General features: G+C 34.5%; 3 protein-coding genes, 1 long non-coding RNA gene and 1 pseudogene across 5 annotated transcripts; all 5 read left to right on the plus strand.

The window, feature by feature from the left end:
• The first annotated feature begins 4626 nt into the window (after positions 1-4626).
• LOC114736096 (uncharacterized) lies at positions 4627-8673 on the plus strand. Of its 2 annotated transcripts, XR_003739330.1 has the most exons (3): positions 4627-4657; positions 7841-7910; positions 8306-8673. It is a non-coding gene; the product is annotated as an uncharacterized LOC114736096 (long non-coding RNA). The 2 variants fall into 2 exon arrangements; XR_003739329.1 differs by lacking the exon at positions 4627-4657 and having other exon boundaries at positions 7787-7910.
• A 1606-nt stretch (positions 8674-10279) lies between these two features.
• On the plus strand, positions 10280-16323 carry LOC114736097 (receptor-like protein 9a; annotated as a pseudogene).
• A 4933-nt stretch (positions 16324-21256) lies between these two features.
• LOC114736098 (receptor-like protein 1) lies at positions 21257-52303 on the plus strand. Its single transcript, XM_028923867.1, has 6 exons — positions 21257-21283; positions 46278-46358; positions 46786-46932; positions 47999-50073; positions 50652-50756; positions 52265-52303. Exons 2-6 carry the CDS (start codon positions 46334-46336, stop codon positions 52301-52303), a joined length of 2391 nt encoding a protein of 796 aa, XP_028779700.1. The 5' UTR covers positions 21257-21283; positions 46278-46333.
• A 6666-nt stretch (positions 52304-58969) lies between these two features.
• On the plus strand, positions 58970-60748 carry LOC114736099 (uncharacterized). Its single transcript, XM_028923868.1, has one exon. It carries the CDS (start codon positions 58970-58972, stop codon positions 60746-60748), a length of 1779 nt encoding a protein of 592 aa, XP_028779701.1.
• An 8408-nt stretch (positions 60749-69156) lies between these two features.
• LOC114736091 (cysteine-rich and transmembrane domain-containing protein B-like) lies at positions 69157-69728 on the plus strand. Its single transcript, XM_028923864.1, has 3 exons — positions 69157-69216; positions 69333-69489; positions 69609-69728. The coding sequence occupies exons 1-3, from the start codon at positions 69183-69185 to the stop codon at positions 69652-69654; spliced, it is 237 nt and encodes a 78-aa protein (XP_028779697.1). The 5' UTR covers positions 69157-69182; the 3' UTR covers positions 69655-69728.
• Positions 69729-72089: the final 2361 nt, after the last annotated feature.

A 72089-nucleotide genomic window follows, 5' to 3' on the forward strand; every position in this document is an offset into this window, starting at 1 on the left:
CATCCACACATGTAATAAAAAATAATAGATAAAATTACCTTTGTCTATCCATATGTATAACACTTCAAAATATATATTTTTATATATAATTTGGCTCGTATCCCCATATATATATTAGTTAAAGTATCATGCGGGTTTGATATTTAAAATTGTATCCATATATAATGTATATGCAAATATTTTTTTATGCACCCACATATTATAACAACAACTTATAATTTCTATATAAATCCAAAATTAAGTCAATAAGTCAATATATAAATTTAAACATAAGAACTAATAAGTTAAATCATATCCATAATTATCAGTTCAAATAAAAAGATGTTGAGATAATGTCTACAAATTCCAAAATACTAACAAAAGAAATATTTAAAGGTGCTACTACTATATATCAAATTATCTATTCAAGAAGGCTGTACACCCAAGCAGCCATCTCGCTTTCAGGGACTAGTGAGAATCCAATTGCCAATGATGAAGACTCGGTAATCTTAGAATGAGCCTTGTTAATCTCTCCCCATGTAAGACCTGGTATTCTCATAAGTTACCTGAATATTTCCTCTGCCCTACCCACATCAACAGGACCAAATCTTCTGGAATCCTTCCGCATCTCTGCAAATTCTTTACATAAATTGTCAGCAAACTTCATCATTGTGTTGTCTATGTTGGAAGAAGATTCCTTTAATGCATCAGCGAGCACCTCTATGGCATCACGACTACTCCTTCGTTTTTGTTTTGCAAATAAATGGACATCAATTGGCTACGAAGGTTGTTGCTCAAATGCAATAAAATTTGTATCTGTGTTGTGTACTTGTTCAGCATTGACTTCAGCTTCAATTCTAGAATCTTCTTCATCATCCTCACCAAGAGATATAGGGTAAATATATTTAAAACATTTGATAAAGCTAGAGTTCTTATTTAAATTCATTCCATACATCTGTATAAAACATCAATCTTTTTTCTTGAAAAGTGCTTTTGAAAGAATGAGCTCCAACTTCTTGATAAGTATGTAGAATTACAATTTTGGAAGGAAAAAAAACTGAGTTAATCTTTTTCTTTCAAATAGAAAATATTAATTGAAAAGGTTTGTTAAAAAATTGAAGTCGATTTGAAGGGTCACCTGATAGCGACAAAAATCATAAAATGCTAAATAGATGGTTTGATAAAGTTTCATGTTTAATGGGCATAGGTCCATTGCTATATTCAGTAAAGAAAAGCATACTCTTCACATGCACCCAATCTATTTAATATTAGTTTATTGTCTCCACAAATTGAAAAGGAATATAGCGCACACATGAAGAAACAGCAAAAGAAAACCCACATGAATGAGTCAAGGAATGATTACCTTTCCTGCGCAGTGATGAGCAACAACCTTAGCATTAGCGGCAATGAGAAAGATGACGGTAGCAGTGCGAATACAATGGGTAGCAATTGATAGGGTTTATGAGTCTTTCATTAAGGGCAATCTGGTCAATTTTAAAAATTATAAGGGTAATAAAATATTTTCCACTTGATTACAAGAGGTCTGCATCCCCATTTATGAGTCTTAGCTATGTAATCCTTATGTATCCACTTAAGGTAATTAGGATTACAATATGTAATTCCTTTCACATTACAAAAGCCCAACCAAACAATTGAATCAACCCATTACATTAGGATTACATGTAATGAACTTTCATGGAATTGAACCAAACGGGCTCTATCAGTTGATCAATGTAGGAAGATGGGATGAGTTAGATGTTGAAGTGGCTAAAATAAGATGTGATGTGATTTTATAAGGTGTCCTAAGCGGATAAAGTTACATCCTAGGTGGTGCGTCCAAGTTGGCGTCCTACATGTTGATCAAGCCTTTCATGGCAACATGCATGTGACATTCAACATTACATTTAACAAGTCAACCCAAAGCCAAATCATCCAAGGTTAGGAATACCTAAATGAAGAGATTTATCTTCAAGAGGCTACAATATGCATTGAGAGCCCAAATCACCATATATTAAAGGCCTAGTACATAAATATACACTTGGAGGAGACAAATTAAGTCATAATCTTCTAAATTTATGCCCAAATGCATATCCTAATTAATGTATCATAGAAATTCATGACTGTAAATAGTCGCATGGTGCATAATAAAGCTTTCGATGTATATATGCATAATTTACTTCGTGCTTCGTGGCACCATCAACCTTGTCTACCCAACAATCTGGCGTTTAAGATTCCCTTTAATATGCTGTGCAGAAATGGCCACTGGCACTGATTTTGAATAAATAGTGATAAGAATAGAACAATTTGTGTAATGCACATTGCCAGCAATTAATTGTCAAGATCATGAATTGAGGTCAAGTCAATTATAATCATGTCTTTCGGGGAAGGAATCTTAGTCATTCCCCCCTCCCCCCAATTTTTCAGACTAAATGACTAAGTCTATGTCAGATATGAAGTGGAGCTTTCTATTTTGCCTCTGCCCAATCTGAGTCTTGCAGGCAAATAAAGGGCCTCTATATATAGATGAACACCACGCAGTTGAAGACATGCATTGAGAAAAATGGGGTATTCAATGAGAGAAGAGGCGTGGTGGGTGATGGCCATAATCATATTCATATTATTAGGGTTTAAGGGAGAAGCTGAGGGGTGCTTGAAAAAAGAGAGAGAAGCTCTTCTGAAATTGAAAGAAGCTTTCAATTATCCAAATGGCTCTTCTCTTCCTTCTTGGAATAACCAAACCTTCTCTGATTGCTGCACATGGGAGTCTGTACAGTGTGACAACTCTACTCACAGAGTGATTCTAATTGATTTGAGTTACACAAGAGCTGAAGAGTTGGGACACATCAAATGGTCACTCAATGCTTCTTCTTTTTTCCCCTTCATCCAGCTTCAAGCGTTGAATTTGGATGGGAATTACTTGTCAGGTCACCCGCTTTCTTTTAACTATTCTATCATTCATGCATACATATATATATACACACACAGTACATAGACATACATTGTTCTTTAAGACCGACATTTTTATAAGCATTTCGAGCTGTGATTTTTGAAGATGTAAAAGCACATCAGTAACGGTAAAAAATTAGTTAAAAATTATTATGATCATATCATTCATTGCCTCTTATCTAGTTCTTTTTCGTCGGTTTCCTCTTTTAGCTCACTGATTTGCCTGGGTAAGAGTCCATTCTAGTTCTAGCTAAATATTTGCGGAAAATTTTTTTTATTGGAATGATGAAACTTTCCGTCCCTCAAATTTGCTTTACTTATTGATTTGGTCCACGAAATTTAATTAATTGTTATAAATCAAGTCCCTAAAGTTTCGTAATCATACAAAATTAGTCATTATGGTTTGAAGATATATAATCCTAAACGCACATGTGCCATCTCTAACCATTAATTCAAGGATGATAACTCTCACTTCGCTTTATTTATGAAATTTGAACCAATTTTTTATATTTTCTCCCAATAATTATATGTTATATCACTTCATTTATTCTCTCTCATACTTGTCTTTTTCTTACTCAATTTCTCTCTCATTCACAATTTTTATTATTTTTGGGAAAAAAAACATTTTTACGTATTTATTGCCTTTGAGCAATTTCAACAAACTATATAATCTATATAATCTAATCATTTATATCTTATAGATAGCATCAGAGGGAGTAAAATTGCGTATGAAACTTTAGGAACTTGATTGATAAAAATTAAACTTCACAGACCAAATGATAACGGAGACAAATTAAATTTGAGTACCAAAAGTTTTATTACTCATTTTTTTAAAAATATAATCAAGTAAGATATTTTAGAAAATGTTTGAGATACTAAACGTTTTGATTCGTGTTGTAAATACTTTTTAAAAAAATAAATTACTAAGCAGGATATTTTCTTGGATATATAGAGGGGCCCAAAACCAGCTTAATAAACACTACATTATCAAACTTTCACCTCATGTTAAATTATGAAGAGGATGATGATATTAATTATACGAATCATTTTTTTATAATTCTTTATACCCACTAACATTCATAGTAACTGATCACATGTTGTTTGGGGGACAGGGCTGCTTGGAGATATCAGGCTGGTGAACTTGGAAATGTTGCAGTTACAAGACAACATGCTCACAGAATTCCCATATTTCGGTGCTAAATCTTTGTCTTCTATATTATAGTATATTTTGAGTGACATACGTAGTTACTGAACATGCATCAAAAGTATATCTATTTTCAGAAAAAAGATTACCGGGCCATCATTTTAAGAAAAATGCTAAAAGGAATATATAGACAAAGTTTTCTCCATTAAATATATGAAAGTGTCTTTTTTTTTTCTTGATTTTGTTGGGAAGTCAAATTATTTACCTTTGCCATATAATCATCTCAACGGAACAATTTATGTGCCTTTATTTAATTGAGAGAATTGAATGAAATGTCAAAAGTGAGACATAAGATGACGTTTTCTTACTTAGCAGATTCATTATCAATAAATTTTAACAACATATATACTTATCAATTGATTTCCATTTGGCATTTGACAGACCTTTCTCATTCACGCAATCTGGATTTGCTATTGCTTGATGCTAATTATTTGGAGGGCAGTATTCCAGAATCTATTACGTCTCTTACTTCCCTCACCACATTGACATTACGCTATAACAACCTCAATGGATCATTGCCACAACAAGGTACGCATCATATTTTATAGCATCTGCGATGAAAAGAAAATAATCCATTAATTGAGTATTCGCCAATAAACATCAAATTTGTGGATAAAATTTTTTTTATTTTAATTAAACAGTCAAATTTTCCTTGTTCTTGCAAATTGAGTTAACTATTCAATGAAACCGATTTCCAATGCATGTCCTAGCTGGCATGCGGCAGTAGTTTAAAATAATGTAGTCAAAACAATAATAACAACAACAATAATAATAAGATGGACTTGTATTTAGACACATGGACAGGCTAAGACTAATAAAAGGAAATGGCTTAATAATTTATTTTTACTCATATTTTTGGGCTCAATGTTGAGGCTTTTTTCCTGGGCCCATATTAATTTAAATACATTGTTCTGACGAAATAAATTTAATAAAAAAATGGTGTATGTTGCAGGAGGCCTGTGCAATTTGACGAATCTTTCATCATTGGATCTTAGCGACAATGAATTTGAGGGGCAACTCCCCCCATGCCTTGGCAATTTGACGTCCTTACATACGCTTTATCTTTTAGGAAATCGTTTTGAAGGAACTTTTCCTTCCTCACTCTTTCATACTTTGCGGTCCTTAATGGCAATTTTTCTTACCGATGACAATTTCAATGGCTCATTTTCACTCTCGTTGCTTGCCAACCACTCTGACCTCAAAATGCTTTCCATTGATTGCTCCAACACCAACCTCAGGCTTGAAACAGAGAATCCCCCATTTATCCCTTCCTTCCAATTGAGGGCTTTCACAATCAGCAACTGCATTCTAAATGAAGCAAACAATAAAATAATGCCTACCTTTCTTCATCATCAATATGACTTGCTATATCTAACACTTACCAACGTGAACATTTCAGGGGCCTTCCCGTCCTGGCTTTTGGCAAACAACACAAAATTGAATGATTTCAATTTGACCCGCAGCTTGTTCACTGGTCCCTTTGAGCTCAATTCCACCTCAAAATTGCTTCAAATGGAGTCTTTTGATATTTCATCAAACCCCATCAAAGATGAAATCCCTTCTCATATTGGCTTCATTTTCCCCAACTTGATCTCTCTTGACATGTCTTCAACTTCATTGCGAGGTTGCTTCCCAGCTTCAATAGGTGAAATGAGACAACTGAATGATCTCGACTTGTCAAATAATAATTTATCTGGTTACTTGCCCCAAGAATTCGGTCAAAGTAACAATGAATTGAGGTTTTTGAAGTTGTCAAACAACCACCTGAGTGGCCCATGTCTTCCCGTAGGATCAAATTTCACATATTTGTTGTTTTTGGATCTCAACAACAATAACTTCAAAGGAAAACTTGAAGGTGGCATCATGAATAGTACTAAATTAAGAATGTTGGATATTAGTGCCAACCAACTATCCGGTGAATTACCTAACTGGATCGGAAACCTTCAACATCTGAGTTATCTCATTTTGTCAAAGAATTCTTTAACAGGTTCACTACCAGAAAGCTTTTGTAACTTGACCGAACTCACATATCTAGACCTTTCTAAAAATAAATTCAATGGCTCTTTGCCAATCTGTCTAAATTTTTCAATGTTGAAGTACTTGCATTTGGAGAGCAACCATTTCATGGGACCTCTACCTTCCACTTTAGCTAATTCCCCTTTATTGTTGACTTTAAATCTGATGAATAACAATTTTTCAGGTCAACTTTCAAGATTGAATGGCTCATTTTTGAGTTTAAGGGTCCTCATGTTAAAAGGAAACAAACTTGAAGGCTCTATTCCTACCCATTTATGTGAGCTCAAGAATATCAGGTTATTAGATCTTTCTCAAAATAAGCTTTCTGGTGGCATCCCATATTGCTTGAATAACATCACATTTGGGAAGATAGATGCACCAAAGGAAAAGGAAATAGGACATTTTATTGTGTCATGGACTACAAGATTTTCAAATTACGAATTTGATCCAGTGACCTTTGAAGTTTCCATGCAAGAAGAAAAAGAAAATGTTACACTGTATAAAGACCAAGAAGTAGATTTTACAACAAAAAGCAGGTATGAATCTTACAAAGGAAACATTTTAAATTTCATGTCTGGGTTGGATCTCTCAAATAATCAATTGGTAGGCGAAATTCCTTCACAAATTGGATACTTAGATGCCATCCATGCATTAAATTTGTCAAACAATCAATTGAAAGGGCCTATTCCAGAAATGTTTTCCAACCTCAAGCAGATAGAGAGCCTTGATCTTTCATGCAACAAATTGACAGGTCACATTCCTAAACAACTAATTCAGTTGTACTCCTTGTCCGTCTTCTCGGTGGCTCATAACAATCTATCTGGAACAACACCTGACATGAAAAATCAATTTGCAACTTTTGATTCAGCCAGTTATGAAGGGAACCCTTTTCTATGTGGTCCGCCTTTACAGCAAAATTGCTTAAAAGCTGGGAGAAACAAGCAACCTCATGATTATTTGGAAGGGGATGACTTTGGAGATGCCTTCTTATGGAGTTTTGTTGGAGCATTTGGGGTCTTTTTTATAGGCATCATTATAGTTCTTTATTTGAACCCTTACATTTGCAATTACAGACTACTCATACTAGAGAGAGCTGTAACAAGTTATCTGTATGAGTGGTGGCAAAATAGGAAAACATTTTAATTTTAGTTGATAAGATTCTGATCATGTAAGAGATGGCCTGGTGATCATCTCTAGAATTACAATAACCAAGGGATTGCTAGTTTTAAGTCTTCTCATGATCAGGAAGGAAACTAAATTGAAATATTCGAATCATTACTTTGTCTTTCTCTACGTGGTCATTTAGTTCAATGATTGGACTTCTAACTTCACGTTGTGTGGCTGTTGACTATATGATAAATGGTCGAATAAAAAAAAATAAAAAAAAGAGCAAGAAGCTGCCTTATAGAGGCTATTCACATTAATATTTCTTCACGCGCTTTGACAATATTATTGGAACCTTCCATTGAGCTGCCTTAGCCGCAGCCGCCGGCAACCCATATAAGTGTGTCATGTGTGCGTATTACTCAACAATCTCCTTCTCAAAATCCTTTATTATCATATATCTATTTCGTCTTTGCCTCTATGTTCCTAGCTATCATCAATATTTATTTATGAACATTGCTTCGCGAATTTATATATTCACCAAGGTATGTTGAAGTTGATTCATACGTTTAAGCATGTCTCCACGTACAGTGCAATCAAACCCAATTTTAGCACAATCGACTGCAACTGATAATGCAAATCTTCGAAGATTTAGCAACAGGTACCATCCAGCTCGTATTTAATACACCCATCTTTGAATGTGGGTTTAATTTCTTTGAACAACTTTTAAGTGGACAATTTCCATCTTTATAGTTTTAGCAGTGCTGATAATATCAGCACTGAGATTATGGGTCGACCTTACCCGCAAAACTTAACTGCTTTAAACTTTCTTCGTTTCTTTTCTTTCTTTCGTTCTTTCTTTTTCTTTTTCTTCTTTTAAAGAATCCTTGCAAAATCACATCCACGAAGAGATGGTCAATCAAAACATTATCGCATTGATTTCATGGACCCCTACGAATAAAGCTGCAGCCAGCTGCATGATTCCTTTTCGTCATAACAGTAATATTTATTTATTGGTTTTAACATCTTCAGTTTTACTGATATTCATATTTGTAGAATTAGGTTGGATCAGCTTATGATTTTGATGACCTTTGTCTGTGAAATTTCGGCATCACAGAGAGTTGCATATATGGAAAGTACAGGTTTTGGGGAATTATGAGTAATTAAATATGGTCAGTATGGAAAATTTGGTAATAAATATATCTCAAGTGAAAAATGCGTTGACTCTTCATTTCTTGCCATTCTGGATGATCACTGACGACTGAAGTGAAGATATTGATTTTTTTTTTTTTGGGTTTTGATAGTTTCTTGAAGTAATCATGCATCCACAAAGTCATTCATTTGTTTAGATGAAGTGTTCCTCACTCTGCGTCTGTAATGAGATCATGAAAGTTCAAAATATTGAAGTTTTATGTATGTTATTTAATTGAGCTCTCTAGGTTTCAGAAGGTGCTCACCATGTATTGTGCTCTGCAGTCTCATATAATTTCATAAGAATATTGCAAACGCATGTTGTCTATCTACTCCTCTCTGCTTTGGCTTCATACTTCTAAATCAACACAGAGAAAGAGTAGGATGGAGCATGGAGTGGGCAAATAATTAAAAACTGTTTGACGAATTATTTTTTTTAATTATTTGAGAAATTCGTTTTGTAAAATATCAAGTTTACCCTATATAACTCTTGGGATCACTGATTATTTATTGACTAGCCATTATTGTCCCCTTTGTTTGGTTATGATACAGTTTTGCTGAAACGTAATTCCCCCGTTGGCCAGCTAGCCATCCTATTTTTCTGACTTTTAGCTGTTGTATTATCCTGGGCTAATCAAGTTCAACTGCAAATTTGGTTTAGATTAATACTTAAATTATCATAATTAGCCATAACATTTACAGACGATCGTGTAGAAAGCTCTAGACGTGTAGTTTACTTCTGGCTTCATGTACCGTTTTTTGACTAGTTGTGATGACTGATAAGAATATCAAGCGTCAGCAACAGTAGTCAGGATTATCAGAAAGTGAGGGGTTGGGCCCAGTCGTTTGCTTTGGGTGGGGCAAGGAATTTTCATCTTGTCCTTGTTTTCCACACTAAACGACTATAAGTCTGCATCAGGTTATGAAGTGGAGCCCTATGAGAGAATACTCTCGGGATTGGGACGAGTAACATGTAACAACCTCAAAGCTCATCTATAAAAGAAAAGTCATGTTTTCTTTCATTGCAGAAATGACATCAGCAACTTTATCATTCCTGTTTTGTTACACTCACGACTCATTCAACCAGAAACGAGTGTATAAGAATTAGATAACTAATTTATAAATATTAACAAAATTAGTTAAGTTAGTTATTTGTAGTAAATAGGTGTTTTCTTTAGTAAAATATCTTTGTTATTGAAATAATTCTTACTATCTTCATAGAAATTACTTAAGAGCAAAATAAATGAATATGAGAGATAAAGTAGATTGGAGTCTTATATTTAAGACTAAATTGAATATCCAATTAGCTCATGTATTAATTACATAATTTGTAATAACCATATTCCGGCCGACACAGTAGGACAAATGATTGTTGTCTGCATGAGGTTCTTGCTGTGTATTTTCTGCTGCTATCGTGCTTTGTCCCACCATTGTTTGAGCAGTCCATCAGATGTCAAATTTCTAGTTGATCAGATTTGTCTCTCTGTGTCATCGATTCTAATCACACCCAGAACAGAGGATTGATGAGTCTGTGCGTGATTTATTATTTTTTAATTGTTTCATGAAATTCGTTTCATAAATATATAACAATTTTATTATTTTATAAGTCTGTGGGATAAGTGGCTAATGACTAGATTACACCACCCCCCAACTGTTTGACTGTGACTCGGCTTTCAAGTCTTGGTTGTTAGCTTTATTGGTTGTGACTCACTTTTCAAGTCTTCAGTACTGTTTTGGAACACAGATCAACTTGAGTCTCCGTTCGTCCTATATATATAGATAGGGAGGACATAATAGAAGGCATAGGCAAACAAGGAAGCATATCATATACAGTGAAAAATGAAGTATTCATTGAGATCAGGAGATATGTGGTGGGTGATGGCCACAACCATATTCATGTTATTATTAGAGTTTTATGGAGGAACTGAGGGGTGCTTGAAAGAAGAGAGAGAAGCTCTTTTGAAATTGAAAGAAGTTTTCAATTACGCAAATGGATCATTTCTTCCTTCTTGGAATAACCAAACCTTCTCTGATTGCTGCACTTGGGAAGCTGTACACTGTGACAACTCTACTCACAGGGTCATAAGCCTTCGTCTTAACAATAAAAGGGCTGAAGAGTTGAGACATATCAAATGGTCACTGAATGCTTCTTCGTTTCTCCCTTTCCACCACCTTCAAACGTTGGGCTTGCATGGGAATTACTTGTCAGGTCACCCTCTCCTTTTAACTATCTTATTGTATTCATGCACACAACACACACGCGCACACATATATTACTAGCTCTAGCCCTTAATATAACAACTAGTTAACTCATTTGAGTAAATTAAGAAAATTAGTTAAATTAGTTATTTGTAATAAATAAGTATTGTCTTATCTAAAATACTCTTACTAATCAAGTATTATTTGATTAAGCATTTAACATGTGTAACTACTACAAAGACTATCTTAGAAATGAGAGACAAAATGGATTAGAGTCTTATATTTATGACCAAAATAAGAGTAAAATTAGCTCTTATATTGAGAACTGAAGGTAGTCTATTGTTAATTAAGATTAGTATCTTTATATATATGTGCGTTTCAAACTGTGATATTTTATTAATAACAAAAAATTAATTAAAAGATGTATAAAAGCATATTAGTCAATATATATGTAATTCATGTATTAACACAGAAATTGGATACTAAATTATGATTATATCATTGTCTGTTATATCATCCTTTTTCCTTAGTTGCCACCAATCTGTGGAGGTAAGACTATTTTTGGCTAAATACGTGTGGATAGTTTTAAATTGGGATAATGAAGTTTTTTCCCTCCACGTTAAATTTAATTTGCTTCAATTATCGGTTTATTAGTTCTTAAAATTTAATTTTTATCAATCAAGTTCCTAAAATTCTTTAATCATACATAACTAACCCTTTTCGTTTGAAGATATATAATCCTGAATATGCGTATATTCTAGAATGATGAACTCTTCATGTATGAAGTTTTAGAGACTTCACTGATAAAAATTAAATTTTAGAGACCAAAAATTGATAACTAAGACAAATTTGAGGGATCAAAAATTTTATTATCCCTTTTCAAAATGTAATCAAGTAAAATATTTGTAAATGCGAGATACTACTTAAATGTTGGTTTTGTGTTTTTTTTTCAATTTTTTTTTAAATAAATTAGTGAGCGCAATATTTTCTTGGGTAAATAGAAAGGCCCAAGGTCCAAAACAAACTTGGAAATCACTGCATCAAACTTTAACGCATGATGATACTCCTCTAATCCTTCATATAAGACCTATTTAACTAATTTGATTAAATTAAGAAAGTTAAGTAAGTTAGTTAATTATAAGAGATATGACATGTTTTTTCCAAAACATTATAATCATCTTTCTTGATATCATCTCTCCCTCTTCTACTTGATTATGGTTGAGGGAGTATCTATAGGAGTAATTTAGAAAAAATTGATAAATATAAGAAATAGGTCTTATATTTAGAACCAAAATCAATTTAACAATTAGATCCTATATTAAGGACCGGAGGAGTATTAATTATTTGAATTATTTTTATAATTATTTTTACCTACTAATAACATCCATAATAACTGATCATATGCTGTTTGCCGAGCAGGGCTGTCTGAAGATATGAGGCTAGCCAACTTGAAAGAGTTGCATTTAGCAGATAATAAGCTCACAGAATTCCCATCTTTCAGTGCTTAAATCTCCCATTCTTCTGGATTATATTCTTTTAAAAGCCGTATGTTAATTACTGTGTGCATCAAAATTTGACTTATTTTTACAGAGAGATTACCATGATTTTTTAGAAAAATGATGAAACAAATATTTGGACAACTTTTCTCTATTAAATCCGCGAAAGTTTTTATTTTTACTTCATACTGTTTGGAAGTCATCAATTGATATCACTAACTCATCATCTATTTGCCATGTCATATATATATAATCATTTCAACTGAAGAAATTTACACGTCTTTATTATTTAGAGATTCTTGAGAATACTGAGAGTTGAATTATAAGATGACGTTTTATTACTTGCCACGTGATGGAAACATGACTAATTAAGCAGATAGATTATCAATAAAATTTGAGAATATATATACATATATAAAATAAGTAATAGGACAATTCATTAAAACATTTTGTATAGATAAATTAACAATGCCATCCAAATAGCTCCTTCTGTGTGGCCCATGTGTCTGTTTGTACATATTATTGGCTAGGCACGCACTTGCTTAATTAACGTACACAATTCCATTTGGCATTTGACAGATCTTTCTCATTCACGTAATCTGAAGGTTCTGAGACTTGTTAGTAATTACTTGGAGGGAAGTATTCCAGAATCTATTCTGTCTCTTACTTCCCTCACCCAATTGGCATTAGGCGGAAACAACCTGACTGGATCATTGCCACAACAAGATACGAATCATATTTTATAACATTTGCAGAAAAAAAGAAAAAGAGTATTCCGCCAACAACATCAAATTCCTTGATATTCACAACCAGTAATATAAGTTTCATTTTCATGCACAGGATGAATAAAACTAATGAAAGAAAATTACTTTAGTTCTTCTTTTCCTGTATGGATTCTCTATATCATTTTCATCTTTACATTTTTGATTGAATTTTGGTTTTACTTCTTGAAATTTTAAATCATGGTTTTTTATCTCTTATAGTTTCACAAGAAATTGGTTTGAATTTAATAGCATTAATTTTTAGTTAACGTCGTTAAGTATAGATACCAAAACAAAAACTCATTAAAATTAAAGGGACTAGACGAGTTTTGGTTTTTGTCCTTTTATTTTTAATGAGTTTTGATTTTAGTTCATATACTTCATGACGTAATTCAGACTAAGTCTTTATAAAATTATAGGGACAAAAAACCATAATTTAAAATTACAAAGACTAAAACTAAAATTCGATCAAAATGTAAATATGAAGATGATATTAACCCTATTTTTAATGCTAATTAGTAATCCCGCATTCAAATATACCCCACTAATTTTCTTACATTTTTTTACTCAATTTTAATGCCCGACAATATTTTGAACAGAACTGCTTTTAATAGGAGGATAGCTATACTCAAAGTTTTAATCCTTAAGCTATTGCTTCAAGTTTTATAAACTTTTATTGATGGACTGATTAAACAAATTTGATAAAAAAAAAATGGTATGTTGCAGGAGCCCTATGCAATATGAAGAATCTTGTATTATTGGACCTTTCCTTGAATGAATTTAAGGGGCAACTTCCAGCATGCCTTGGCAATTTGACGTCTCTACGTACATTTTTTATCGGTAGAAATTGTTTTGAGGGAACCTTTCCTTCCTCACTCTTCCATTCTTTGAAGTCCCTAACTGAAATTTTTCTTTCTGACAATTTCAGTGGCTCATTTTCACTCTCATTGCTTGCCAACCACTCCAACCTCAAAATCATTATCATTTCATGCTCCAATGCCAATGTCAAGCTTGAAACTGAGAATCCCCCATTTATACCTTCTTTCAAATTGAGGTCTTTTAGAATCCACAACTGCACTTTGAATGAAGCCAACAATAACAAAATGCCTTCCTTTCTTCTTCATCAATATGACTTGCAAGATCTACGGCTAAGCAACCTGAACATTTTAGGAACTTTCCCATCCTGGCTTTTGACAAACAACACAAAATTAAATAATTTCAATCTAACTCACAACATGTTTATTGGTCCCTTTCAACTCAATTCCACCTCAAAATTACTTCAAATGGAGTCTTCTGATATTTCTTCTAACCCCATCGAAGATGAAATGCCTTCTTATATTGGCTTCATCCTAACTTGATTTCTCTTGATATGTCTTCGACTTCATTGCGAGGTTACTTTCCACTTTTTAATAGGTGAAATGAGACAACTGAATGATCTTGACTTGTCAAACAATAATTTATCTAGTTACTTGCCTCAAGAATTTGGTTAGGGTAACAATGAATTGAGATTTTTGAAGTTGTCAAGCAACAACCTGAGTGCCCATGTTTGCCCATAGGATCAAATTTCATATATTTGTTATTTTTGGACCTCAACAACAATAACTTTAAAGAAAAATTTCAAGCTGGGGTCATCAATAGTACTCAATTAAGAATGTTGGATATAAGTGCCAACCAATTATTTGGTGAAATGTCTGGCTGGATTGGAAATTTTCAACATTTGAGTTACCTCATTTTGTCCAAAAACTCTTTAACAAGTTCACTGCCAGGAAGCCTTTGCAACTGGACTAAACTTACATATCTAGACCTTTCTCAAAATAAATTTGATGGCTCTTTACCAAATTGTATGAATATGCCATTGTTGAAGTAGTTGCATTTGCAGGGCAATCGTTTTATGGGACCCCTATACCTCCTACTTTGGCTAATCCCCTTATTGTTGACTTTGGATTTGATGAATAACAACTTTTCCGGTAGAATTCCAAGGTTGGTTGGCTTGCTTTTGAAGTTGAGGGTCCTCATGTTAAAAGAAAACAGACTTGAAGGCTCAATTCCTATACATTTATGTGAGCTCAAGAATATCAGGTTTTAGATCTTTCTCAAAATAAGCTTTCTAGAGGCATACCATAGTGCTTGAATAACATCACATTTGGAAAGATGGATGCACCAAGGGAAATCGAGATAGGAAGTTTTATTGTGCCGTGGACCACCAGATTGTCACAGCATGCATTGATCCCCTTGACTGGTGAAATTTTTATATCTGAACAGAAACAAAATGTTACATTGTATAAAGAGCAAGAAGTAGCTTTCACAACCAAAAAAACAGGTATGAATCTTACAAAGGAAGCATTTTAAATTTTATGTTTGGGTTGGATCTCTCAAGTAATTAATTGATAGGTGAGGTAACATCACAAATTGGATACTTAGGCACCATCCATGCATTAAATTTGTCAAACAATTGATTGAAAGGGCCTCTTCCAGAAACTTTTTCCAACCTCAAGCAGATAGAAAGCCTTGATCTTTTACATAACAAATTGATAGGCCACATACCTGCACAACTAATTCAGTTGTACTCCTTTTTTATCTTCTCAGTGGCTCACAATAATCTATCAGAAATGACACCTGACATGAAAAATCAATTTGCAACTTTTGATTCAAGCAGTTATAAAGGGAACCTTTTTCTTTGCGGCTCACCTCTGCATCAAAATTGCTCATCCATTAATAAATCAGAAGGAGGGAGAAACAAGCAATCTCATCATTTGGAGGCAAATGAGTTTCGAGATGCCTTCTTATGGAGTTTTGCTGTAGCATTTGGGGTCTTTTTTCTAGGTCTCAGTATAGTTCTTTATTTAAACCCTTACATTTGCAATTACAAACTACTTGTATTAGAGAGAGCTGTAACTAGTTATTTGCGTGGGTGGAGGCAAAAAATGAATAGCCTTTTAATAGTTTACAAGCAGTGTTTGCATCCCACAATGAGATTAACGCTGCAGTAGATAACAACCAACAAAAGGGCGATGCTACGTGTTCGGAATTTATGAGCCAACATGAATATGAAGCTTCCCAACCCTGCAACCTTTTTTGGAGTAAGGAAGAAATGATCTGGAAAGAGTTTCCATGGGACAATGGTGTTTGATCCCTCGCTTGTTTGTATCTTTGGCTCTCTGACAAATCCTTATTTTATATGTATTTTTATGATTTATTTTATGAGTTTTAGGACATTTTTATTTCTTAAATCATGATTATTTGGTTTAATTGAGTACTTATGACATTTTAGGAATTATGTGCTTAATTGCTATTAATTGATAATAATTATGTGGTTTTTAATTCCTAAATATTTGTGTCCTTGGGATTAATTATATGATATTACATTTAGTTGAATTATTTTTCAGGTGATAATGAGGAAGTTGGACAAGCTAAATCACTGTGTTAGAGAGGAAAAGAGTTTCTAAGAGAAGCAAAATTTCATGGATTTTCTATTCCTTAAAGATTTCAATTCCTTTCCACTTTACCTACACTTATTCCCAAACACTTTTTTAGCTAACCCTAAACCTATCTCCTATTTCCCCTAACCAAACGAGGCCTTAGTTGGAAATTCCCCCCATTCCATGGTCAGCCGGAGAAAAATGAAAAGCAAAGGTCCAGTGGAGGCGGGAGAAAAGTCTTTGATCATTCTTGCACACCTCCAGGTCTCATTTTCTGGCACTTCTTCATTCTCCCATCAATCCAAAAACCACCAATTCTTCGTCTTCATCAACACCCTCCATCTCTTCATTCTCGCCAAATCCCTTCACTCATATTCGGCCAATTCCTTTTCTCCATCAATCCGAATCCACCCATCATCGTCGTCGTCTCTTTCATCTGCCCTTATGTTTTCTGCTATGGCTTTGACTGTTGAAGCATACCGTGGAGCTTCAGTGACGCGAAGGCTTAGCTAAATCCTTCAATCCTCTAGAGCAGTGTTTATGGCTTGAACTTGGAGTTTCAAAGGGGAGTTTTAGCTCTTTCAATCTTTACTTCTTTCATTGTATTAGTGATTCCTAGATCTTAGGATGAGTTTTATAATGTTTGGATGTACTGTGATGACTTATATTTATATTGTAATTGGTTATAGTTGTTGGATCTTTGATTAGCATTTGACATTATGTTGTGATTAGCTTTAATTTTTTTACATTGTACTGAGTCAGACTATGTTTTGAAATTATTGTGAATATTCAGTGATAATTCAAGGTAGCTTGGCTATTGGGTTAAAAATGTTAATTGTTTTTTTTTCCTTAGCTAATTGTGCTAAAACAGTTTAATCATGAGTAATTAAAATTCAAAGTGGTTTGATTTTAATTATTCTAATTAAACTGAGTTCAAGGGTTGGCCCTTAGAGTCTTTTGAAGTTAGTTAACTCCCAAATTAATTGAAGTAATGATAGCCTAAATCATTATAGTACAGGATTGCAATTCCATTGTTATCACTTGTTAATTCTCTTCGTTTATTTCATCAATATCCATTTTATAAATTAAAAATCCAAAAATTATTTACTCTTATTGCATCTTTTAAATTTTGTTAATTAGTCAGTTAAAAAGAAAATTAATCCTTTTTCAAGTCAATTTCTTTATTTTGTATACTTAGTTATTTAGGAATTTTTAGAGGCTCCCTAAAGTGAATATGACCCGGATTGTGTACTGTATTGCATTAATTCGGTTAATTTTAAAGTGGAGTTAAGGTTAGTAACGGTTCGTTCTTCACTCTTATTTCAAATGGCAAAGCAAAGTAGATAATATTGTCAACTATGAGGGAAACACAGACCATTAAGCAACCATGGACATGGAAAGGTCGATCCCTTCCCCGAATCTGCCTTCTCCCACACGCTTTCACCTTTCATAGCCGCCCACCATTCACCCACCTATGCCTATATATATGTGTGTGCGCGCATTCTATATAGCATCTCAATCTCATCTCATTTTCGGGTCTACCTGCATCTTCATATAGTTCAGAAGAGCATCGTATTCAGCAACCATGAGTCATCATTACAATAAGCAAGGTCCTCCCTGTAAGTTTTCTCTTTCGCAACAAGCTACTACCCTGTCATATCATTATAATGTGTTTGTGAATGGGGTTAACAATATTAATTAATGAGATTATATATGTTATATGATGAATTAGTAGTGTCATATCCTTCACCGGTGATGGCATATCCGTTGCCGCCGACTGTGAGTGCTCCTCCACCGATGGGATATCCTTCGAAGGATGATGTTTCTTGGGACCCAAAACAGAGTGGTCCACAAAAGACCACAAGTAGGGGTGATGGCTTTTAGGAGGGATGGTGAGTTCGCAAAATATCTCGGTTTTTTATTTTTTTTCCCAATGAATTCTTATTGTTTTCTTCATTTCTCTTCAAATTGACCAGTCCCTAATATTAACTTCTGTCTCTTTTTCTCTTCTTCATTTCAGTTGTGCTGCTCTCTGCTGTTGTTGCGTCTTGGATTGCTGCTCTTGATTACTTTCTCTTTTATTTGTTCTTGTTAGTCCCTTTTGGTTTCATATTTTTTCTTATACAATTTTTATACTCCTCAGAATAATAATATAATGGGACGTGTTTCTTGTAATAAGTATTATATTTACATTCTTGAATTGAATTCAACTTATGAGTTATGAAACTATCAAACCCAGTTCAGTGCTTATTCTCAAGAGTTCAAGGATGAGGAACAAAAAATCTCTCAGGTCCAAAACAGAAAATTGTTAGCAATCTAATTATCAAAATATATAATATTAAAATTATCTAAATGAAAAAAGGGTTAAATCTAGATAGTTTATATCAATGGACACCTTTCATTTATATCCCTGAAGAATTCAAGTCCAAAATGTTTAACCTTTGTTAAAAATGTTGTAATGAAATAGCGTTGTCTTTTGTGAATTGCAGGTAGCAAAATCTTCTAAAATACAATCCGGACCTGAATATCTGCTTTGATATAAGTCCTTGAAATCCTTTGGAAATGTTCAATTCCATTCTTCCTGAATAATAAAGCCGCCTATATAGTGACAGATTCGTGTTTCTTTGTCACATGTTTATTTATTTCCATGTTTGGTTGGGTGACCAATCGAGTCATCAGCCATAAAAGGAAAGTAGTCACGAGAGCCAAATTCAAAAGGACGGAACGGACACTATTTTTGTCAAACCAAAAACGAATTTGGTCTCACCTCAAAGTCATTGAAAATAGAACCTTCAAAGTCAATTGTTCAAGTTTGGCCGCTTTATAAATGCCTAAACTTCGCTGGTTCATCACGTCTAAGCAATTCCCTCTAATATTAATCAATGTGTACCACTTCCCCGATCTCCATCTAGCTCACAAATGAAGATTGCTGTTGTTTTTATAAATGGAGTAATTGCGTTGTCTTTGATCATCGTCTTCAATCTTTCTTTTCCCCTCTTATGGTCTCTCTCCTTTATCTTTTTGTGTCCTTTGGATAAATAAACACAGAAAAACAGAGCGCGAAGCAGGCTTATACAGGCTATTTAGATTCATATTTCTTCACGCGCTTTCACCATATTCGAACCTTCCATTGAGCTTACCTTAGCCGCCTCTGCCAACTCATATGTATGTGTATATATAGCTGAGCAATCTCTTTCTCAAAATCCTTCATTATCATCTCTATTTCGTCTCTGCCTATCTGTTCCTATCGCAGTTTAAGTGATTCCTTCAAGCTTCTTCACAGTTTTCCCTGTATCTGGGTATAACACTAATGAATGATATTATGTTTACTAATTACCAGTGATTTCATATGCACCACCAATGGAGTATCCGTATCCCTCCAAGGATGCTGTTTCTGGGGACACCCAACAAAGTGTTCCCCAGAAGACCACAATTAAGGGCGATGACTTTTGGGAGGGATGGTGAGATCACAAGTCATTATCAAAATCTCTCTGTTTTTCGTTTAGTTTTATGAACTCTTTAATTTGTCTTCAGATTAGGTCCTAATATTAATAGCTTTGTTTGGTCTCTTCTTTGTTGCTTTGCTTAATTGCAGTTGTGCAACTCTGTGCTGCTGTTTTTTCTGGGATTGTTGTTACGTTGAGTCGCAGAATATTTTTGCTCTTGCTCTTAGAGCTTGCTGTTCTTCCCCTTGCTTATGTTAATTTAATTTGAGGAAGAAAGGCTTCGCCTTTTTATATTTAAGAAAAAGAAAAGAGAGAAAAGAAAGGCAGGTAAAGTCGTCAAGTAGTTAGTCTAACACAGGAACATCGAATTGAAGAAGTTTGATGTAAAATTCAATCCAGCCTGAGAATATTAGTGGGAATGTTTCTGGAATATAGTTCATAATTATGATTATTCATTAGTTTTGTCTCCAGTTCAGTTCACAAGCTTTTTTTCGGTAATAAAACTTCTTATATCACTACAAAAAGCAAATTTTGGGGGCGGCAAAATTTTTTCCATAAATTAAGAGGGTGTTCGGAATATCTTAACACTTAAAAAAATATTTTCACACAATTTGAGATAAAACTTCTATTACTTTTAAAAAACTAAAACAAATACCCCTAACTTTGCAAGCGACACACAATACTGGGCATTAGTTTCAAATTGCATTGCATCTCTCCAACCAAAAAAATGATCGAATGCTTAACCAAATGATTTCATGTTGGTTTATTCCAACCATAGAAACTATATAAAAGAAAATTAAGCTAACCAAATGCTCCGCAAAATTTTTTTTTCATAAGTTAAGCCTGTTACAATATGGGACTTTTCCTAATTTTCGAATAAAAGAAAACAAAGTCTTATAGTTATAATAATAATTATAAAACATGAAACAAAAAGCAAATACAAATATAAGGTGATAAATGATGGCCATTTAGTTTTTTTCTAATTAAAAGATCAAAATGCCATTCAAAATAATAAAAATCATTATAATGTAGATTCTAAATAAGGACAAAAAGTCAAAAAAGAAATTGCGCATGCTTTCGCATTTACGATTTATTTCTACCAAATGGAAGACATAGGCAAATAAGGAAGCATATCATATATAGTGAAAAATGGGGTATTATTCAGTGGGATCAGAAGATGTGTGGTGGGTGATGGCCATAATCGTGTTCATATTATTGGGGTTTAGTGGAGAAAGTCAGGGGTGCTTCAAAAAAGAGAGAGAAGCTCTTTTGAAATTAAAAGAAGCTTTCAATTACCCAAATGGCCATTCTCTTTCTCCTTGGAATAATCAAACCTTCTCTGCAGATTGCTGCACTTGGGAGTCTGTGGAGTGTGACAATTCCACTAAGAGGGTCATAAGCCTTCTTCTGAACAATACCCGACCCTATGAGTTGAGGCGCATCAAATGGTCGCTCAATGCTTCTTCTTTTCTCCCCTTCCACCACCTTCAAGCATTGTGTTTGGATGGGAATTACTTGTCAGGTCACCTTCTTTCTTTTAACTATTCTATCATTCATGCATGTATATACACAGTATATTATACATAAATACGGGTATTATTTTTAAAAAAAAATACATTTTGATATATTTATTACCTATAACCAATTTTAACAAACAATATAATCTACATAATTTAATTATTTATACAAAAAATTCTTTAAAAAGATACTTATATAATTGAAAATAATAGTTGCAGCAGCGGTTGTAGCAGCTACGGCTTGCTAAGTTCACTTGCCACTTATAGAACTCAACGGTCGAGCTTGATGCAGAGGAGCGAGAGCAGCCACTCACTCCATAAGAATGAATATCGCAACCCTGTTTGTACTCTGTTTGCTGAGTTTCCCGACTCTGATGACAATCCGGTTCGCAGAGTCTACGGTACGGGTGATTTGCAGGTTAATCCTCCGCTCACAGTCTCACACATGCAATCTTTGTTTTGCTCTCTCATGGATAAACTGCCTTTCGTACACACACTGCGAAAATTGATGTGCACAGAGTAATCAAATTTTGGTTGTGTTGTGTGAATGGGTACAGAGGGTAAACAGAATGCAACAGAGGAATCAAATTTTAATGATTATTATTTATGAATTTTTTTTATTTCAATATTATGAATTAAATTATATTATTTTAATATGACCAGTTCAACCACGGTCCGACCAGTAACCTTTAACCCACTGTCTCGACTGGTTTAATTCCCGGTCTAATTTTTTGTTCCTTGTATATAAAGGCTATTCACATTCATCTTTCTTCACTACGCGCTTTTCACAATGTCATTCGAACCTTCCATTAAGCAAACTTGGCCACCGCCGCCACCAACCTATACGTATTTATGTGCGTATAACTTAGCAATCTCCTTCTCAAAATCCTTCATTATTATATATCTATTTCGTCTCTGCCACTCTGTTCCGATCATCATTATTTATTTATGAACGTTGCTTTCCGGGTTTACTTATAACGCCAAAATCACCAAAGCATGTTGAAGTTTATTCATACGTTTAAGCATGTCTCCACGTACAGTGAAATCAAACCCAACTTTAGCACCTAACATACAACAGACTGTAACTGATAATGCAAATCCTCAAAGATTCAGCAAAAATATAGGTTGGTCTTACCCACAAAATTAACTGCTTTAATTTTTTTGTTTCTCTTCTTTCGTTTTGTTCTTTATTTCTTTATTATTTTTTAAATAATCCCTACAAAATCACAGCCAAAAATATGGCTCGGTCAATCAAAACATTATTGCATTCCTTTTGTGGACCGCTACGAATAAAGCTACCAACTGAATGATTCCTCTCTTGTCCGTATCTTTGGTTCTCATTTCAAATGGTGAACGCACAGTTGATAATATTGTCAACTTTGAGAGGGAAGCCAGCACTAAGCAACCTTAGCCATGGAAAGGTCGATCCCTTCCCCGAATCTGCCTTCTCCCACGCGCTTTCATATTGTGCTTAGCCGCCCACCATTCACCCACCTATACCTACACACACACACACACACACACACACACACATTCTATATAGCATCTCAATCTCATCTCATTTTCAGGTCTACCTGTATCTGCATATGGTTCATAAGATCATCGTCAACTTCAGTATTATTTAGCAATCATGAATCATCATTACAATCAGCAAGATCCTCCCGGTAAGTTTTCTCTTTCATAACAAGCTACTACTCTGCTACATCATTATACTGTGTTTGTAAATGGGATTAACAATATTAATTAGAGATTATATATGTTATATGATGAATTTGCAGTGTCATATCCTTCACCGGTGATGGCATATCCGCCGCCGCTGATTGTGAGTGCTCCTCCACCAATGGGGTATCCTTCGAAGGATAATGTTTCTTGGGACCCAAAACAGAGTGTTCCGTGTAACACCCCGAATTTTCTGACTCAGGATGAGCAGAAAAGAGAAAGTTCATTAAAATTATTTAATAGCTCAATCAATTGGGGAAAATTATGGAATATTGATTTTTCAAGGTTTAGAAATATTTTGGAAAAGTTCATTCCCCAAAAACTGGCTTAGATGATTTTAAAGCTATTTTCATAGAAAAATGGGTTATTTTCTTAGGAAAATTATTTTATGGGTCAAAGAAGCTAATGGATAAGAAAAATCCATTTATGATATTTTGGTTTAATTTCTGGATATATCTTATATTTCAGAAAAATAGGAAAGGGATAAGATTAGAGAAATAATTATTTTGGAGGGAAAAATGGTCCATTAAGTCAGACACTACACGTGCCATCTTCTTCATTAACACTCAGCTCACCGTGGCATCTTTTATTTCATTCGGTTCTGCAACGTAGAGGGAGAGAACGAGAGAAATAGAGACAGACCGAGAGAGAGAACGGAGAAGGAGTAGTGCCGGAGGTGGTGATCTGAGGAGCTACACTTGCATGCAAACCGGTTAAACTGTCAAGGTGAGCATCCTGATCAACCTCCCACCATTTTCTTTTCTGTTTTCTGCGTGGTCTGGGCGGTGATGGAGGAGAGAGAGATGGGTTTTAGAGAGAGAAAGTAAAGGAAAGATGAAGGGAACCGGTGAACTCTTATTCCACGAGAAGACTGAAGTTGGTAGGAGTAGTTTTTGAGCTTGCATGTTCCTTTCTTTGTTTTTGTGCTGCTGTCCGAACAAGGGGTACATGTTTGGAATTGTTTAATAATGATTTTCGAGTGGCATGATTTATCTCGCTTCTGGTTATGGGGTCAATGTTCGCTTATGGGGGTCCTCCATGCTGTCAAGTTGTGAAGCTAGTGAGAGGTAGTAGTTACGTGTGTGTGTGTGTCCGAATGGTTGCTCTGTTTTAATTCGGCCAAACAGGGGTACATAACCTGAAGAAGTTGAAGTCAGATTCATGCATGTGTGGAAAGTGTTCTGTTCTGAATTGTAAATGACATACGAACATATAGAGGAGCTTGAGAACATAGTTTAATGGGTAGAAAGAATACTATATGAGTAGGAGATGGGTGATTTCGATTCATAGGACCAGAAAGAGCAAAACACGTTTTAGATAAATGTGATATATATATTTATGTATATGCGCGTCTTGGTCATGTTTGTAGGAACTGAATTTGTACAGTTAAATAGTTTTGAGATATGGAAGTAGAAAAGTTTTAGTTTGAGGAAAATTTCCAGATTTGAAGTAGAAGCATTCAAAAGCTGACTTTGATATTGACGTAGGTGTGAAAAAATTTTCAGAATTAAGGAGAAGGGTCCTTGTGTACTAAGATGGTGGTTAATGTAAGAAATTGCTAAGCAGAAGGAATGGAAGAGATTGTATTGAATTAAGAGTAAAGGAAATTGGATGATACGATTATTGTTAATTATTGGAAGAGCATGTAGAAAGTTCATACATTGAAATTTTGAGGCTTGACCGAAGGATTTATGAATTGCACTTAAATATGAGAAGTAGTTGGGGTTGTAAGATGAATGGTGAAGAATGAAGGGATTGATTGAATATAATGAAAATTTAGGGATTAAATGATTGAGTCTTAGAATTTATTTAGAAAATTGTTTGAGGAATAATTCCCAGATTATGAAAGGTTATTGGAGGAATGTTAGGCCAAAGATTAAGAAGATTAATAGAAGGTTTGAAATTGAAATTGCTTGGCTTGGAAATAAGATGAAATCAATTTGTCTCTCTCGGCCATGGGTGAAAATTAGTGAAGTTGGATTTTAATTATTTTTACTTCATTGGGATTCGGTGACTGAGGTATGAAGGGCACTTGGTTGTCCTTAGAAGTGACATACATGTATATATAAAATCTTTGACTAAGATGACCAGTTACTATGTAAAGTAACACTATGAGTTGAGATAAGGAAGGAAGCATTCCAAAGAGAATAGTTTGAATAAGAAAAATTATCCAGGGTGACCAACTATTGTGTAAGGGTAGAAATTAAAGAAGATTTGGGATTTAAAAAGTTATTTAATTTATGAATTATAGTTGGATCAAATATTGATCTACCCTTACGAACATGATAGGTTTTGATATCTGCTCAAGCCCACCAAGAAGCAGAAAGATAGGAGAACGGTAAGATTTGATTTGGAGGGAAGCAGACCAGGTAGTAGTTCTTTCCTCCCTTACACTTGTGTATGATTGTTGCATGTCTGTTTGTGCCATATTGCTATTCAAAAAGCATGAGAACATGTAATCCTTAATTCCTTGCATGGATTATTTAGCCGTGATCACGTGTAGCTGATAGACATGGGGCAGTGATTGCCAATTATTTGCGCATTATTTATTCAACTTGTCTATCTGTCATTGCGCATAAATGCTTAATTGCATTAGCTTGCAAGGTTATGTTCCATATGGCTTGTTTTGCATGCTTTATGTGATCTGCACATTTGTTTGATGGAAATTACTACTACGGGGATTCTTCGGAATCTCACCCCCCAATTTATGATGAACAGTGAAGGCTAGTAGCTAGAAGGACAAGGAGGTTATTTAAGAAGAAGATGGGCTGATTGAAGAGTAGAGATACCTGTTATAATTCTGTAAATTATATAGTAAAATATTCGGGCAAGTAACTTTACTTGCTTTATGGAAATATTATTTTGTATCCTTTAGAAGAAGGAGGTGAGCATTGCCAGGTGCACGTATATGCTGTCAACCAAGAGCGTTGCTTTATTTTTAATATAATATTTAAGATTGTATAGTATGAAATTATTTTAGGTGATAATAGATTGAGTTGAAAGCAGGGTTGATATTGGATCACTAATATGTTATCTGAAGGTTTGAAACATTTGATCAACGGATTCCAATGTTAAAGGAAAAAAAAAATTCCCTGTCTTTTCCCAGGATGGAAACCTGGCGTTAGTGATTCACAGACGTTAAAATGATCCTATTAGTATATAAAAGTGAGGTGTTGCATTCCGCAGAAGACCACGAGTAGGGGCGATGGTTTCTGGGAAGGATGGTGAGTTCCCAAAATATCTCTGTTTTTAAAATTTTTTTAAATGAATGTTCATTTCTCTTCCAATTGATCATTAACTGATATTAACTTTGTTTTGTCTTCTTTTCTTCTTTTCATTGCAGTTGTGCTGCTCTCTGCTGCTGCTGCATCTTAGATTGCTGCTTTTGAGTGCTTTCTGTGTTATTTGTTCTTTTTAGTCCCTTTTGGTTTCATATTTTTTCTCATACAATTTTGTACTCTTCATAATAATAATGTAGAGGGACGTGTTCTTTTGTAATAAATATTATATTTGCATTCTTGGAACAAACTTATGAGTTATGAAATTACCAAACCTAGTTCTGCACTTTTTCTCAAGAGTTCAAGGATGAGGAATAAACAATCTCTGTCAGGTCCAAAACAAAAAAGCTGTTAACAATCTAATTATCAAAATATATAATATCAAAATTATCTAAATGGAAAAAAGGGTTAAATCTAGATAGTTCATACCAATGGACCCTTGCCATATATATTCGCTTGAGAAGAATTATAGTCCGAAATGTATATTAATGTAGCAGCGATTTATGCAGCAAACTATAACCCCAGGCAAAAAGTAGACGTAATATTTTTTACCAACAAAGTAAATGTAACTTAGATTCAAAATCTTTTAGCATCTAAAATATACGAAGAAAAGTAGCAAAATTTTCTAAAATGAAATTTGAACCAGAATATCTTGTTTAAACTAATTCCCTCTAATACTGTATATTACATCAATCAAATATGTACTACTTAGCTTCCCCGATCTCTCTGTGTAAAGCGTCTACGTTGCTAAGCCAACCTAATGAGACGAACTTTGTTGTCTTCGATCATCGTCTTCGATCTTTTTTCAAATACAGGGAACAGAGCACAGCATGAAGCAACTTTGTAAAGGCTATTCACATTCATCTATTTCGTCTTTGCCTCTCTGTTCCTATCATTCAGAAGATAATCAATTTAACTTCATCAATATTTATTAACCATAAATCACTGCCATCAACAAGAGCCTCCCACCATGTTTACTGTTATATGTATATCAGATACGGTTTGTGATCAAAATACTGTCTCACCAAACGTACTTAGTTTAAGTGGTTCCTTCAAGCTTCTTCACAGTTTTCCCTGTATCTGGCCATTAACTATAATTAGAATGGGATTAACAATACTAATAAGTTATCCAAAAGTAACAAAAAATTCAATGCGAGGTACTCCTCCAATCTTTAATATAAGACCTAATTGTTGAGTTAATTTTGGTCCTAAATATAAGACGTATGTATCATATTTATCAATTTTTTTTAAATTACCCTTATAAATACTCCCTCAACTATAATCAAGTAGCTAGAATAAGGAGGGAGAATATTAATAAAGATGATTATGGTGTTCTAGGAAAAACATGTCATATTTCTTATAATTAACTAACTTACCTAACTTATTTAATCTAATTAAATTAATTAAATAGATCTTATATTAAAGATCGGAGGAGTACTATGTTTACTGCCATAGGATACAATTGATTAGCTGGTATTTCAAAATCTAATGTTGGTTCATTCCAACCATATAAACCAATTCCAAGAACTTCTATTGATGAAAAATGTATTATTCCATTGCAATTCCGCGGTTACAAAAACAATTGGATAGGTTTTACGATGAATTTGCATCGAAAATTCATTTAATATGAAATAGCCAAGTTTCTGGCGGCAAAAAGAAGAGATGTATGTTGGAGAAAATAGAGCAGTACTTAGTGCACATTTAGTGAGGACGTGTCAACTTTATCAACTGAGCACAAGCCCCAAAAAATGTTTTCACATCAATGTTCAACTAGCTGCAGTTAAGCGTATCTGGTTAGGTGTTTTACGAGTAAAGGTTCAATTTTATCAATAAATTTTTACGTCAACAGCGTCTGGCAATATTTAATTTTGAGGAATGCAAAATTAACATAGTTATTAAAAAAAGAGTAATTTCACCATTCCGTTAAAAAGGCCTCAGCGTTCATTTCTTTTTTTCAAAGTGGGTCCCACTAGTGGTCACTCATTCTCTCTCCTGATTAGTCTTCTTTGAGTTCTTTCCCTTCATTTTTTTTTGGGAAAGTCACTAACAGGTCCCACAGAAGGCAATTTATTACTCTGAGATCCCACGAAATGTCAAAATCACTGACAGGTCCCAAGGGACCTCAGAGTAATATTTTCGTTTTGTAAAATGACATTACTGCCCCTCATATTCCAGATTCACATTTGCTCTGTCATTACGATTTACAACCTCAGCAGCGACTATTAACAACCTAATGAAAGGGCGTTAACAACCCTAGCAGTATCCGTTAACAACTTACTTTATAGAATTATATAACCTCTACATTAGAGTAAATTATAACCAAATAATATAATACAACAACTTTAACACTAAAATGGGAAGCTTTTTGATATCATTAAGAATTTTAACTAGATCCAATAGGATTATAGTAATATTTTAATGCGAAGATCCATTTACAATCTCAACGGTGACTATTAACAACCGAATGAGAAGGCATTAACAACCTAAACAGTATCAGTTAACAACTTACTTTATAGAATATATAACCTCCGCATAAAAGTAAATTATAACCAAATAGTATAATACAACAACTTTAATACTAAAATGGGAAGCTTTTTGATATCATTAAGAATTTTAACTAAACCCAATAGGATTATAGCAACATTTTAATGCGAAGATCCATTTACAACCTCAATGGTAAGTATTAATAATCCAAAGAGAGCTGTTGACAATCTAAGCAGTATCTATTAACAATTGACTTTATAGGATAATATAACCTCTAACAACTATATAAGATTAACTTTAAGACTATTTAGTTATAGTTTAGTTAGTTATAGTTAGAAGTTATATTATCCGATAAAATTAGTTGTTAACAGACACTGTTAAGGTTGTTAACAATTCTCCTTAGGTTATTAATACTTACTGTTGAGGTTGTAAATGGATTTTCGCATTAAAATGTTGCTATAATCCTATTGGGTTTGGTCAAAATTCTTAATGATATCAAAAAGCTTCCCATTTTAGTGTTAAAGTTGTTGTATTATACTATTTGGTTATAATTTACTCTTACGCAGAGGTTATATAATTCTATAAAGTAAGTTGTTAACGGATACTGCTTAGGTTGTTAATGCCTTCTCATTCGGTTGTTAATAGTCGCTATTGAGGTTGTAAATGGATATTCGCATTAAAATATTACTATAATCCTATTGGATTTAGTTAAAATTCTTAATGATATCAAAAAGCTTCCCATTTTAGTGTTAAAGTTGTTGTATTATACTATTTGGTTATAATTTACTCTTATGCAGATGTTATATAATTCTATAAAGTAAGTTGTTAACGGCTACTGCTTAGGTTGTTAATGCCCTCTCATTCGGTTGTTAATAATCGCTATTGAGATTGTAAATGGATATTCGCATTAAAATATTACTATAATCCTATTGGATCTAGTTAAAATTCTTAATGATATCAAAAAGCTTCCCATTTTAGTGTTAAAGTTGTTGTATTATATTATTTGGTTATAATTTACTCTTATGTAGAGGTTATATAATTCTATAAAGTAAGTTGTTAACGGATACTGCTAGGGTTGTTAACGCCCTCTCATTAGGTTGTTAATAGTCGCTGCTGAGGTTGTAAATCGTAATAACAGAGCAAATGTGAATCTGGAATATGAGGGGCAGTAATGTCATTTTACAAAACGAAAATATTATTCTGAGGTCCCTTGGGACCTGTCAGTGATTTTGACATTTCATGGGACCTCAGAGTAATAAATTACCTTTTGTGGGACCTGTTAGTGATTTTCCCTTTTTTTTTTTGTTAAGGTGCACCAAACACTCCAAATTATTTACCTAGGTGTATCCAGTGGCCTAAAATAATTTTTGGTGCATCTAGTGTCATAAACTAATTAAAATGGTGCGTCCATATTCTATGCTAACAGAAATGTTATGTTTAACTGTTACTTTCCTGACTCAGCTTAAAATATACCTCAGATATTCTACATGGTAGATACATAGGCACCCGATGTGTATTATTCTTACTCAAAAGTCAATTTATTTAAAAGAAGAGGAAGGAAATAAATTAAATTTTGAGTAAGAATAATACACATCAAATGTCCATGTGTCTACTATTTAGAATATCTGGGGTCAATTTTAAACTGAGTCAGGAAAGTAGCGGTTAAACATAATATTTCTGTTAGCCTGAGATATGGACGCACAATTTTAATTAGTTTAGGATACTGGATGCACCCAAAGTTATTTTAGACCACTAGATGTACCTGTGTAAATAGTTCGGGGTGGTGGGTGCACTTTAACTTTTTTTTTTTCTCTTTTTAAATTTAGCTCACCATAGCGTGTCAGAATGCTCGATACTCTCCAATGACACGTTACCCTCTCAAAAATGTCATCTCTCCTCCTCCTCTCATCACTTCAAATTATTTTAATAATATCACTCCTTAATTCCTCTCTTCCTCGGCCCGTCAGAATTAACTCCTCGCCTTCTTTCCCCACCATCACCATTATTATCTCTCCTTCACTAGAGACTACTGCCAACAACATTTTTGGTTTCCTTTTGGCTAGTTTCTCAAGCATCACTTTCTCAAGTGATCACAAAGAAGGTCCCTGCCATGAAAGCTCATCATCCTCCGTAAAGCTCCAAGCATCAACCTTCCTCGCCAATGGCCACCCAATTCTCACCCGAGTCCCACCAAACACTATAGCAACCCCGACCAATGACGTTGCTAGTATCGGTTCTTTGTCGGCTTCCACGCCAACCATTCCAACCACCGCCATATGGTTCCCATCAGAGAAGTCAGTGGGATCAGGTTATGAGCATTTTCGAATTCAAGTTATGAAGCACCCATTGGGTCGAACTAAAGGAAGCGATGGTAGAACGAAACCCAAATGATGATGCTTCAGAATTATGATCGTCACTACATCCTCCTTCTTCCCCTCATCGAAGGACCTTTCAGAGCTTCTCTGCAACCTAGTCTCGACGATTATGTGCACATTTTCTTGGAGAGTGGCTCCACACGCATCTTTGGTTCTACCCTTAGAAGCTATATGTACATCCAGGGGGAGATTATCCATATAACTCAACCGCCATGGCCTTGTCGAACTCAACCGCAGGAAAACTCGAAACTCACTGGTTTGCAGGGACGAGACACTCGGTTGCTGAAGAGTAACAGAGAAAGAAAGATGAGAGGCAGAGAGCGAGAGAGAGAGAGACAAGGGGAGACGAGAGACGGGGGTTGAATATGTGCTAATGGGAGAGTTTGAGAATCTTAAGAAAGAGTAAGCAAAACAGCCCCTCAGGTAACAAGCAAAAACTATAGTTTGGGAGGCAAAACCATAATTTGAAGATCCAACTATCTAGGCATGTCAATTTTTTGTAAAATCATTTTTTGATTGAAAACTATAGTTTGAAAAAAATTAGCCAAACACCATGATTTTTTGTGAAATCATTTTTAAATTGCAAACTATGATTTGGAGTATAAAACCATGGTTTTTCATAAAGTGATTTTTTTTTTCTTTTGAAGATATAAAACCATGGTTTGGGATAATAAAAATAGATAAATGTGAAAGATAAAGTAGATTGTGATCTTATATTCAGAATTAAATTAAATATCTAGTTCTAGTTAGCTTTTATATTAAGGACGAGAAGTAAATTAATTAATTATATTTTTTATATACAATTTATTATTTCAAAAAAAATATAAATTAAATCTACTTTTCTATAATTATCATATTAACTTACATCATTTTTAGTAATTTATACATGAAAAAAATGATTATGATAATAACAACTCAAACATTTTCACTTTGTTAAAATCATTTTTTTTACAAAATCTATTTGTTTAAAATTTATTCTTCAAAAGCTATTCTCCAAATCATTGTTTGGTTTCACCCAAACACTCTCATAATTACGAGAGGGAAGAAATCAGTGTAACAGAAATCCACCTTAAGAAAAACAAACGGCCGTTTACTCCTTTTAACGGGAGTGGTGAAATTGGCTTCCTTTTTAATGATTATATGTCTAGTTTTGCATCTTTTAAAATTAAACGGTATCATACCCTCTTGACGCAAAAGTTCATTCTTCAAATCGCACCTTGATCCGGTGTTTTATCTGTCTAAAAATTTTTAAATGTTGAGAATAAGAGGATTTGAAATTAAGAATCATGAAAAACATCAACCTATTACCCCACCACAGAATCAGGATTCAGTATAGGTTAATTCAGTTAACATATATATGCCTTGATTCTGGTCCGAACAGGTTGCGAACTAAACAAATATAATTAAACACAGATATATATTATCTTGAGCAAACGATTCTTAACATCATCAATAAATATTAGAGCTATATTTCTAGCTTTATGATAAAGCTGGCTCGTTGCTTTACCAAATATACCACCTACAACTGATACCTTTTGGCCAAATATAGATATCTTTCTCTGTTGTTTCTTTCTCGGCTTTCTGCAAATTCTTCGCCCAATATCCATGTGGGAGCCTTTCATAAAAGTTATCTACAAAAAAATTACAAGTAATTATAGCCGTTGGTTTATTCTCCTTTTGTTTATTCTCTTCGTCTCCATCGAGATTGAGAACACACACACACACACACACATCATTACCCATCCCTTTTTCTTTCTCAGTCTAGTGCATAACCTGCAACAGATCCTATGAGTCAACTCAACTACTACAGCCAACCACCATAGGATGGCACATTAGTTCTCTGTGCACGCAATGCCTGGAACTGAGCTTACTGAGGCAGATTTTTGAAATATATATGCCTCATGCCTACAATTTCCGAGAATTTACTACGACCCCAACAGAGCTTAGGTTCTGATGATCTCCTGCTACATTTGGTTTTGCAGTATACCATGGTTTTGTGAAATGTTTTCTGCTAAAACTGTGCTTTGTCCCAGATTTGTTTGAATAATACATGATATGGCAGATTTACAATAGATTAGAGTCGTCTCTATGGGTCATAGATTCTAGTCACACCCAGAATAGAGGATTGATAAGTGTTTGATTTCTTACTTTTTAATTGTTTAAAGAGATTCATTTCATACGTATTAATTTTATTCTTGGGGATCACCGGCCATTGACTTTATTGCCCCACTGTTTGTTTGGTTGTGACTAGGTTTACAGGTCTTGGTTGGCTTTACTGAGACAATCGTGCTGCGTTTATTCAGTACGATGAATATGTCTGTGAAAATAACATCTACACGAACGTCATAATCATGATTTCCTATAAAAAATATATATGCCATGGATGGGAATAGCAATTGTATTATGGGAAATTTGGTGAAAAATCCATGTTTAAAAATTTAATTGGCTAAGAAGACCTAAATTTTATTGGGACTTCTTAATATTTTTTTTTCTTGGGACCTTATTGTAATTTTTCTTTCATTAAATGAGTAAATATTATGGTACTGAGGGCATTTTAGAACATAAAATCAATTTACAACACACTTAAGGAAACATAATTAGAAAAGGGCAAAGTATACAGTGAGAGGATAGGTGCGGCGGGCCTCTAAGTGCTGGGCTGATATCCTCCCAAGGCAATTCCGTGTACGGTTTTTTGGATTGCATGATCTTAGCCAATGGTTAGAATGGAATATTAACCTCGGTTTTAAAGTCATGGGGTTCCCTTGGAGGGTCTGGTTTGCGGTGCTTAGTCGCCATATATGGCTCAACCGGAATGCACACGTATTCCAAAACAGCGCTGTGGGCTTTAGACAAGTCGTCTCTCATGCACGTGCGATTATTTCATGCTCGGAGCAATGCTCAGATGGGGTAGGTGATCCCATACCGACGAATGGTGTTTGGCAGCCCCCCTTTGTTGGATGCATCAAGATCGACGTTGACGGGGCTACCGTTCAGCACACAAAGGACTCGGCCTGTGCCGGAATTGCACGAGACCATGATGGCTCGATGCTTGATGGGTTTATGTTTAGAATGTCTAGAGGGACGAGACTTCACGCTGAACTCTGGGCTGTGCTTCTCGGATTTGCAATGGAGGAAAATTGTTGTTGAAACTGATTGCAGAGAAGTGGTGGATCTCTTAAACGCTGGTTGGGCAGAAGACCATCAGGAAGGAGGCCTACTTATGGAGATCCGGCGATGGCTTGCGCAGGATTGGGAAGCAAGCGTTACTTGGTGCTGCAGAACAGCCAACGTTGCTGCTGACACTATGGCCAAAAGATGGCCAAAAGAGCTTTGAGCATCGCAGAAGGAATTACGTTCTTAAGTAGTCCCCCAGATTTTATTACTGCAGGTGCCTTGCGTATGGAACTTGATTTGTAGGTGTCGTTTCCTTGTCATCGAAAAAAGGATAGGTGCGGTGGGCGCGGTGGTAGTTGTGACCCTCGTCCTAATGCATACATTGTTAATTTTTTTCACTAGAAAATATATACATTGTTGCTGAAGATTTGTATAAGCTTTAAAACTGTGATATTTTAATCACAAAAATTTAATTATAAGAGATAGATTTTGGGAGTGATTTTAAACATAATATATTTTGACATAGAGATAAAAGTATTTTAGTCATTAACATATTTACTCATTTTCTTTTCTTTTTATTTTCTCTCCTCCATCCAAACAAAATGGGTGATAATATTTTCCCTTTTCTTAACTTTGTCTTCGCCTATTTTCTTACTCAAACTTTTATTCCCATCCAAACAAAGCATAAAGGTGTTTGAAATTTTAATCATTTTTTAATTATTTCCTTCACTAATTATATCACTGCGTTCATTATCTCTCACACACCTCTTTTTTTCTGCTCATTCACCCCCTCTCTCCATAAGTATGAAAATTTTTTTTAAAACGAAATAATTTTTTTTACATATTTATTACTTTAAACCAATTTTTTAATAACTTTTTACCCTCATAACTTAGTTATTCGTATCGGAGTTTAGAAATTTAATTGATAAAAATTGAACTTCCTCTACTAAATTGATAGCTGAAGGAATGAATGGAGATAATTTTTTTTTATTTGAAGTAATTTTGGTATGCGTCTCTCCCTCTGTTGTTTTTTAATATGTATGGAATAGATCTTACATACATGGTCAATATTAATTCCTCAATTAAATCTTACATTAAGGACCGTGAGGAATATCCGGATATCATCTTTTTAAGACTCTCCTCTTCGCAAGTTCAACCTTATATGCATGTCACCTTTTTTTTCCCCCGAACTCTTTCATTATATTATTCTTGGTACGTACATGGGAGGCTTTGGCAAGTTCAAAGCCACAACTTCACGGTTTAGTGGATCAATTCTATTCAATGAATTATTATCCTGATTAATCATAACTAAGTGAATAAAACTCAATTTTAATGCAAAACGTAGATGCTACGACCTTGTATTCTTATGGCACGAAAAATCCCCTGTAAGTGGAGTGGGGGGTTGTAAATTTGATTCCCCTTGTAATGTCATATTATTACTGTTCACCCCCTAATATTGTGCAGTCCACATTGCCGGCAACTGTCAGGATCGATCTTATATTGAGAGGTTACGTTAAGCCCAATCGTGTATTTTTGGGGCAACGTAACGAATCTTCGTCTTTTCTATTCTTTCAGACTAAACGACTCCAAGTCTGGGTGAATTATGACAACGTTGAAGTATGCTTACGAAACAAAATTGCAGTTTTCTTTAATTGAAGAAATGACACGTATGATATATATATATATATATATATGCCATTCACATCCTCTGTGCTCATCAGCAACTTTATAACTTGTCATAATCATGACTGATTCAAGCCGGAAACTACTTTAAATTCCGCTCACAATTATAACTTTCTGGTAAACTTCATTCTTGTTGATCAGAAATTAGCGTGTGAGATGATAGATAGTTGTCGAGATCATCAGAAATAGAAAGCCTAAGCCCTATCGTGCATTCTGCGGGAGCGTATCTTGACCTCTTCCTAGTTTTTCAGATTAATTAAACTGGTTATTAGTCCATGTCAGATTATTAGGATTTAATGAAAGGAGTGAGGGGTGGCTGAACGAAGAGAGAAGGGCTTCTAAAACTGGAAGAAACTTTCAACTATCAATTAATTGATGCCAACGCTCCCATTTCTGTAATTACAATCATTTGGAAGAGAATTTACGAGTTATTTACATGGGATGCAAGAAAGAAGACCTCTGTTCATGAGACTTTCATGATGTAGTTCATATTGGTCAAATCTAGAATTATAGTATTAATGAAAGATAGCCAGTTTGTGTCTTAACATGATCAGGATGGACGCCATGCTGAAATATGCGACCCATTACTTGGTCCTAACCTACGTTTTAGTGCAGTTTATTAGATATTATTTAATTTTAGTACTTAATATAATATAAGAGTTAATTGAAAGTTGAATTTAATCTTAAATATAAAATTTTAATTCACTTTATCTTTTAAGTTTGTATTTTTTTTTCCAAAATATATTTATTATTGTAATGGAGTGGATAAACTAACCACTTCTATTTCACTCACTTCCACGTTTTGCGTTGAAACCTCGGAAACAAGGCCTTGGATCCTCTCAATGTGGTAAAAGAAATAGTTATTTTGATTACGGTGAAGGAAGATGAGTTTGTATGGAACGAACATGACTTAGAATTGGTATAACTGTTTGGCTGACAAACTCAATTATTTTTATATATTTTGATATCTTTTATATGGGTTTTGTCAACTTAATTAGTCCCTTTTGACTTTAATTGATTGATTAATTGATTTAATATGTTTATTTTGAATTATTATTTTATAGGGGCAAAATTGTCATATTTGGTTTAATTGTGACTAATTAATTTTTTAGGACAATTAATGCTACCTTATCTTTAAATTTTTGCTTGCAGGTTTTTAGAAGATTTGAAAATAAAAAAAAAATAAAAATAAAAAAAATAAAAAAGAAAAGAAAAATATAAATTAAAAAAAAAAGAAAAAAATAATACAATAAAAGGGGGAGCAAAACGCTGCGTTTTGCTCCACCCCTAATATCCATTATTATCATCTTCAACCAAAAGACGAAGAGAGACGGAAAGACCAGCGAGCTGAGGGACCAGTGACGGCGGCGCATACAAACAGCAGCAACACATGCAGCACGAATACACAGATAACGCGACGCATTATTCATCATCATCTCAAACGAGCTGGAGGCGCTGAAAGAGAGACGCAGACACAGGAGCTGAGAGCAGAGGAGACGCGCTGAACACGAGCTCGTGACGGCGAGAAGCAGGAGCTGGGCGACGAACCAGTGAGCGACGGTCAGAGGAGACCAGCGACGACGATCATCTTCTCCTCGCCGGCGCACAGAACCAGTGAGGACCACTGTTCCGTCTCCTTTTTCTCTTCCATGGAGCCTTGTAGCAGAATTCTGAATATGGCATTTCTTATGGCAAACTGTGGCTAAGATCCTCTAATTCTCTAATTCAACAATAATGGCAGGAGCTCAGATCATCAAAAGGGAGTTTAGTTATTTTAATTTCCTATCTAATAATTGTTTAACAATTCCTAAGTCTTAGGATAGTTATTCTGATTATTAAAAAATTTTGTATTGTTAAATCTGATTATCTGTGGAGATTATTGTGACTGGATTATTGTTTAGCATTTGACATTGGGCTGTTTGTAGCTTTGATTTCAATTATGATGTGGTGGTTATGACATTTATATTGATTTTGAAGTTAATATATTGTGATTTTCTAAGATGGCTTGGAATTTTTGATCATATTGTCTCTTGCTAGCTACAATTCTGTTATTTTGGATTTAAGAGTTCTAATTAAGCATTGGTTTTTAGCATCCTTAATTCCATTTTACTATTCTGGTTGCAGTTAGTAAATTAGGATTTTAGGAAAATATTTTGTGGCAATTCAAGGTGGCTCGGTTGTTGGATTAAAAGCTTAATTATAATTCTTAATTCATTGTTTTAATTCCCATATTTTTTAGAGTGATGATTGCCTACATTGTTGAATTGGAGGATTGATTATTATCATTGTTATTTGTGTGTCTTATTTTCATTTCTTTAATCTCTATTCATTTTAATCACTTTTATATAAAAACAAAAAAAATTATTTTAATTTTAATTTGATTCGTAGTATTTAATTAGCAGTTTTTCAAAATCAAAAATCCCTTTTATATAGTTTAGGTTACATGCGTTTATTTACTAGGATTTAATTTCGTTTTCGGCTCCTCAAAGTGAATACGACCCGGATTGTGCACTATATTGCATTAATTCGGTTAATTTTTGGAGTAACCCCAAAGCGACAAATTAAGGATAGTTAACTTCATTGGCAAATTTAGTTGATTAGATTAATTCACTGAGATTTCCTTGAATGGGCATTTATTTGTATGCCAAAGCGTGAACATTGTTTTGAGTAGTCATGGCTGTCAGATCAGAGATATAGAGGGAAAATGACTTGGTCTGCATCTACTTTTCTTGAAACATCAGCGTCTTTACTCATATGTAACTCAAATCTAGCTTTTTTTTTATTATAATCATGAAAAATTTTAAATTTCATCAACTTTATATTCGTGTAAAAAATTTAATGATGTTACTTATAAATTAAAAAAAATGAAATCTTTTCTCTTTAACTTATAAATAGGACCACATGAGTATGTATTTTTTAGTTATTTATACCTTATATGCAGAATTAAAAAATTTAATTGATAGAAATTAAACTTCATTTACTAAATTGATAACTAAAGCAATAAATGGAAATAATTTCTTTTTATTTGAAGTGGTTTCGATATGCATCTTTCTTTTCTTTCTTTCTTTTTTTTTTAATTTTAAAATCATCTTACTGTGATTCCCCTGTTCGTATGTTCGACCATCCCCCCCCCCAAAAAAAAAAACTGTCATTGTATTATTCTTGATACGTATATTGGAGACTCTTGGCAAGTTCAAAACCGCAAATTCAATGAATTATTATCCTAATTAATCATAACTGAGTGACTACAACTCAACTGTGCTATAATGGTCTCATAATCTAATGGTATGAAAGATTTCCTGTAAACAAACAAAAAGTTGTGGGATCCCACTTATAATCTCAGTTAATTACTGTCTGCCACTAATTCAAAAGTTCAAAAAAAAAAAAAAAGGAAGAAAAGCGCTAAACACATATGAACACATAGTTTTATTTGTTGGATTGTGCAGAAATGTCAAAAGCAAATGCACTGACTTGTGATAAATAATATAAGACTTGTTAAGCCCAATCGTGTATTTTGGGGCAATGAATCTTCATCTATTTCTAGCCTTTCACACTAAACCCCAGGAAGTCTTTGCCAGATATGATAACGTTGAAGTTCACTTATGAAACAAAAATGTACTTTTTTTTAATTGAAGAAATGAGCCGGTCTTTAATATAAGAGTTAATTGAATAATTTGAGTAGATTAAAGAAATTTGTTGAGTTAGTTATTTATAATAAATACCGTTGCTATACAATTTTTTTAGTTACAACTACCAATTGATGGAATGCTTAACATGAAGCAGCTTTATAAAGGCTATTCATCTTCATCTATTTCATCTCAGCCTCTCTGTTCCGATCGTTCAAAAGATAATGAACAACTTCATCAATATTTATTAACCATAAATCCCTACCATCAACAAGAGCCTCCTGCTACGTTTACTGTTATATGTATATCAGATACGGTTTGTGATCAAAATACCGTCTTGCCAAACGTACGTAGTTTAAGTGGTTCCTTCAAGCTACTTCAGAGTTTGCCCTCTATCTGACCATTAACTATAATTATTACTCTTTCAGTCCTTAATATAAGATATATTTAACTAATTTGATTAACTTATAAAAATTAGGCAAATTAGTTAATTATAAGAAATATATATGATCACCCTTCTCTTTTCTCGTTCTTTCTCAGTCTAGTGCAAAACCTGCAACAGATACTATGAGTCAACACAAACAAGGTTCAGGTTTTTGTAGAATTATTCAACTTAATTAACCAGTTTCTTGCTGTATTATTGTTTATTTGATATATGTCAGATTGGATGATATGATTATGCACATGCAGAGGCTTATCAGCTATCAACACCAGTGATGGCTTATCCTCCATCGGGTCAGGCTTATTACCACCACCAAACACCACCACCTGGATATCCCACCACCGTGCAAGCTGTTCAAGATTCATCACAGATCCCAGCGGACACCAAAAGTAAGGGTGAAGGCTTCTGGAAAGGATGGTGGGTTCCTCTCTCATCACTTTCTCATCTCACAACATCTTTTCCCACACAGAACACAATTAATCCAACTTAATTTGTAATTTATTGCATATGCTGTTTTTTTTTTTTTCCTATTAGATTATAGATTATATATATAAAAAGTCAACTAATTAATTGGTATTTTTTGTTTGATTACGTTGTTTTGCTGTGCAGTGTTGCTCCGTCATGCTGCTGCTGAGCCCTGGAATTTTGCTGTGGATGTTGATTATTGAGAGTTCATTATTATTGTCAGTTTCTGTGAAATAATGATACTTTTTTCCCTTTCATTTTAGTTCCTGTGTACTCGTATGGGAGTTAATTAAGATATTAAAAGGGAAAAAAAATAATCTGATCAATTTTCGTTTATAATCTGCCCTTGTTAATGTCTACTCTTTGAGAGAGACAAGTTGAGCAGGGGACTCTTATTATATATGCATCAATAATCAATAAGTATAGTAATAAAAGGTTAAGCTTCAAATTTATTTACGCAAGCAGAATCTGATTCTAGTTAATTATATATATAGCATGATGTTACATTCCGGAATTTATATAAAATAATCAAGATTTAAGATTTACAACGACTCGGGAATAGTAAATCAAAAGGGAGAATCAAGCAAACTCATCATTTGGAAGCAGATGATTTTCGAGATGCCTTCTTATGGACTTTTGCAGCAGCATATGGGGTCTTTTTTCTAGGTGTCATTATAGTTCTTTATTTGAACCCTTACATTTTCAATTAAAAACTACTCATATAAGAGAGAGCGGTGACAAGTTATTTCATGGGTGGAGGCAAAAAAGAATAGCCTTTCAGTAGTTCATAAGATTTTGATCATGTAACAAACGATCACAATAACCAAAAGATTGTCAGTTTGATGTGGAAAAATTTTGAGCCAAGTTTCGTACAGAGACGTCGAAACTGATATCATCAATTATCGAAGTGGAAAGAATTTCCATGGGACTGTGGTTTTGATCCCTCTCTCTTCTTGTCTGTGTCTTCGGCTATCATTTCAAATTCCGCAGTTTTTCCACATTCATAGTTATAATTCTCATATTACGTGCTAATTAAACCCAACATATATATTAACAGCCTAAACAGCATAGTATTTCTTCGCAATCCGTGAAAGAAAACAGGAAAGCATCTCCACCTTCCCTCCCTGAAATTTCAGTAACAGACTAAACGCTGCTTGATGTATTTTTTTTTTTTTAATTATTTCGGAAACTCATTTTGTAAAATATCTATTTTGTCCTTCATAACTCTTGGGAGTTGGGATCACTGGTTATATATTGACTAGCCATTATTCGCCTTTATGTTTGGTTGTGACTAATGGCTTGTGGTTATAAGTGAGATTAAACCTGCGACTTTCTACTTGTATGAGAGCTTTTATAGCACTAGACTGTAAAGCCATTAACCTCATGCAATAATTTTGAATTGTTGTGACATAACTGATAACAAGGCGGGAGCTTGGTCCAGTCGTGTGCTTTATTTGGGGCAAGGAATCTTCACCTTTTTCTTATCTTCCACACTAAACGACTTTAAGTCAGCGTTAGGTACGAGGTGGGGCATTCTGAGAGAATACTTTTTGGATTGGGAGAATTAGCTGCTAACAACCTTAAAGCCCACTTATAAAACGAAACTCAAGTTTTCTTAAATTATGTTGCAGAAATGACATCAGCAACTTTAATTTATCTTTATGTTTTGTTATAATCACGACCTATTCAACAAGAAACTACCGGCCTGTTTGGCTGAGCGTTTATGGGGCAAAAAGTAGCTTAAAAGTTTAATAAGTTAGTTTGTAAAGTTAGGAGTTGTTTGTCGTAGTTTTTGGCTAATCTGATTTATGGGCTAAAAATTACCTTTTTAAGAACAATTGTAAAAACATCTGAAACTTACCTATGACTTATACAAAAAAACTTTTTGAAATTAAGACACATTTTTATCCTTATATTTATATTTTTATGCTTCTATCTTCATATTTTTTGTGCTTCCCAATCAGTTTTTAATTATTTATTTTTTATACTCTCATAAGCGAAACTAAAATAATTCTTAACATAACTTTTATAATATTTTTTATTTTAGACTTACATAAATTATGTTGAGTAAATCATCCAATTAATTATATAATATTATTTGGTTCCAATTTTCATGTTACTATGATTTCTAATTTAAATATATTTTTATTTATTAAATATAAATTCTTCTAATTATAATAATTTAAAATAATTTTATTTTGTAAATTCATATTTTAATCGTTTTTCATTATTTAATAAAAGACATATCCATTTTGGTTATTGTACAAACTAAACTTACTTATCTAACCATAATCCAAACAATTTTTCTACTTTACAAACTAATTTTTATAAAAGTTAATCCAAACATAAATCATATTGCCTAATTTAACTTTTACCAAATCTCACTTTTTCAAAAGTCATATTGAAAATAAGTTACTTTTGCTATCATCATCATTTGCTATATCAACACCCCCCAACCGAGGTTTGACTGTGACTTGGTTTTCAAGTCTTGGTTGTTAGCTTTGTTGGTTGTGACTTACTTTTCAAGTCTTGCATGGTTGTTAGCTTTATTGGTTGCCATTAAGTAAGTGCTGTGTTTTTTTAATTTGCCCAAGTTGTTATGTTTTTCTCAGTTGAATTTCCGTACTGCCTATATATAGAGATAGAGAGGACGTAATGGAAGCCATTATTGCCCTATGCTTAGTTGCGACTAATGGCTTGTGGCTATAAGTGAGATTAAACCCGCGGCTTTCTACTGATATGAGAGCTTTTATGGCACTAGACTGTAAAGCCATAAACTTCATACAATGATTTTGAATAGCTGTGATATAACTTATAAGTGTATCAAGTGTAAGCAACAGTAGTCAAGATCAGACAGTGATGAGAGGTTGGGCCTAGTTGTGTACTTTGGCCTTTGGGGCAAGGAGTCTTCATCTTTTCCTTATATTCCACACCAAACGATTTAAGTCTGCGTCAGGTACGAAGTGGAGCATTCTGGGAGAATACTTTCTGGATTGGTAGAATTAGCTGCCAACAACCTTAAAGCTCATTTATAAAACAAAACTTAAGTTTCCTTTAGTTATTAAATAGAGAGATAAAGTGAATTAGGATCTCATCAATTAGCTCTTATATTTAGAACCGGAGGTAGTATATTGCAGAAATCACATCAGCAACTTTATCTGTATTTTTTGTTATAATCACGGCCCATTCAACAGGAAACTACGTCATTTGTTAACCATACGGCCGATACAACAAAGGAGAAATGATTATCGGTTTGCATGAGGTTCTTGCTGTTTATACTACGGTTTTGTTGTATCTTTTCTGCTATAATTGCACTCTGTCCCGACATTGTTTGAATAGTACATAAGATATCAGGTTTCTAGTTGATCAGATTTGTTTCCATGTGTCATGGATTCTATAATTAGGACGGGAGGTAGTATATTTTTTCTAACGTTTTATTGTTCGTGTTATTCTTGGTAGATAGGAGTCTTTGGCTAATCAAGTTCAAACCGGAAAATTCAGTTTAGATTAATTCTATAAGTTTTTATCCTAATAATTAGCCCTAACTGAGTGCCTAGGAGTCAATTTTAGTGCTAAACACAGATAAACGTATAGAAATAAACTTCAGGGTTTAGACGTATAGTTTACTTTCTGCACAACAATCTCAGTCTGCCGTATTTAGTCTGGCTTTCCAAACTCTCTTTGATGGAGCATAGTTTGTTTGATAAGAATATATATATATATATATATATATTTATATAAAGCTTATTTGTGCGGTGAATATTGTTAGCAACTATCAGGATCAATCATAAGTCGTCGAGAGGTTACGTCAAGCCCAATCGTGTATTTTGGGGGTAGCGAATCTTTTTCACCTGGAGAGTGATTTTCGGCCTCCTTTGCTGGAAACTTTGGAACGTTAGGAATAGGAAGTTATTTTGTGATGAAAGTTTTCAGAAACAACAGATTGATTCTCTTTCTTTTGCCTTTACGGCTGCTTGTACATATTCTTCTTTTTAATATACTTTACCATTCAAAAAAAAAAATCTTTCATCTTTTTCTAATCTCTCTAATTAAACGACTCCAATTCTGTGTCGGTATACCATGGTTTTGTTATATCTTTTCTGCTATAATTGCGATCCGCCCCGACATTGTTTGAATAGTCCATCAGATGTCAGATTTCTAGTCACACCCAGAACAGAGGATTGATTGAGTCTGTGATTTATTATTGTCTGTGTGAAAATCTTTTTATAAATACATAATAATTTAATTCTTTTCACTGGCCAATGGCTAGATTACACCACCCCCCCAACTTTTTGACTGTGACTCGGTCGTCACGCGTCTTGCATGGTTGTTAGCTTTATTGGTTGCTGGCCACCGACCATATGCTGTGTTTTTTTAATCCTCAGTCTGAGTCATTTCTCCACAAATGAGTCAACTCGTGTACTGTTTTGGAACTCAGAGAGCAATAATTGAGTCTCCTTCCGGCCTATATATATATGGATAGAGAGGACGTAATGGAAGACATATAGGCAAACAGGGAAGCTAATTAAGCATACTCAAAAATGGGGTATCATTCAGTGAGATCAGAAGACGTGTTGTGCATGATGGCCATAATCATGTTCACTGCAGATTGCTGCACTTGGGAGGCTGTAGAGTGTGACAACTCCACTCGTAGAGTCATAAGCCTTTCTCTGAACGATACAAGAGCTTATGAGTTGAGACGCGTCAAATGGTCACTCAATGCTTCTTCTTTTCTCCCCTTCATCCAGCTTCAGGTGTTGCGTTTGGATGGGAATTACTTGTCAGGTCACCCTCTTTCTTTTAACTATTCTATCATTCATGCATACATATAATATATACACACAGTACATAGATATACATTGTTAATTAAGACCGACATTTTTATAAGCATTTCGAACTGTGATTTTTGAAGATGTAAAAGCACATCAGTTACGGTAAAAAATTAGCTAATAATGATTATGATCATATCATTCATTGCCTTTTATCTCGTTCTTTTTCATCGGTTGCCACGATAAGAGTCCATTCTAGTTCTAGCTAAATATTTGTGGATAATTCTGATTGGAATAATGAAATTTTCTGTCCCTCAAATTTGCTTCACTGATTGATTTGGTCCATAAAATTTAATTAATTGCTATAAATCAAGTTCCTAAAGTTTCATAATCATACAAAATTAGTCATTATGGTTAGAAGATATAGAATCCTAAACGCACATGTGCTATCACTAACCATTAATTCGAGGATGATAACCCTCACTTTGCTTTATTTATGAAATTTGAACCAATTTTTTATATTTTCTCCCAATAATTACATGTTATATCACTTCATTTATTCTCTCTCATACTTATCTTTTTCTTACTCATTTATTATCCATTTTTATTATTTTTGGAAAAAATACATACATATTTATTGTCTTTAAGCAATAACAAACTATATAATCTATGAAAACTTTAGAACTTGATTGATAAAAATTAAACTTCACAGACCAAATTGATAACGGAGACAAATTGAATTTGAGTACCAAAAGTTTTATTACTCATTTTTTAAAAATATAATCAAGTAAGATATTTTAGAAAATGTTTGAGATACTAAAAATTTTGATTCGTGTTGTAAATATTTTTCAAAAAATAAATTACTAAGCAAGATAAATATATGGAGGGACCCAAAACAAGCTTAATAAAAACTACATTATCAAACTTTCACTTCATGTTAAATTATGAAGAGGATGATGATATTAATTATATGAATTGTTTTTTATAATTCTTTATACCCACTAACATTCATAGTAACTGATCACATTGTTGTTTGTGGGACAGGGCTGCTTGGCGATATCAGGCTGGCGAACTTGGAATTGTTGGACTTACAAGATAATATGTTGAGAGAATTCCCATATTTCGGTGCTAAATCTTTGTCTTCTATATTATAGTATATTTTAGGGACATATGTAGTTACTGAAACGTGCATCAAAAGCATATCTATTTTTAGAAAAAAGATTACCGGGCCATCATTTTAAGAAAAATGCTAAAAGGAATATATAGACAAAGTTTTCTCCATTAAATATATGAAAGTTTCGATTTTTTTTTTTGATTTTGTTGGGAAGTCGAATTATTTACCTTTGCCACATAATCATCTCAACTAAACAATTTATATGCCTTTATTTAATTGAGAGAATTGAATGAAATGTCAAAAGTAAGAGATAAGATGACGTTTTCTTACTTAGCAGATTCATTATCAATAAATTTTAACAACACTCACACACAAACACACAAATTAATTTGAAGGAGTTGTGGCTTAACGCACACATGTCCATTTGGCATTTGACAGACCTTTCTCATTCACGTAATCTGAAGGAGCTGTGGCTTGATGCTAATTACTTGGAGGGCAGTATTCCAGAATCTATTACGTCTCTTACTTCCCTCACCACATTGACATTAGACAATAACAACCTGACTGGATCATTGCCACAAGAAGGTATGCATCATATTTTATACATCAAATTTGCTGATAACAAATTTTTATTTTAATTAAACAGTCAAATTTTCCTTGTTCCTGCAAATTGAGTCGACTGTTCAATGAAATCGATTTCCAATCCATCTCCTAACTAGCATGCGGCAATAGTTTAAAATAATGTAGTCAAAACAAATAATAGTTGACATAATAATAGTAATAATGATAATAATAAGAAGAAGAAGATGGAACTGTATTTACACACATGGACAGGCTAAAACTAGTAAAAGGAAATGGCTTAATCATTTATTTTCACTTATATTTTTGGGCTCAATATTGAGGTTTTTCCTGGGGTCCAACTTCTTAATTTAGCCCACGTAAACCCTTTTTGGAAAAATATAGTATAATTTCATATCCGTTTGGATAAGAAGAAAAGTTGAAAGGAGAAAAAATAGAGAGAAAGAAAAATTAGGAAGAAAATATTATCATTCCTCTTACTTGGATAGATGAGAGAAAATAGAGAGGAAAGAAAAACTAAAATATCCTTATCAAAATATATCATATTTAAAATTGAACCAAATTAAATATTGTAGTAGAAAAATTATACTAATATTAGCATCATCAAATCATTTAAAATCAAATTATTTGGTTTATATATTTTCAAATTATTATATTTTAAAACCAACTTATTTAATAAAAATATTATTTTGAGATACAAAATAAAAAGCGAATCCTTTTTTAAATATAATAAAAGAAAATAAATATAGAGAGGGAGAACTAAAGAAGAAGGAAGGTAGTCACGTAAATCTTGTTTTTCTTCCCAAATCTCTCCAGATATGGAGAGAAAATGAGACATAGGGCTTACCTCATTTTTCCCCCCACTTTTTCTTCCTTTTTCTTCCTCTCATATTTTCTCTCCTACCAACTTGGACAAAACTCATTTCTCCTCCCATTTTTCTTTCTAGTTTTCTTTTCTTCATAATTTTCTCTCAATCTAAGTAGGAGGTTAAGCTATTACTTCTAGTTGTATAAATTTTTTAATTAATGGACTAATTAAATAATTTTAATGAATAAAAATGGTATGTTGCAGGAGGCTTGTGCAATCTGAAGAATCTTTCCCTATTGAATCTTGCCGTCAATGAATTTGAGGGGCAACTTCCTGCATGCCTCGGCAATTTGACGTCTCTACGTACGCTTTATCTTAATAAAAATCGTTTTGAAGGAACATTTCCTTCCTCACTTTTTCATGCTCTGAGGTCCCTAACAGCAATTTTTCTTTCTGATGACAATTTTAGTGGTTCCTTTTCACTCTCTTCACTTGCCAACCAGTCCAACCTTAAAGTCTTTAGCATCTCTTGCTCTAACGCCCATCTAAAGCTTGAAACTGAGAATCCCCCATTTATTCCTTCCTTCCAGTTGAGGCTTTTTAGAATCCACAAATGCTCTCTAAATGAAGCGAACAATAAGACAATGCCTACCTTTCTTCTTCATCAATATGACTTGCTGGCTCTAGAACTTAGCCACTTGAACATTTCTGGGACCTTCCCGTCATGGCTTTTGACAAACAACACGAGATTAAGTTATTTCAATCTGACGCACAACTTGTTCACTACTCCCTTTAAACTCAATCCTGCCTCAAAACTGCTTCAAATGGAGTCCTTTGATATTTCCTCTAACCCCATCAGAGATGAAATGCCATCTCATATTGGATACATTTTTCCCAACTTGATTTCTCTTAATATGTCATCAACTTCATTGCGAGGTTATTTTCCAGCTTCAATAGGTGAAATGAGACAATTGAATGATCTTGACTTGTCAAATAATAATTTATTTGGCTCTTTGCCTCAAGAATTTGGTCAAGGGAACAATGAATTGAGATTTTTGAAGTTGTCAAACAACAACCTGAGTGGCTCATGTCTTCCCATAGGATCAAATTTCACACATTTGTTGTCTCTTGATCTCAACAACAATAACTTCAAAGGAAAATTTCAAGGTGGCTTCATGAACAGTACTGGATTGATAATGTTGGATTTAAGTGCCAATCAACTATTTCGTGAAATACCTAGCTGGATTGGAAAATTTCAAGATTTGAGTTACCTCATTTTGTCACAGAATTCTTTAACAGGTTCACTTCCAGAAAGCTTTTGCAACTTGACCAAACTTTCATATTTAGACCTTTCTCACAATACATTAAGTGGTTCTTTGCCAAGTTGCCTGAACATGCCGTTGTTGATGTATCTACATTTGCAGGGCAATCATCTCATGGGATCTCTACCTTCTACTTTGGCTAATTCTTCCTCATTGTTGACTTTCGATTTGATGCATAACAAATTTTCAGGTCGAATTCCAAGATGGATTAGCTCATTCTCTAGTTTAAGGGTCCTCATGTTAAAAGAAAACAAACTTGAAGGCTCTATTCCGACGCATTTATGTGAGCTCAAGAATATTAGATTGTTAGATCTTTCTCAAAATAAGCTTTCTGGAGGCATACCATATTGCTTGAATAACATCGGATTTGGAAACATGGATGCAGCAAGTGAAATCGAAATAGGAAGTTTTATTGTGTCCTGGACTACAAGATCGTCTCTTTACCGTTTTGGCAGTATTACCGGTAAAGTTTTTCTACTAAAAGAAAAACAAAATGTTACATTGTGTAAAGTGCAAGAAGTAGATTTTACAACAAAAAGCAGGTATGAATCTTACAAGGGAAGCATTTTAAATTTCATGTCTGGGTTGGATCTCTCTAGCAATCAATTGAGAGGTAAAATTCCTTCAAACCTTGGATACTTAAGCACTGTCCATGCATTAAATTTGTCAAACAATCAATTGGAAGGGCCTATTCCAGAAACGTTTTCCAGCCTCAAGCAGATAGAAAGCCTTGATCTTTCACACAACAAATTGACAAGCCGCATTCCTGCACAACTAACTCAGTTGTACTTCTTGTCTTTCTTCTCAGTTGCTCATAATAATCTATCTGGAATGACACCTGATATGAAAAATCAATTTGCAACTTTTGGCTCAGCCAGTTATGAAGGGAACCTTTTTCTATGCGGTCCCCCTTTGCCGCAAAATTGCTCAATAGGAGGGAGAAACAGGCAACCTCATCATTTGGATACAGATGATTTTCGAGATGCTTTCTTATGGAGTTTTGTTGGAGCATTTGGGGTCTTTTTTATAAGTGTCATTATAGTTATTTATTTGAATCCTTACATTTTCAATTACAAACTACTTGTATTAGAGAGAGTTATAACAAGTTATTTGTATGAGTGATGGCAAAAAGGAAAAAGGCTTTACTTAGAGTTCATAAGATTTTGATCATGTAATCGATGGCCTGCTGATCTTTTCTAGAATTACAATAACCAAAAGATTGCTGGTTTCAAGTCTTCTCAGGATCAGAAAGGAAACTTAATTGAAATATTCGAATCATTACTTCTCATGTGTGTGTACAGCTTAGCAATCTCTTTCTCAAAATCCTTCATTGTCATCTCTGTTTCGTCTCTGTCTCTTTGTTCCTATTGTTCATAAGATGATCAACCTAACCTCATCAATATTTTTTAACCATGAATTGCTACCATCCAGAAGAACCTCCTGCTATTTTTACTGTTATACATATATCACAGGCGATTTGTGATCAAAATACTGTGTCGGCAAATGCAGTTTAAGTGATGATTCCTTCAAGCTTCTTCACAGTTTGCCCTGTATCTGACCATTAACTATAATTATTATTGTATATGTCTCTGTAGCTGCATGAGATTAACAATACTAATCAGTGGTGTTATGCTTACCGGTGGTTTCATATTCACCACCAATGGGGTATCCCTCCAGTGATGCTTCTTCTGGGAGGGACGGTGAGATCACAAGTCATCATCAAAATCTCTCTCTTTTTAACTTGCTTTTATGAACTCTTATTGCTTTCTTAATTTCTCTTGCGATCAGTTCCTAATACGTGCATTGTTCTGTCTCGTTTTCTGCTTTTCTCAATTGCAGTTGTGCAACTCTGTGCTGCTCTTTTTTTTTTTTTTTGGGATTATTGCTATGTTGAGTCCCACAATATTAATTAGTGATGCAAAAGTAACAAAAAATTCGATGCGAAGTATTATGTTTACTGCCATAGGATACAATTGGTTAGCTGATATTTCAAAATCTAATGTTGGTTCATTCCAACTATACAAACAAATTCCAAGAACTTTTATTGATGAAGAATGGATTATTTCATCTCAATTCCGTGGTTACAAAATGAATTTGTAACGAAACACTTGGATGTAAAAGTACTTTCATAGAAGTTTCTTTTTTTTGAAACAGAGAGCAGTATTTTTGGTCAAAAAAAAAAACAGAAAGCAGTACTTTGCGTGTGCATTTAGTGAGGACGTGTCAGTTTTATCGCCTGTGCACAACTAACTACAATTGATTGTACTACCTCCGGTGTGCAATATAAGAACTAGTTTAATTTTTAATTTGATTCTCAATATAAGAGCACAATCTATTTTGTCTCTTATATTTATTCATTTTTTTCAAAATAATCCTTGTAATAGTTACACATGTTAAATATTCTATTAAATGGTAGTTCTAGTAATACACATAATTAGTAAGAGTATTTTAAGGAAGATGATACCTATTTATTTCAAATAACTAATTTAACAAACTTTCTTAATTTACTCAAATTAGTTAACTAGCTCTTATATTAAGGACTGGAGGTAGTATATAGTTAGGTGTTTTATCTGTCTAAAAATTTTAATTAGTGGGAACAAAGGATTTTTGAAGTTTAAAATTATGAAAAACATCAACCTGCTCCACCACAGAATCATCAGGATTCAGTATAGGTTAATTCAATTAACATATATACCTTGTTCTTGTCTAAAAAGGTTGTGAATGTTGATTAAACAAATCGATCATAAATATGTCAATTACCCTGAGCAGAGGAATCCCATATAACATCATCAATACATGTTACAGCTATATTTCTAACTTTATGATGAAACTATCTCACTGCTTGGCCAAACACCACCTAAAACTGATAGTTTCTAAACAAGTGCATACGCGATTTATTATGTCAGGCTTAAATCTGATCCTTTTCTGTTGTTTCTTTCTTTCTCGGTTTTCTGCAAATTCTCTTTAGAACCTCAAATTCTTCGTTCATCCTTGTGGGAGCCATCGTTTGTTTATTCTTTTCTCTCCGTTGAGACTATATAATTACACTATAAAGTAGATCTTATATTTAGGCAGAAGGTAGTATATAATTACCCCTTTCTCTTTTCTCTTTCTTTCTCAGTCTCGTGCATAACCCGCAACAGATACTATGAGTCAACTCAACCAAGTTTCTGGTTTTTGTAGAATTATATCATTCAACATGTTTTAGTTGCGGCGCAACAATCTCAATCTACATGATGGAGCATAGTTTGTTTGATTCTGCAGAAACGTCAAAAGCACAGGCACTGACTTTAAATGGTTATGATTAGAATATAAAACTTACTGTGTGGTGATTGGTGAACATTGTTAGCAACTGTCATGATCAATCACAAATTGAGAGGTCACGTACTTTAAGCCCAATCGTGTATTATGGGGCAACGAATCTTCATCTTTTTCTCACCTTTCACATCATGCTAAAAACGTTGAAGCTCATTTATAAAACAAAACTCAAGTTTTTTTTTGACATAAGAAATGACATGTATGGGATATCATATATACTTCACATCGTCTTATCTCATCATCAGCAACTTTATCATTTATGTTTTATTATAATCATGACTCGTTCAACACACAAGCTTTGACAAAATAGACAATTACTAAAGGATGGCACATAAATTCTGTGCACGCAATGCCAGGAACTGAACTTAGCTCATTGAAGCGGATTTTTGAACTATATATGCCTCATGCCTACAATTTCTGAGAAATTGACTGCGTACCCAATAGAGCTTAGGTTCTAATGATCTTCAGCTACATTTGGTTGTGCTGTATAGCATGGTTTTGTTAAATGTTTTCTGGTAAAATTGCACTTTCTCCCAGATTTGTTTGAATAATACATCAGATGTCAGATTTATAATAGATCAGAGTTATCTTTATGTGTCATTGATTCTAATCACACCCAGAACAGAGGATAGATAAGTCTCTGAGTTCTTAATTTTTAACTTTTTAATGAAATTTATTTCATAAATACCTATTAAATTTATTCTTACATGACTTCTGGGGATCACCGGCCATTGACTATATTTCTCCCCTGTTTGTTTGGTTGTGACTCAGTTTTCAAGTCTTGGTTGGCTTTACTGAGACAATCGTGATGTGTTTATTAATTTGCCCTAGTTGTTACGCTTTTCTCAGTCCGAGTCATTTCTGCTGCACAAACAAGTCAACTTGTGTTTTGAAACACCGTGGGCAGCTAGAGTCTTCTTGCCGCTATATATATAGATAGAGAGGACGTAAAGGAAGACATACGCAAACAGGGAAGCATACACATCAAATGGTCACTCAATGCCTCTTCTTTTCTCCCTTTCCACCCCCTTGAACAGTTGTATTTGGATGGGAATTACTTGTCATGTCGGCCTCTTTCTTTTAACTATTTTATCCTATATAGACACGCATTGTTAATTAAGACTAATATTTTTACCAGCGTTTCAAACAGATATTTTAATCACAAAACATAATTTAACGATATTAGTTACAATAATTCATGTATTAATAAAAAAATGAGGTCAAAAAATTATGATCGTATCATTGTTTGGCATACCGTACTTTTTCATTCCTTTCTTATCTGCTATAACGTAAAACCATTCTGACTAAATACTTGTGGATAGTTTTTGATTGGTATAATGATAATTTTGATTCTCAAGTTTGTTTCAGTTATCGATTTGGTCTTTAAAGTTTACTCAAGTTCCTAATGTTTCATAACTTTTTGTAATTAGTCTTTATAATTTCAAGATATATAATCCTAAACACATGTGATCATTGTGATGTAACCATTAACTCACGGATGATAACCTCTTCACGGAAAGTAGAAAAAATTATTGGTCTGATGAAATCAAATAAAAATATGAAGTTGTGTACGTATGAAGAGAATATTGATGATGTTAATTATACATATGATTTTTTTTTATAATTCTTTTTACACAGTAACATGTTCATAGTAAATGAGCACGTGTTGTTTGTGGAGCAGGGCTGTTTGGTGATATTAGGCTGGCCAACTTGGAAGACTTGGATTTAGAAGATAATAAGCTCACAAAAGTCCCATCATTCGGTGCAAAATCTCTATCTTCTAGATTCTTTTAAATGTCATATGTTAATTGCTGAATCGAGCATAGAAAGTTTATCTACTTTTAGGCAACTTTTCTCAAGTGCATTCACGAAAGTTTCTATTTTTAATTGCTTGGCTTTGTTCCGAAGTCAATTGATATCATATTTACTAATTTACTCATCCACATATTTGCCGTCATATAATCATCTCAATTTCTCAACCGATGAATTTACGTATCTTTATTTAGAGAATCGAACGGTTAGTCAAACTTTAGAGATTCTTGAGAATATTGAGAGGTGAATGAGATGACGATTTTCTTATGGACACATGACTAAACATGCAAGGAGATAAATGGCGAATAAATTTTGACAATGTATAAAGACTAAGAAATAGCAGAACAATTCATTAAAACATTTTATTTAGATTAAATGATCCATCCAAATAGCTTCTTCAACATGCCATGATGTGTGTCTATATATATTGTTAGAAACTTGCTCAATGAACATTTCCATTTGGCATTTGACATATCTTTCTCATTCACTTAATTTAAGTCTCTGGTGCGTGCTTTAGATAACTTGGAGGGTAGTCTTCCAGAACAATCTATTATGTCTCTTGGTTCCCTCACCCACTTGTCAATAGGCTTTAAAAACCTGACTGGATCACTGCCACAACAAGGTACGAATCATATTTTTTCATGAAATTCTTAGTTTAAATGTGATCAAAGTAGATAAGGGTAAATTTAGCCCATAGAAACCAGTTTTAAAAAATGTCAGTTAATCTCAAAGTTGAAAGCTTTAAGATCACTTCAAAGTTTTATCAATTTTTTAATTGATGAACTGATTAAATAATTTTAATAAATAAAAATGGTATGTGTTGCAGAAGGCTCTTGCAATCTAAAGAATCTTGTAGCATTGGATCTTTCCTACAATGAATTTGAGGGGCAACTTCCTATGTGACTTAGCAATACGCCTCTACGTGAACTTCGTCTTGTTAAAAATCATTTTGAAGGAACCTTTTGATGAGAGCCTTTGTCATTTGTCTTGGGGTTTCTGATAAAAATAAATCCAAACAATAAATATAGTGCAAAACTCGGGTCGTTTCACTTTGAAGAGTCTTTATTTAAAATCCTAAGCAAACTAAGTATTAAAAATAAAGAATCGACTTGGAAAGGGATTAATTTTTTTTTAACTAACTAATTGAGAAAATTTAAAAGGATGCAAAATAAATAAATAATTTTTAGATTTTTAGTTTATAAAATGAATATGAATGAAGTAAGCAAAGAGAATTAACAAGTGACAGCAAATGGAAAAGCAATCCTCTAGCATAATGATTAAGGCTATTATTATTTTAATTAATTTAGGAGTTAGCTAAATTCAAAAGACTCTAAGGGCCACTCTTTAGACTTGGTTTAATTAGAATAATCAATACCAAGCTACCTTGCATATTAATTACTCACAATGAAACTGTTTCACAATTAGCTAAAGAGAATCAAAGAAAGACAATTAACATTTTTAGTTCAATAATCAAGCTACATTAAATTACCACTGAATATTCATCATGATTTCAAAACATAGTCTAATCAAGTACCATGTAAGAAAATTAAAGTTAATCACAGCATAATGTCAAATGCTAATCAAAGATTCCAGCAGCTACAACCAATCTCAATATAAATATAAATCATCACAATACATTCAAACATTATAAAATTCATTCTAAGACCTAGAAATCATAATTACAATGAAAGAAGTAAAGATTGGAAGAGTTAAAACTCCCCTTTGAAGCTCTAAGTTTAAACCATAACCATTGCTCTAGAGCATTGAAAGGATTTAGCTGCTCCTAAGCATCATTACAGCTCCGCCAAAATTCCAATTCGGTTCAGCCATGAAGAACAATGAAGATGGAATCTGGAGGTGTGATTTCACCGTGGAAGCTCTTTGTTTTCTGGTCTCTGGTTCTGTCACGCCGAGAAGAAGGAGAAGGCGAAATCGATGATGGTAATGGATTTGAGTGGATATGGAAGATGATGGATGGTTTCGCCATCGAGCTTCCTCTGGTCTGCCTCTCACGTCGCTGGTCTCTGGTTCGCCGTTCTGCTCACCGTCAACTCCTCTGGTCTTCACTCTCTCTCGCCTCCTCTCTGCCACCAGGAAGAATACGCGGGGAAGAAGATGAAGGTGATGCCGGGAGAATGCTAAAGGTTGGCCTGTCGCCGTCGAGCTCTGGTTCCCTCTCGTATGCCTCTGCTCTGTTCGCTCTTTTCTTTTCCCTGCCGTCGCCCACCTTGTCCCTGTCTCGGCTGAAGATGATGATGATTAATTGATTTAGGGATGGGAGCAAAGCGCCCCTTTATTATTATTTTGTTTCTTTTTTTTTAAATTTATTTTTCTTTTCTTTTATTTTTTTCTCTTCTTTTATTTTTATTTTTATTTTTAAATCTTCCAAAAACCTGTAATCAAAATTCAAGAGTAAAGTAGCATTAATTGTTCTTAAAAATCAATAAATCACAATTAAACCAAAATATGACAATTTTGCCCTTCTAAAGTGATAATTCAAAATAAAACATATTAAATTAATTAATAATCAATTAAAGCCAAAAGGACTAATTAAGGTGACAAAACCCATATTAAAGATATCAAAATATATAAAAATAATTGAATTTGTCACCTTTCCTTTCTCACTTTTTCTTTTTCTGATGTCCCTAGAAGCAATTTTTCTTTTTGATGACAATTTTAGTGGCTCATTCTCATTCTCTTTGCTTGCTAATCACTCCAACCTTAAGATCTTTGGCATTTCATGCTGTAACGCCAATCTCAAGCTTGAAACTGAGAATCCCCCATTTATCCCTTTCTTCAAATTGAGACTTTTCAGCATCTGTAATTGTAGTCTGAGGGAAGTGAACAATAACAAAATGCCTACCTTTCTTCTTCATCAATATGACTTGCAACTTCTACACCTTAGGGACCAAAATATTTCAGCAACCTTCCCATCCTGGCTTTTAGCAAACAACACAAAACTAAATTATTTCAATTTGACTCACAACTTGTTCACTAGTGCCTTTGAACTCAATTCCACTTCAAGATTGATTCACGTGGAATCTTTTGATATTTCATCTAACCCCATCAGAGATGAAATGCCTTCTCATAATGCCTTCTCATATTGGCTTCATTTTTCCCAACTTGATTTCTCTTAATATGTCTTCAACTTGATTGCAAGGTCAATTCCCAGCTTCAATATGTGAAATGAGACAACTGAATGATCTTCACTTGTTAAATAATAATTTGATTGGTTACTTGCCTCAAGAATTTGGTCAGGATAACAATGAATTGAGGTTTCTAAAGTTGTCAAACAACAACTTGAGTGGCCCATATCTACCCATAAGATCAAATTTCACATATTTATTATTCAGCAACAATAACTTCAAAGGAAAATTTTCAAGTGCTGGGATAATTAATAGTACTAAATTAAGAATGTTGGATATTAGACCAATTATTTGGTGAAATACCTAACTGGATTGGAAGCTTTCAACATTTGAGTTACGTCATTTTGTCTAAGAATTCCTTAACAAGTTCATTGCCAGAATGCTTTTTCAACCTAACTAAACTTACATATTCACTACAAAAAAATAGTTGATTAGTAACGGAAACAAATTCCGTCACTAATTTTTTACGGAATTGCGACGAAAATTCTGTCACTAATTTTTTCGATGGATTAGCGAGGGAATTTTTCCGTCGCTAATATTAGTGATGGATTAGCAACGGAATTTTTGTTTGTTGCTAAATTTCATCGCTAATCTGTCAAAAAATCCATCAATAAATATTTAGCGACAGAATTTTTTCCGTCAAAAATTTTCTTCGTTAATTCCGTCGCTAAATTGTTTGTCACAGAAGTTTTTGTCACTAATTCTGTTGCTAATTCTATTCCGTCGCTAATTTTAAATTTCATTATCTTAAATTATAATCTTACAAAAATTTATATAATAACAATTAAGAATATAATGATTTAAAAATATTTTTAATTATAAAATAAATTGATATATTTGTGGAGTTTGTGTTAATGAAGATATCGTCATCATTCATGTTATCATTATGTATATACTGAAAATAGAAACACAATTTCTTAGAAAACTTGTTTATATTTTGTTAAAATAAATTCCTCTTGATTATTAATAATAATTAAAAAATATAATAAGAATATTAATAAATTTCTTATACAAACTGATATAAGAAAGAAATAATTTTATCATATGTACAATATATTGAAATATACAATATATGATAGAAATTCAAAACCAAAAAATAAATTTATATGAATGCAAACTAATATTGAAGTGAAGTTTGAATTTCACTCATTAAACAATAAAATTTAATTATGATATAATTAATACCCATGATATAGATTAATTTTGGTCTTCAATATAAAAACAAATGGTATATACAAAGAATTTTAAGAAAATAAATTACATAGGATATATATACAAGTAGGAGAATACTGTTTATCATAACCTATTCAAATCATTTAATTTTTTATATAGAATAATTTATTAGATTTTATTATAGTGGTTATTTTTTCAATAACAAGATTTTTTGACTAATTGTAAATGATTTTGTTCAAATATATAAAACACATATAGATAATATAATATAGTGTAATATAATACATATATAATTAAATTGTATATCTTAACAATGTTAATTAAAAAATAAATTTAAAAAATATTTATAAAAAAATTATTTATGATTTAAAATTCAAAATTAGTGTAGTTAGAAATTAAAATTATATTAAAAATATTTTTTTAAAAATAAATCATTATAAAACAAATAGTAAAAAAAAAGCGAGATGAGAGTGGAGACGACAGAAGGAGACGGCGGGACTGAGGGTGGAGGGGATCATAGTGAGGGCGGAATTGGAAACACGAGAGATAAAGATGGCCTGTTGGGTGGAGGGTTCGTATTTGGAAGGGTCGAGGAAACAAATAGTAGGGAGCAAATGGCGGGGCACCAAGAGGGCTTTGTTTCAAGACGACGGGATACCACAACCTCGTATAAGGACAAGCTCTTGTCACCAGGTGTCGCCGGCTATCTGGTTCAGCACGATGAAGAAGAGGATATAGTGAATGGTTGGAAAGCGTACTTTAACCAACAAAACAGAACTGAACAAGCTCGAGGCGAAGAGGGAGGGTCTGAGGAGGATGAGGTATCGGACTGCTTGAAGGAAGGGCGCTCACCAAAATTTGAGTTTTCTGCGGAGGAGTATACGGCATGGTGCAAACCTTGGATGAACTCTTTGATTGTAAAAGTTTTGGGTGCTGAGATCCCTAACTATATTATTAGGGACCGGGTCAAACGTATGTGGCGATCGAAAGGTCCTATGAAGATAATTCCTCTCAGTAATGGATATAACATTGTCTCTTTTACTACACGAGAAGACGGGGACTATGCTTATCAAGAGGGCCCATGGATGATTGATGATCACTACCTTGTTGTCCAGAGGTGGCGCCCAAACTTCAACCCTTGGAAAGCAGACGTGCAAAGGAAAATAACTGCTTGGATTAGGCTCCCTGATTTACCGGTTGAATTTTACAATGTTGAATCTCTCCGACGCATTGGCAATATGGTTGGGAAAACGATTAAAATAGACCGCTCTACTTCCGTCTATGATAAGGGAGGGTTTGCAAGAATTTGTGTTGAAATTGACTTACAACAGCCATTATTACCGTTTTTTGATGCATTTGGAGAGGATCGACCAATTGTTTACGAGGGGCTCCATATGGTTTGTTTCCACTGTGGAAGATATGGTCATCAGAAGGATAAGTGTCCAGAATTTTTTCAAGGGCACGATAAAGGGCAGAACGATAAGAACAATAGAAGGCAGGCAGAGGATGGTGAGGATGGAAAGTGCCCGGATCCTTCCATGCTAAACCAGCAACTATCGGAGACTGGTGTGTCCTCTACTGCCGGTAAGAGTTCAATGTCGAATAACGTGTTTGGAAAGTTGAGAATTTTGAAGCGTGATTTTCGGGGTAGGATGTCGATCTCGGAAATAGTGGGATTAGACCAGGATATTGCTAACGTCCCAAAATCAGCGGCCAAACAGGATCATCGCGGGATTGCCTCCAGGTCAACAGATAACAAACAAGGTCTTAATGACAGAAATAAAAAGGGGAATAATGACAGGTTCCAGAAAGATACGGATAAAAATAGAACAGGCCTTAATCAGGATTTAAATCATTTGGAATGGATTCTTGTGGGCACTAAGAGGAAGAACGTGGCAAAAGGGAGGCGACGTGGAAAGGAAAATGTGGCCCCAACGCATGTACTTCGGAAAGAAAAAGAAAAGGTGGGCCTTGGCGATAAACCTGTCAGGTTTGACAATCCTTTTAAGGCCTTGCAAGAGAACTCATCTGAAATTAATCTGGGAACTACTACAGTTCTTGGGCCGAGCTTGAACTACAACGGAGGTACTCAGGATGGTGTCAACACTGTAGAGCCTCATACGTCGTCCTTGGGTGTTGAGGTTACGATGGTCTCTAATTCTTCAGGTCCAGTTGAAGGTTCCTTCTTGCCCTTGGTTAATGCTAAGGATGACTCTATGGAGGCGGGTACAGGGGTAGCCTAGATGCAGCATCAACCATTTGTTTCTTTATGAATTGGTTAGTATGGAATTCAAGAGGAACTGGAGCCTGAAGTTTTCTGGCACTAGTAAGGGAAATCAAGAAACACTACCAGTTAAACTTTATGGCTATCTTGGAAACTCGCTGCTCGAAGGATTTGTCGGCTAATAGAATCCGTCAATTCGGCTTCACTTCTTCTGCGGTGGTTGACTCAGAGGGATATAGTGGGGGGATTTGGTGCATGTGGGACTCTCATATTAAAAATATTCATGTGGTCGAACGAAATGCCCAGTTCATCCATTTTCAGCTGTGGACCTCATCAGATATGTCATGCATGCTAACGATAGTGTATGCTAGTCCGAACTGTGTCCTTAGACGTGGCCTTTGGAATACGCTCTCACGCTTAAAACCTCACACCCGAGAAGCTTGGGCGATAGCAGGTGATCTGAATGCCACGCTCCTTGATGGTGAGAGAAAGTCTTCAGCACCTTTCAGGCTCTCTTTTGATCGAGACTTAGCAGCATGGACGGAAAAGGAGTGCTTGCTGGACTTGGGTTTCACAGGCCCTAGTTTTACATGGAAGAGAGGGAGCTCGGAAGCTCGTCTTGACCGTGTTCTTGTAAACGAGGAGTGGAACCATGCCTTCCCGAATGCTGTGGTCACTCATCTACCGTTTTTCAAGTCTGACCATCGACCCCTCTTACTGTGTCTTGACCGTGCGACCAATGTGGGGCGACCAAATAGACCATTTCGTTTTATTGCTTCATGGGTTCTTCATGATAGTTTCGATGAGTTTGTGAGGAAAGAATGGCACGAGGAGATGGAATGGGGAGCTAATATTGAAAGGTTCGCTCAAGCTTGCTCAAACTGGAACAAGACGATCTTCGGGCACACTGAGGCACGCAAGAAGAGCATACTTAGGAGATTAGATGGAATCAACGGTGCTCTGGCCCGTCAAGGGTCAACTCCTCATCTTGAGGAGGTGCAATGTCAGCTGTGGAAGAGCTTAGAAGATGTTCTGCACCAAGAATCCCTTTTATGGGCCCAGAAAGCGCGTTTGGAGTGGACGGCATTTGGAGACCGGAACTCGCGATATTTCCATACACGTGCAAATAGTAGAAGGAAAGCCAATCGGATTGAAGCTTTGCGTGGAGATGATGGAGAGTGGGTGTATGACACGACCTTACTTAAAAATATGGCAACCAGCTACTTCTCGCATCTTTTCATGGAGGAACAAGTAGAGAGGCCTTTGATAGAATGTACCATCTCTTTTCCGAAGATTGAGGATCATGAACTGCATGCATGCGGGAAGGACGTGACTTTGGAAGAAATCAAGACTGCTTTGTTCAGTATGGGTCCCTTGAAGTCTCCAGGGCCAGATGGCTTTAATGCATTATTCTACCAGAACCAGTGGGAGACAGTATGGAATGCTATCCACACTTGTGTGCGACAGATATTTGTGAACCCCCAGAAGGTCAAGGATATTAATGGCACACTGATTGCTCTTATACCAAAGAAAGAACCCCCAGAAACACTAAAAGACCTCAGACCAATTGGGTTGTGCAACGTAGTTTACAAGATAATAACCAAGATTCTTTCTAATAGGATCAAACCTATTCTCCCTCGGATCATATCTCCCAATCAGTGTAGCTTCGTCCCTGGAAGACATAGTAGTGAGAATATTATTGTGGCACAAGAAGTCATACACTCCATGCGCACAATGAAGGGGAAAAAAGGTTTTATGGCAATCAAGATTGATTTGGAGAAAGCATACGATCGAGTGAATTGGGGGTTTCTCTCTTCTTGTCTTGAGGAACTGAACTTGCCGACTCATTTTAGAGACATCATTTCAAATTGTGTGGCTTCGGCACGTATGCAGCTTCTCTGGAATGGAGATAAAGCAGAAAATTTTTTGCCTTCTCGGGGTGTGAGACAAGGCAATCCTATCTCTCCCTACCTTTTTTGTTATATGCATTGAAAAACTAACCCATCTTATATAGGAAAGTATAGCGAAAAGGCAATGGCATCCCATTCGACTTACAAGAACTGGCCCACATATTTCCCACTTACTTTTTGCTGATGACATCATTTTGTTCTTGGAAGCTTCCGTCAATCAAGCGGAGGAGATAAATAAATGCTTGCATACATTCTGCACTAGTTCGGGCATGAAGGTAAATGCTGCAAAAATGAGACTCTTCTTCTCTGCGAATGTTTATCATAATAGACGCAAGGAGATAGGTGATCTCTTGGGGTTTACTCAAACTGGTGATCTTGGGAAATATCTTGGTGTCAAGCTTCACCATACGAGGGTCACAAAGGACACCTACAGCGATGTCATTGACCGAGTTAAATCCCGCATATCTAAGTGGAGAGCGAGTGCGTTGTCGCTAGCTGGACGACACACGCTCATATCCTCAGTGTCGTCGGTGATTCCTGGTTACACGATGCAAACGTCCTTTCTTCCTTCTTCTACCTGCTAGAATCTCGATAGGTTGAATAGGAATTTTTTGTGGGGTAGCTCAGAGGATCGCAGGAAAATTCACTTGGTAGCCTGGGATGATGTGTGCCTACCGAAGAATCGAGGTGGCTTAGGGTTGCGCCATGCAAATCATCAGAATCAGTCTTATATGATGAAACTGGGTTGGAATCTTGTGAGGCGCCGAGATGACCTGTGGGTTAAGGTGGTGAGAGACAAATATAAGTGTGGGAATGACCTTATCCCAAAAATTGAATCCAACAGATCGGCTCAAACATTTGGTTAGGCATAAAAAACACGTGGAAAAGAGTTAGTGAGGGGCTTGAGCTTGACGACAAAGGGTCTGTTCGTTGGCGTCGGAATAAAAGTGGTGAGTTTTCTGTGAAGTCAGCATATGAGTCCTTAAGGCCACTGGAAGCTACTGAAGACCCGTTTTGGAGGAAGCTTTGGAAGCTACAAATTCCGGAGAGGTGTCGCATTTTCCTTTGGACCGCTGCTCATAAACGCCTGCTGACGAATGCCTCCAAATGAAAGCGTGGGCTCAGCGGTAATGATGCATGTCCGGTTTGTAGTAGTTGCACTGAGGATCTTCTTCATGTACTTCGTGACTGTCATCTGACAAAGAAGTTGTGGCGCGAGCTCGTGCACCCTGCAATCTGGAGAAGGTTCAACATCTTGGGATTTGACGAATGGTTTAGATGGAATCTTACTAAGACTGGTAGCACAGAAGTGGAAGAATGGAGAGCAACCTTCGCTATTGCGTGCTGGTGGATTTGGAGGAGACGGAACCGCTTGCTGTTTGAGCGAAAGGAGACCTCTAATGCCATGCTGTGTGGAAGCATTAAAGCTATGACTCACAGTGTAAGCGAAGCACATGCCAAATTCCATAGAGGAAGGTCAGCAGTGTCACTAACGGGGGTCAGGGAGGAACGATGGCATCCACCTCAACCAGGGCAAATCAAAGTTAATGTCAATGGTGCCTACTCCCACCAGACTGGAGCTGCTGCATGTGGAGGATTGATCCGCGATAACAAAGGAAGGTTCATAAGAGGCTTCATATTCAGATTCCAGGAGGGTGACACACTCACAACAGAGCTATGGGGCTGCATGCACGGTCTGAAAGTAGCGTGGGATATGGGGTTTCGAGATGTCATTCTTGAATCGGATTCCACTGAAGCAATATCACTGCTGCTTGGGGAGGTTAGCCAACACCACAACGACTCTGTCCTAGTCAAGGAAGCTCAAGGGATGCTAAGTCGAGACTGGCAGGTTAAAGTGCGGCACGTGAGGCGATGGTATAATGTAGCAGCTGATATACTCGCCAAGGAGGGCCTCTCAACTATGATCGGCTTCCACATGATAACTCACGCTTCGGAAGAACTACGGGTAGCTATGTCCAGGGACATGGGTTAATGTAATTCGGTTTTCTGTCTTTTAGTTATAAAAAAAAAAACAAATAGTAAAACAAATATTTAAAAATTATTTTTTCATTAAATAGTTATGATTAAAATTATCATATAGTATATTTTTAGTTTTTAATAATATATATGTATATATATAATTGTTTGTGTAAAATAATATTTTATATATATATATATATATTTAATTTTACATAATAAATCAACAGGTTCATTGCAGCTCAATTGATAAAGCCGCACTTGCGCACAGAGGAGGTCCTGGGTTTGAGTCATGGAGAAGTCACTTTGAAGAGGGAATTATGTGATGACGACACGTGGCAGGCAGAGGTGAGGTGGTAGTACACGTGGAGGTGGTCACTGGTGATGACGTGGCGAATGGTAGAGGTGCCACGTGGCATTTTATTATTTTTTTTCAAAAATTGGGTTAGTGACGGATTAGCAACGGAACTTTTCTGTCGCTAATTAGTGACAAAATTTTTTCGTCTCTAATTTGTGACGAAAATTTCTGTCAAGAATTAGCGACGGATTAGCGACGAAAAATTTCTGTTAGTAATTAGAGACGGAATTTTTCATCGCTAGTCCGTGATGGAATTTCAATTCCGTCACTAATCAATTAGCGACAAAGGAATTAGCGACGGAACAAATTTCGTCGCTAATCCATTTCTGTCACTAATCTATCGCTAATTTCGTCACTAAATAAAAAATTCCGTCACTAAAAACATGTTTTTTTGTAGTGATGTAACCATTCCTAAACTAAATTCATTGGCTCTTTGCCAAGCTGTTTGAACATGCCATTGTTGAAGTACTTGCATTTGCAAAACAACCATTTCATTGGACCTCTACCTTCTACTTTGGCCAATACCCCCTTGTTGTCCCAAGAAATAGATTTCATATCAAAAAGAAGGTATGAATCTTGCAAAAGAAGCATTTTACATTTCACGTCTGGTTTGGATTTCTCAAGTAATCAGTTGATAGGTGAAATTCCTTCACAAATTGGATGCTTAAATACTATTCATACATTAAATTTGTCAAACAATCATTTGAAAGGGCTTATCCCAGAAATATTTTCCAACCTTAAGCAGATAGAGAGCCTAGATCTTTCACACAACAAATTGAGGGGCCACATTCCTACAAGTAACTCAATTATACTCTGTCTGTCTTTTCTGTGGCTCATAATAATCTATCTAGAATGACACTTGACATGAAAAATCAATTTTCAACTTTTGGATCAAGTAGTTATGAAGGGAATTCTTTTCTATGTGGTCCTTCCTACAGAAGAATTGCTCATCCAGTGATAAATCAATAGAAGGGAGAAACAAGCAACCTCATCATGTGGAAGCAGAAAATTTTCAAGAGGCCTTCTTATGGAGTTTTGCTGGAGGATTTGGTGTCTTTTTTTCTAGGTGTCATTATAGTTCTTTATTCAAACCCTTACATTTGCAATTACAAACTCCTCATATTAGAGAGAGTTATAACAAGCCATTTGTATTAGTGGAGGCAAAAATGAAAAGCCTTTTGGTTGTAGTTCATAAGATTTCGATCATGTAATATATGGTGATCAACTCTCTAAAATCATAATAACCAAAAGATTGCCGATTTGAAGTCTCCTCATGATCTGAAAGGAAATTAATAACTTGATATGTTTGAACCATTTCCTTATCTTTCTCTACGTTGAAGTCGATTTTAATTATTAGACTTGTAATGAAGCATTTATAGTTGTTGACCATACGATGAATCGTCCAAGGTGAATACGAAGCTTCTGAACTCTGCAACCTTTTTTGGACAAAGGAAGAAATAATCTGAAAAGACTTTCTATGGGACTATGGTGTTTGATCCCTCTCTTGTTTATATATTTGGCTCTCATTTCAAATGGTAAAGCAAAGTAGATAATATTGTCAACTTTTAGAGGTAAACACAGAGCATTAAGCAACCTTAGACATGGAAAGGTCAAACCCTCCCCCGAATCTGCCTTCTCCCACGCGCTTTCACACAGTTCATAGCCGCCCAGCATTCACCCACCTATACCGATACACACACACACACACACGCATTATATTATATAGCATCTCAATCTCATCTCATTTTCGGGTCTACCTGCATCTTCACATAGTTCAGAAGAGCATCGCATTCAACAACCATGAATCATCATTACAACCAACAAGATCCTCCCGGTAAGTTTTCTCTTCCACAAAATGCTACTAATCTACTATATCACTCTATTGTGTTTGTAAATGGGATTAACATTGTTAATTAATGAGATTACATATGTTATATGATGAATTTGCAGTGTCATATCCTTCATCGGTGATGGCATATCCGGCTCTCCCGCCTGTGAGTGCTCCTCCACCAATGGGGTATCCTTCAAAGGATGATGTTTCTTGGGACACAAAACAGAGTGTTCAAGAAGACCACAAGTAGGGGTGATGGCTTCTGGGAGGGATGGTGAGTTGGCAAAATATCTCTTTTTTTAATGAGTTTTTATTGGTTTCTTTGTTTCTATTTAAATTTAGTCCCCAATATTAACTTTGTTCTTTCTCTTTTTCTTTTCTTCGTTGCAGTTGTGCTGCTCTTTGCTGTTGCTGTGTTTTGGATTGCTGCTTTTGATTGCTTTTTCTGTTATTTGTTCTTGTTAGTCCCTTTTGGTGTCATATTTTTTCTCGTACAATTTTGTACTTCTTGGACTAATATTGTAAAGGGATGTGTTCCTTGTAATAAGTACTCCTCTGGTCATAATTAACTAATTTGAGTATATTAAAGATGTTAGTTAAATTAGTTAATATGATTTTTTTTCTAAAGCACACTAAACATTTTTATTAATTCCCTATTAGTGGAGGAATATCAATAAGGTTAATTTGGAAAAAAATTAATAAACATTTAAAATAGGTCTTACATATAAGACTAACATAAACTCTTAAATTAGATTATATATTAAGAACCGGAAAAATATTATATTCACATTCTTGGAACCATATTCAAGTTATGAAATTATCAAACTCAGTTTTGCACTCTTTTCCAAGAGTTCAAGGATGAGGAACACACAATCTCTTTTAGGTCCAAAACAGAAAATGGTTAACAATTTAATTATAAAAATATATAATATCAAAGTTCTCTAAATGAGAAAAGGGTTCAATCTAGATAGTTCATATCAATGGTCACCTTCCATATATCTATATATATCCCTTAAGAATTCAAGTTCGAACTGTACATTAAGGTGGCAACGATATATGCAGCAAACTAGTACCACAGGCATAAGTAAATGTAATATTTTTTTAGGGTTAAGATGCAATTTTGACTCTAATCTTATCTTTCAGGTGCAATTTTGCCTCTCATCTTTTTAATGATGCAATTTTGACCCTGATATTTTTTTATGCAATTTAAATATTAGAAACAAAATTGCACCTCAAAAATAAAAGATAAAGAGCAAAATTACCCTTCAAAAATAAGATCAAAGACAAAATTGCACTATTGAAAGATCAGGGGCAAAATTACGCGTTAAAAATAAGATCAAGGTAAAAATTGCACCTTAACCCTATTTTTTAGCGGCAAAGTAAATGTAATCTAGATTCACAATCTTTTAGCATCTAAAATATACGAAGAAAATTGGCATATATAAGTTAATCTTTGTTAAAAATGTTGTAATGAAATACGTTTCGTGTCTTGTGACTTGCAGGTAGCAAACTCAATTGGTCAAGTTTGGCCGCTTCATAAATGCCTAAACTTTACTGCTTTCTCACGTCCAAGTAATTCTCCCAAATACTCTGTTACTACTTCCTTGATCTTACAACTGATCCCGCCTAATGGGACGAAATGATTTGTTCTTTTTATAAATGGAGGGAGTAACTGAGTTGTCTTTGGTCATCATGATTAATGTTTTTTTCCCTTCTTCTCATGGTCTGCCTCCTTATCTTTTTTGTGTCCTTTGGGCAAATAAATACAGGGAAACAGAGCAAGAAGCAGCCTTATAAAGGCTATTCACATTCATATTTCTTCACGCGCTTTCACAATATCATTTTTTTTTTTTGGTCAAAGCTTTCACAATATCATTTGAACCTTCCATTAAGCTACCTTAGCCACCACCTCCAGCCCATATGTATTTGTGCGCGTGTAACTTGGCAATCTCCTCTCTGTTCCTATCATCAATATTTATTTAAGAACACTGCTTTTCGGATTTATTTGTAACGCCTAAATAACCAAAGTGGGTTGAAGTTGCATTTGGTGGACCCCGGCGAATAAAGCTACTCACAGAATGATTCCTCTCTTGTCTGCATCTTTGGTTCTCATTTCAAACGGTAAAGGCACAATTGATAATATTGTCAACTTTGAGAGGGAGATTTAGAGCATTAAGCAGCCTTTGACCTGTAAAGGTCGATCCCTTCCCCAAATCTGCCTTTCCCCCGCGCTTTCGCACTGTTCATAGCCGCCCACCTATGCCTATTTATGTGTGTGTGCATTCTATATAGCATCTCAATCTCAACTTATTTTCAGGTCTGCCTGTATCTTCATATAGTTCATAAGATCATCGCACTTCAATATTATTTAGCAACCATGAATCATCATTACAATCAGCAAGATCCTCCGGGTAAGTTTTCTCTTTCACAACAAGCTACCACGGTGCTATATCATTATATTGTGTTTGTGAATGGGATTAACATTATTAATTAATAAGATTATATATGTTATATGATGAATTTGTAGGGTCATATCCTTCACCGATGATGGCATATCCGTTGCCGCCGACTGTGAGTGCTCCCCCGCCAATGGGGTATCCTTCCAAGGATAATGTTTCTTGGGATCCAAAACAGAGTGTTCCGCAACAGACCACGAGTAGGGGTGATGGTTTTTGGGAGGGATGGTGAGTTCCCAAAATATCTCTGTTTTCAAATTTTTTTTAAATGAATCTTCATTTCTTTTCCAATTGATCATTACCTGATATTAACTTTGTTTTGTCTCCTTTTCTTTTTTTCATCACAGTTGTGCTGCTCTCTGCTGCTGTTGCGTCTTGGATTGCTGTTTTTGATTGCTTTGTTCTTATTAGCTCCTTTTGGTTTCATATCTTTTCTCATACAATTTTTGTACTCCTCAAAATAATTATGTAAAGGGACGTATTTCTTTGCAATAAGTATTATATTTACATTCTTGGAACTGAATTCAATTTGAGTTATGAAATTACCAAACCCATCGCTTTTTCTCAAGAGTTCAAGGATAAGGAACAAACAATCTCTTTCAGGTCCAAAAAGAAATGGTGTTAACAATCTAATTATCAAAATATATGATACCAAAATTATCTAAATGGAAAAAGGGATAAATCTAGATAGTTCATATCAATGGACACTTTTCATATGTATTCCCTTGAGAAGAATTATAGTCCGAAATGTACATTAAGGTAGTAGCGATACATGCAGCAAACTAGCACCGCAAAAGTAAATTTAACATTTTTTACCAGAAAAGCAAATGTAAATTAGGGTTCTAAATATAATACTCATATTTCAATTCACTTTATCCTCCAAATTTATAATGTGTTATCAAAATATCCCTATTGATTATAAGGTCTTTCCACTCATGGGTAATTCCAATGTATATTATTGAATATGGATAATTTAAAGAAGTTGACACATATTTGTTACAAATAATTAAGTTAACTAATTTTTTTAATCTCTCCAAGTTAGTTATCTAGCTTCCCCAGTCTCTATGTATAAAGCGTCTACGTAGCTAAGGTCACCTAATGAGATGAACTTTGTTGTCTTTGATCATCGTCTTCAATCTTTCTTCTTCTTTTTTTTTTAAACACAGGGAGCAGAGCAGAGCATGAAGCAGCCTTGTAAAGGCTGTTCACATTCATCTATTTCGTCTTTGCCTCTCTGTTCCGATCGTTTAGAAGATAATGAGCTTAACTTTATCAGTATTTATGAACCATGAATTACTACCACCCACAAGAACCTCCTGCTATGTTTACTGTTATATGTATATCATATACTGTTTGTGATCAAAATACTGTCTTGCCAAACGTACGTAGTTCAAGTGGTTTCTTCAAGCTACTTCACAGTTTGCCCTGTATCCAGCCATTAACTACAATTATTATCATATATGAGATTAACAATACTAATCAGCGATGCAAAACTAGCAAACAAATTCAATTTATTAACTGATATTTCAAAACCTAATGTTGGTTCATTCCAGTCATATCAACCAATGCCAAGAACTTTTATTGATGAAAAATGTATTATTCCATCGCTTACTTCTAGTCCAAAGAGGTTGTGAACGTTGATTAAGCAAATATAGTTAAAAACAGGTATCAATTATCTTGAGCAAACGATTCTTAACATCATCAATGAATATTAGAGCCATATTTCTAGCTTTATGATAAAACTGGCTCATTGCTTTACCAAATATACCACCTAAAACTGAGAGTTTTTGGCCAAATATAGATATCCTTTTCTGTTGTTTCTTTGTCGGCTTTCTGCAAATTCTTCGCCCAGGATCCATGTGGGACCCTTTCATTAAAATTATCTACAAAAAAATTACAGGTAATTATAGCCCTTGGTTTATTCTCCTTTTGTTTATTTTCGTCTCCATTGAGATTGAGACTATATATGCATATATCCCTCATGCCTACAATTTCCTAGAATTTACTACGTATCCAACAGAGTTTAGGCTCTGATGATCTGCGGCTACATTTGGTTTTGCTCTATACTATGGTTTTGTTAAATATTTTCTGCTAAAACCGCGCTTTGTCCCAGATTTGTTTGAATAATACATGAGATGTCAGATTTATAATAGATCAGAGTTGTCCCTATGGGTCATAAATTCTAATCACACCCAGAATAGAGGATTGATATATAAGTGTCTGATTCTCATTTTTTAATTGTTTAAAGAGATTCATTTCATACATAATAATTTTATTCTTGGGGATCACCGGCCATTGACTATATTGCCCCACTGTTTGCTTGGTTGTGACTTATTTTTCAGGTCTTGGTTGGCTTTACTGAGACCATCGTGTTATGTTTATTCTTTATGATGAATATGTCTGAAAATAAGATCCACACGGATGTCATAATCATGATCTCCTATCGAAAATATATATGCAATGGATGGGAATAGCAATTATATTATGGGAAATTTGGTGAAAGATCCATGTTAGAAAATTTAATTAGCTAAAATGACCTAAATTTGAATACGTGTAAATATGATCCATGAGTATAACATATCTTTTGTTGTATACAAGTGATTTTCGTATTGATGATTGTTACACATTATTGATGATATATTGTACTCACTCAAATTTATATTCTTTTTAGCTAATTAAATTTTTAAATGACGACTTTTAACCAAAATTTTCTTGTATTATTAATATGCAACTCGGAAGCAAGGACTTGGATCCCCTCAGTGGAAAACAAAATTAGTCATTTGGATTATGGTGAAGAAAGCATGATTTTGTATGGAACGAACATGACT

The sequence above is a fragment of the Neltuma alba genome, unplaced genomic scaffold (genome assembly GCF_004799145.2).
Source record: "Neltuma alba isolate B1F8T4 unplaced genomic scaffold, ASM479914v2 tig00013305_pilon, whole genome shotgun sequence".
Lineage (NCBI taxonomy): Eukaryota > Viridiplantae > Streptophyta > Magnoliopsida > Fabales > Fabaceae > Neltuma > Neltuma alba.

Bases quoted from the DNA above. Each gene is read 5' to 3' on its own strand.
- LOC114736098 (XM_028923867.1), top strand. From the start codon at position 46,334: ATGTTGAGAGAATTCCCATATTTCG. The intron at 46,359-46,785 runs GTGCTAAATCTT...GGCATTTGACAG, and splicing joins GAGAGAATTCCCATATTTCG to ACCTTTCTCATTCACGTAAT. The intron at 50,757-52,264 runs GTGAGATCACAA...AACATGTTTTAG, and splicing joins TGCTTCTTCTGGGAGGGACG to TTGCGGCGCAACAATCTCAA.
- LOC114736099 (XM_028923868.1), top strand. From the start codon at position 58,970: ATGAGAGTGGAGACGACAGAAGGAGACGGCGGGACTGAGGGTGGAGGG.
- LOC114736091 (XM_028923864.1), top strand. From the start codon at position 69,183: ATGAATCATCATTACAATCAGCAAGATCCTCCGG. The intron at 69,217-69,332 runs GTAAGTTTTCTC...ATGAATTTGTAG, and splicing joins CAATCAGCAAGATCCTCCGG to GGTCATATCCTTCACCGATG. The intron at 69,490-69,608 runs GTGAGTTCCCAA...TTTTCATCACAG, and splicing joins GATGGTTTTTGGGAGGGATG to TTGTGCTGCTCTCTGCTGCT.